This window comes from Eufriesea mexicana, unplaced genomic scaffold (assembly GCF_001483705.2).
Source record: "Eufriesea mexicana isolate 0111107269 unplaced genomic scaffold, ASM148370v2 scaffold3947, whole genome shotgun sequence".
Classification (NCBI taxonomy): Eukaryota; Metazoa; Arthropoda; class Insecta; order Hymenoptera; family Apidae; genus Eufriesea; species Eufriesea mexicana.
In genome coordinates this window covers 97,124-169,212 of record NW_016911941.1, presented here as the reverse complement: position 1 = coordinate 169,212, position 72,089 = coordinate 97,124, and the positions used below count along the sequence as shown (strand labels likewise).

The following is a 72,089-nucleotide window of genomic DNA, read 5'->3' as shown; positions in this document are numbered from 1 at the left end:
ACGCTTTCAGACCACATCATAAATTACTTACGTCTACTCTAACACCAGGTCTATAGGACTTGTTACATTTCTCTGGCAGCCAGGTCCCAAGTGCCGAACAGTTTATTGCTCGGTATTCAGTTGTGTATATTTGTCAAGTTTCTTTATTGCCTCGAGTTACGGGGCACGGGATCTGCAGCATTTAGGATTTGGCTGACATCGGGCCTGCAAGGATTGGGTCCGAACCAAGTGCATTGGCTTCCGATGACTCCGTCTTTTGGAGTCATAAACCAAGGGTGGCAGCCACCCGCATGTGGCTGAACTTCCAAGGCCCTCACCTCCAAGCAGGGATTTTCTCCACATCAGAACTGATGATAGAGAGTCCCTTACCCTTTGAGGTGACCTATTCGCAGACCAAGGGCACACTCTTAACTTTGGAAGACGGAGAAATCTTGCGACTTGATCCATAGTCATAGTCATAGATTCACGCCACTCTTGTGGATAGAGAATTCGTAATGCTTGGTGCTTAGTAATAGAGTCGTCATAATGTAGATATCAGTTAGAGTATGGATTAGTTAGGATCACAGATAGAGTAAATGTACTCATAGAGTGCCCCAATGCGAAGGTTAGGTCGTCGGCAGCAGAGTCCGAGTGAGGGATTTGAGCTGGCTAAGTGCAGTGTGCCGAGAACCAGTCTCAAGGTAACCCGAGAGAACTGTGCCCTGAGTAAGTGTGCTCAGTGTAATGTTACGTTGTAATCTAAAAGAGGCGAAGTGTCGTTCTGTTAGGGTTCCGTGACATGAGTGTGTGTACGTGTCTACTCGTATTATGATTTTATACCTTTTCACAAGGTAATTTCTACAATACATTATTATGTATAATTCCCATTATCTCTTTATCAATATCTTGGAAACTGTTTCATTCTCGGAGCTAAAATTTTATATTTGGTATCTATGCGAATCCCATTTAGAAGGATATCCGTTAAAAATATAAAGAAGTAAGAAAGGAACACATCATGCGCTTCAAATTGATTGCAAGTATTAGCTTCTAACAACAAGCAGTTTATTTAGAATAATGCATTATTATTAGATCCATGATATAATCTAAATATTTGCTATAAAGCTGTCCATATAACCAATTACTAACTCAGTATTCGAAGAGGAAGATGTCGAAACGTGACGCTCGAGTTGTTCGATCAGTTTCAGAAGACAAATTAATTATTATCAGGAATAAAGTTTAATTTGGCATATTTTAACTTCTACTATGTACTTTGCCAGTCTTACAGGACTACATATTTGTTCAGCCTTTTCAACATCACTTCTAGATCGTATGTTGATTTAAATTATTATAAACACTTATTTCAATTTGGCAGTGGTTTTAAAGAAATAAAATTATACCGTTATAATCGAGATGAGTGAAACTAATAATAATGTGGATGTGCAAAATACTGAATCATCTGATGGTTCTTCAATACGATTTATCAACAAAAAGTCTGGTTCAAAGAAACGTTTATGGTTATCTTCGGATTCTTCTGATTGCAATAGTAAAAATATTGCAACAAACACATTGATTGGGAGGAAGAGAAGTTGTAATCCTGATAATTGGGCCCGAAATATACAAAAGCTCGAAAGAAAATAAGATTTGGCATACAGGAATAGAGGAGGAAATTTAATAGCTGCAAAAAAATTTGTCGATATAATATGCAAATTCCGTTAGAAGTGCAATCAAAAAATTCTTCTGGATGAAAGGGAGGCTACCGTGAAGCCATTTTATAGTTTATATAGTCAACTTGACAAAAATATTTTCTTACGAGGTTGTATTAAAGTTAAAGAAATAAAAAGAAGGCGCTCCTTATAATTATAACAGAACCATTAATATTCATTTTACGAAGAATTAGTAATAAAAATATCTTATAATTTTCTTTTTCTGTGTTAAAAAACTTAAAAATTTAAACACTGAATTTAAATTTATTACTTTTTTCACTTGCTAAATCGATTAACTCTTCCAGTAACATAAAAATGGTAACATTACTAACGATTACCTTCTGGCTATTTTTTCTTGTAAATTTTATATACCATTAGATGAAAATTACATTTGTATTTATGAATTCTTCAATATTTATTTCGATTTAAATTATAAAGGGAATTTTAAAAAACAATATACATTATTTCATTGCATTTCTCCACTTTTTGTTTCATGGAGTTAACCAATTTGTGCAGTGAACGGCTCATATGAGGTGTTCGTACCCATAGGTCGTCCCATGGACGCTGCCTATATGCAGCGTTCGAAGGTATCTTCCTACCGAGAAATATGAAACAATAGCTATGTCAACGTATCTCGCTCATATCCCATTTCTTTCTATCTCGATACATCTTCTCGCGTTCTTTGCATCGGATGTGTCTGTCGGTATGATCGACTTGGCCAATAAGGAAAATAGTTGTAAATAGCGGCGGCACTATAAGTCTACAGTCAATCAGACAGACTCGCCAACGTATCAATTTTGCACCAGGATCACCATTCTACACGAATCACCGATTGAAAGAATGTCTCACGTTAGTCACGTGATGTTACGATCCATCTCCTAGATCGCTGTGAACATTTAAACACCCTTTTTGAATTCCATATTGTAACAAATGTATTTCCTGTAATTATAGGAACCCATAAGAAAAATCTCCGAGTTAGTAGATTGCTAGGCTAATTTGATTCAGTAAATTAGTATTCTTAATTTATAGATATGTCTATTTGATATTAAGACTTCTACGTTAAAATTTCAATCTTTGGGATTTTCTGATATCCATCAATTTTTATGGTTAATTATGACATGATGCTTTTTCAGAATTATTAGTTTTATTCCATTTCCGTGTAACATGTAAAACATTTTCCTTTTGGTAGCTTAATTTTTAAATTTAATTTCCTTGGAAATAATATACAATTCGAAATTGTATATACTTCACGCTGAAATTCTATTTAAAATTCACTTAAACTTTCATCCATTTTAGAATTTCCTATGGTACTTCCTACTATAAAGTGAAACTTCAACTCGTTATAAAATAATTTCCTTCATATCAGATTATAAAATACTTTAATATCCATTTTTCCTTTTTAGAGTTTAACGTCGTATTATTTTGTAGGTCATCGGTGATTTTATGCAAATTTTATAATTAAAAGACCTTCTTTCGATTTAATATTCAATTTGTTAAAATTTGTCCATAATTTATAATTAGAGTAAATTAGCTATTTTAAGAAAATTTAAATTTTCATCGACGAAAATGGAACTCGATATACTGTATTAGTTACTCGAAAATGAGCATTTAATATATATTTCAGGAAAGGAAATCATTCATCAAATATAAAGGAATAAATTATTTGTATTAATTATAAATAAACTATTATTTACTTAAATTAACTAAATTATCATCGTCACATTCAATACCATACATATTAAGTACATACATGTAGGTTTGGTTTGGGTGGATTGGTTAAAATTTTAAAGACTGTAGACTGTTCATGACTGACGACTATGTAGACTGGAGCTGCCCGCGCCCTTGCACCCTTATTTAAAACATCCATTCTGTCCTTTTCCATACCCAGGCTTTCCTTTCCAATCATGTCCCTTTCTCACGCAACCTCCGTGGACCAGGTACTTCAATCATTCTGGACGCATCCCTAAACTTTCGCTCGATCCTACCATAAACATTCTTTGCAGTTAATTCGCTTGCACGCGGTCATTTCCATCCTAAGCCCAAACACACTTGGCATTCTTTCAGGGCCGTAATTATTCTAATCCCACATACATTTATTTAGTTTATATTACGCTTAAATTTTAATTTAAATGTGCGTTCAATGCTGAATGTAATGTTGTTTAAAAAATTCATTTCACATATCATTTTATAAATTAGTAAATGAACTTACAATTAATAATAGTTTCAAAGGGAAATAGTAGTACTACCTTCTTCGTTGTTGTCTGTCTGTAAAAAAGCTTAACGCCATTATCAATAATAGACAGGAGCTCGACCCATTTTCTACGGTAACGGTTGCAAGTAGTGGTTGGGCACGAACTCCGGGCGGTAAAACAACGTAGCGAAAAAAATTCTAAGCACTCGGTTGAGGCACGAGCTGTATACATTCCGTGGCAAAAAGTATTCGCTGAAGCACAGCAACATGAAGCCAGCCAAAAACATTTATGCTTTAAAAGCGTAGGATGTAGGATGCTGAAACGGGTTTTATTTTGTTTTCAACATCCAGAAATAATGAGTATGTATTCCTACTTTTTATCAAAAGAATATGGAATCCGCGCGAGCGACTTAAGACACCGAAAAAAACGAATAGAAAACGCAATAAAATGATTAAACGCAAGAATGTGGGGTTGCGAGCAGCGAAGGACTCTAGCAAGGGAATAATAAACAGCGACATGGGTTTCGTCTTAGGCGTTTAGGACGATGCCTGGAGTGCGTGCGGACGGATGAGATATTTCTGACTGGTCGAGTGATCGAGAAAGAAAGCATGTGTATGAAAAGAGAGTCTTGACTTTAACACGTTAAATACCATGGGGGTTATCGATGACCGGCAATCAACTTGGCGGTGGCGCCGCGGGGGCCACCGGTGACCGACGCCCCGGATTGATAGAAATATATGTAATTTAAAGAAATGTCAATATTTAGAAATTTTTATTATTACCATCGTTAATTCAGTGGTGACCCCCCTCGCAATTAACTCGCAATTATATGTATCGCATAATAGAAAATTCATCGTGGCACCATGGGCAATCCCTGTAAAACTGGCGTGGCATTCAACGTGTTAACCCATTCGGGACGGCGATTTTCTTCGAACACGGTCTCCAGGAGCAATATTGTTCATTTTTAATAAAAAAGACTTGTTTACTATGAAAATCACCCAATTCGTAAGTGAATTCGTATAAATAAGATAATTGCACACCGTGTCACAAAATTTTTAAAATTTTTATTGCGAGGAGCGGATTGAACACCATGTGTGCCATGTAACGTAAAATAAAAATACATCATTAAAATTGATAAACATTTATTTCATAAATAGTTAGATAATATAAAATCCTTATTTTGCTCTCAATAATAAAGAACAGAATATAATGCAAAGAAAATTTTTAAGAAATAGTAAAAAGTCAAAAAAATAAATTGAATAATGAAGAAAATAACATAAACGAAAAATAAATTTTTGGAAAAATGTCTAAAGGTAATAAAATAATGTAACTCAGTAATGAAGAAGAAAATATAATTTGTTAAGACATTTTTAGGAAATAGTACACTGATCGAAACTTCAAACAAAATGTTTTGTTTTTTTTGGTACGCAACAAAACTAATGCCAAATTTTGTTTTGCTATAGTTTACAGATACTATTAATTAAAAAAAAAAAGTCTTATCTCGACGACTACTTTACTCAGAATAACTGATAATTGCTCATTATTATTATTGCACACACAGTGTTCAATCGGTCTCGAATGGGTTAAGTAAGGCTGCAAGGACGCGGGTGAGGCAGATTGTGTGTAGTCGATTGTGTGAATAGAGGATCGTGTGTTTGAGAGTTAGAATTGAGAGGAACTTAGTGTAATATTTTAATTAAATAAACCTGTTTCGTTATTAAAAAGGAATCGTTGTTTATTAGACGCGCAGATCTCGGTCTGCATGGGATTAATCTAGCAAGAAATCCTACAAGAATATAAAATTGGGATACCGCAACTTTAATACACGGAAAGCAATCTTTTCTTCGTCTCTCTCCGATATTGAACGATTCGCGTCCGTAGTGGATTCAAACTACATTGGCATGAATTCTACAAGACTCTCCCTGCGTCGCCGAGGACCCCATTTTTATGTCTTTTGCCAAACTTGATAACGTGCTTCTATCAATCGCTAATTGGCTGATGCGATTCAGCAGATTAGCAACTTGCTCTCGTGAAAATTACGTCACCTCACCGATTTACAACTTGCCCCCTGTGAAGAGTACGATTTGTCTGACCTACGTTTCGCCCGTCATTACGAAAAACCGCGCAAGTCAGATAGCTTGTTTATAAAAATAGCCTTCCGTATCAGTATCGTGGTAGTGGTTGTCATAGAATGTTTGGTATAAGTGTGAGGAATATGTTTGTGCGGAAGAATGTATGCGTGTGACGAGTATGACAGAGAGTCGTGAAAAACAATTAGTGGGTCATCAGAAATAGACGTTTTGTGTGAAAGAGTCCTGAATAGATTACATCGCAGTGAGAAGCAAATTTATTTTATGTGATTTAATTATAATTTATGTTGTGCTGTTATACTGTTGAATAAATATTGTTATCAGTTTATACATTTAATCACAGGTATCTGTCTATTTTCGATTTGTTTTTCTATAATAAGATTCTGCAACGGCATTTGCCGATTTACGGTTTGTTTTTCTAAAAACAGCATTCCACAATACAATAAACAGGAAAGTGAAACTGACTTAACATTTTTGTTAATTTGTAAATTAATGTAAATTTTTGCAAATTTGATAAAATATTTAGTTTTTGTTCATTAAAAATAGAAATAAAGGAAAAGAAGGGAAGAGAAAAGAAAGAAAAACTAATATTATACAAGATAAAATTAAATGTTAGTTAGATAAAAGTTTATGGTAAATGTCACGAAAGAAACAATACCGTCCAGCACGTTCTTCCTTTGCGATGTGCATTAAGTAATTTTAGTAGAGACACTTGTTCTCGATACCAATCCGTAAGCAGATTCACCGTATTATCCTAGGTTTTCGAAGAAATCGAATTTTCGTAAAAGTTACTGCTATTTATCAAAACCGAAGATTCACGAGAAGATCATATACAATAAAAAGCTCTAATTGGTTTCAAATGACAGATGAGAGATCCCTCGGTAGACCAGTATCTATGATTACAATATTTCGAAGCTTTAAATGATTATAAATGGCCGTTGAACGTCATAAAAGCACAGCTGTACGTAGTAGCTCCAGCGTACTATATCTTTACATTTTTATTTATTTATTTACCCGGCACACGTTTCGTATACAGTATCGGATTTTATAGTCATTACTATAACGACCAAGTTCTCACCCTCGCCAACAGATAGATTCCTACTTGAAGGAGGTTCGAGGACTTTCTCGCAAGTCCTCTTTGAAGCCTCGATCCTATGCCACCTAAGTATCCCCCGGTCTAAGACAGGGCCTGCTAGAAGGAACACGCATGCTAATATAGGATAGTTCTTAAGTCTATATTATCCTATAGCGATAAGCGCGTTAGATTAAGTTTGATTTTAAATCGCCAGTGTTTCACGCTGGAGCCATCGGTCTTACAGTCTAAGTTTTCATTTGTAACTCTTTTGTACGTTTTGGTTCTTTTATATGTATATTATTGTATTTAGTTTCTGGCACATTAAACGTTTGTTAAATTGGAAAAATTGGAATTGGCCTGCTAGAAGAAAGACTTACTGATGAGTCCACTAGCAGGCCCGCGACGAAACGCATCCCTTCTTTTTCCTGTTGTCCTTCTACCTGCTACTCTATCAATAGCAACGACGTCCACGGGGATGACACCAGGCCCAGTACCATAGGACACCAGACCCAGTACCATAGGACACCAGGCCCAGTACCATAGGACACCAGGCCCAGTACCATAGGACACCAGCCCATCATAGGAACCGCAACAGATTAGACCGAAGCAACGGAGTCCTCAACATAAAAACATCCGATACCCCGTTGGGGGATCCCTCAATTACTAATCGTGGAGCAGATACGTGTGCAATCCATGCTGATTATCTTTGGACACTGATGAGCGATGAAAAGAACGTAATAAGTAAAAGGCATTCGAAACGAAAACACTTTTATATTGACTTGTTGCAGACAATTTCTTACTTCGCTTATACATATGTAATTTCCCCTGCCAAAATTAAAAGAAAGTAATACGGTTCTTGGTAAGTAATACGGTTCTTGGTAAGTAATAATTCCTCGACTACTATACAAGAATATAAATTCATATATTTCGCAATATAAATTAAGCGTGAAGTAAATGAAAATTAAATAAAATAATTATAGAGTTAGTGTATCTTATTAATGCAATTACATGTCCATACAACTATGTGTATATTCATTAAAAGTAAGAATTAATTTGCAAGGAGGTATAAGACTTGTATCAAAATAATAGAAATACTCCAAAAACAACTTAAAATACAGAAATGCATCTAGTGTTAATAATTCAATAACCACATAAAAGAAAATGTAATTTGTCGAGTATTTTTTTACGATAAGTGAAATTTTCACTTTAGTGTCTTTACCCTAATTCAACTTATTTCTTTTCATGCTTTTTCTATTTTTTTCTCGAAAATATTTCGTCATCGATAAGAAATGTATATCGGGATAGCTTGAAATAGTAATGTCTTTTGGCTTTTTTATTTCCACAAAAAATAAAATTTGAAAAAAAGAACCGTGTTGAAGTATGTTATAGAGAACGGAATTTTGCAAATATCTCAAAATCTGAAAGCCAGCGAGAATTATTGTTCAAATAAAAGATGTTCCGTTTTGTTCATTACGACATACTTCGGAATCATTAGAATCGAATCACGAATATTGTTTTTCACAAGTATATTTTTTTATGCATAAATATACATTTCTATTTCAAGCTCCTCTTTCCCATATGTGTCTTATGGATGCTAACAAACTGAACAAAAAAAAATAAATAAAAATAATTTGATTAGGGCAAAGTCACGAAAATAAACTTTTCCGATTGGACATATAAATATAATGTGAAATACATTATACATAATATGGTAAATATCTATTTATATTGATAATAATCTGTAAGTTTGTAATGGTAAAAATAGTGCCTCAAATTAGAAACTAATACTAGACGTATTAACTTTGCTCTGTGAAAATACGTTAACATGGAAAAAGATGGTTATACGTAGTGTCGTGCATCTGAGCAACCGTATATACAATATGTGTAAGAGTATTCGGCAATTCAATATTGTTAGTGTCTGAAATATGTTTCGTTTGATTTCACTTTGATTACGATTCGAAAATATCGAATTGTCCAGTAACGTTGGACAAGTGCTTGAGCACTCTTATGTTGCATAGCTGTATTCGAATTTACCCAACTACGCCCGACAACGTCAGAATCTACTAGGCTTTAGCATAATCTAATCAGAGTACGAAATTTCGAATGGTTGCTTGTTTCCAAGTTATTTGTCTGTTCATGTGCTTTGGCTAATAATATTACGAAATAAACATCGACTAAAAAGCAACTGTACACAAATTTATAATTTTTTACTGTATATTAATGGAATAATACGATTAAATACGAATACTTGTTTAATAGAACTATTTGAGGTACTAAACTAATTGAGAACGAAATATTATATTTCTTATAGTTACAACATGAAACGTAAGCTTAGTAAAATTTATTTAGTTTATTTGAGAAATAAAATATGGAATAAAATATGAAAAAAATTTGTTGACTATTTTATCAGTCATAATAATTGATGGAATAGAAGGATGCATTTAGACTACTCCAACAATATCGAATACTGTCCGTATTTCCTGAAAGAAAGCATTAATATATTAATCATCTAAATAATAAATATGTATTACTTTGTACAAATAAATTAACATTTAAATGGCGGTGGAAAAATAGAGATACAGTTCCAACTAAACAGGTAAGTTTTTCGACAGGACCCATTTTTTACATCTTCTTTGATAGATAAAACGATTGATTTAACACTAGGTTTACGGACGCTGTATACCTATTTCTAAGGACACCTGTCAAATTGACAGGTTAAGGAATCCACGTGCCTCTTTTTTAACGATTAGTTTAATTTAAAAACAATTATATATTATATTAACAGTCTTAATATAAGTTAACTAAATCCTCATTTAGTTCTCTACGATTCCTGGTCAAGAGACAAGGATTATGGACAGCAATACTTAGGACTAGACTCACGTGCGACTGACCCGTCAGAAAGCTAACCCGACATTCACATAAAGATTTTAGATAAGTAATATTTGAGTACATTAACGATACCAATCCTGAAATTGCTTAAAATTTATCAAAACGATATAATTTTTTAGTTATATCGCATTGTATACTGCTAGTCACCGATGATACGCGGTCTGAACGGAAAGTTCAGTGTTAGTCACCGGTGAGTGACGTGGTAGCTAACGTGTTAAATAACTGTAGATAACAATAATAAAGGACAAGATTTTGAATAACGTTTATCTGAGTAATAATTGCCAATCTACATTACTTCTTGTGGCCACTAAGAGAGGTCCGGAACGTTGGATGGCCAGTCACAAATCGTGCAGGGATACGTGTCGCGGATCACGGTTCTAGAAAAATCAGAAGCATGGAGAACACGGATAGACAAAAGACGATCGGTCTTAACCGCGCGAGCTTCCGATCGCCAGGGCTATCATTCTTCCGAAACTTCTCGAAATATTTGTAACAATTTTTAGTACTACCACATTCACACTCTGCCCATACAAGTACTGTACTCGCGTTATACTCGGCATATCAACCGTTCAACGAGCAAACGCAAAATGTTCAAGAACGAATTTTCAGAGTTCAAACTTCTCCTTTCGTAATGTGTAGAGGTTAGAACATTGTGCTTCACACGATCTGTCCACGTGTCGTTCACGTGCACTTGTTTCTATTTTCTACCCGTCCTCGCTGAACGTTAGATAGCATTTCTAAACATAAACACGCGGAAACGAGCAGATATAACGCGTGTTAACCCTTTCACTACGGCAGATGTCGCCGCGAAATCTCTCCCGTAGAACGAAGCGTCGTGCCAATGATGGAAATATCACGACTGTGCACAGTCCTTAGCATTCGGGGTCCAGTCTTCTGAAGGAAAAAAAAGAAAAGGAAGAACCGACTATCTCGATAGAGTTTGCAATTCTTTGTGAAATGGTTAGAAGAAACTATTACGAGTCGAGAGTCAATTATTCCTGTTCATTCGTCACAAACACTAGATGAGCGACGAACCCAGGGCCCATAAAGACACAACGCGTTCACGATGCATTTACAAGGGAAGCTCATTATAATAGTTACAACATTATTACAAACATCTCGAATCCTATGATCGAGTGGCAATTATTCTTCGAATAAATGTTGAATTTCGTAACTTTTTCTTTTCAAGTTGCTCCGATCTACATCTCTTATTCATGCCAAAAATGCGTGAGTTATCAAGAATTTTAGTAACACTAAATTCTATTATTTGTTTAAGTCGTAAAATTAGCATCGATAATTGTTAGCATAGTATTAAAACAAATATATATAATATGTAATAGTAATTAAATTCTTCTGCACTTTCTCTCACAAATCTGTCTTCCATGAAAACGACATTGAGAATATATTCTTATCGGAAGGAGTTAAGAAACAAAGAAACCATTTCTAAGGTATGTTAGAAATAAACGTATAAACAAATCGAGAAATAATCAAACATATTAAAAATAGAAATAGAAATGAAGAGACACTACCTACAATGTTTTTAATAAAACTTGCTTCATATAGCTTGAAAGTTAGAAAATATACAGACATTCGCAAATCATTTTCATCAACTATTGCCGATAAGTATGTTTTGTCAATATATGTATCGAATGAATATAAAATAAGAAAATTTCACGCAAGAAGATTGAGGATACTTACAGGCTCCTCTATTCCCCGATACGCATCAGATATGGCATATTTAATCACCTCTGCTTCTATACACGGCTCGCTTATGTGATTATTAATTATTTTCAATAATTCCCACAAGTACTCAACATTAGTTGGATTTTCTTGCAGATGTTTTCTTACTTCCTCAGGTATATCTAGTTTCTTCTTAATCTTGGAATCAAAATCATATTTCAAACAGCAAACCTCGCATTCGCAAGCCCTACCTGTACGTTGTTTCCATAGCACATCTCGTTCCAAAAATCCTTTGTAACAAGATCTTGTAGTTAAGAAATTGAAGGTTATCTAGAAAACAACTCGTTAAGATGACACTGAATTTTAAGGGTTTATTAGCAATAAAATTAAAATTAAAAGGGTTTATTACGTTTTCATCTTGTTTTATATCTTTAGCTGCACGCAGAACAATCACGTTATCTTTTTCTATCGTATGTACAGTGTTCGCACAACAAGAATGAGTGGTGAAACTAAGCAGCCTGAATATATTTTCTGCCATAATATGTTCACGCTTGATACATGATATATCATCCTATAGAAAGTATTGGAATAACTTGTAGCTTACAATATAAATACTTATCGATTATATCTTCATTTGCAGGTTGATCTAGTTAACTCGATTTACTAATATCGAATATTTTCGAAATTGTTGCTGGTTTAACACCTTGACATATAATGACGTCTGGGAGACGTCATTCATTTCAGGTGCCATTGTAGACTTTAACGTCTCCGAGACATCAAGAAATATCTTCGGCGAACACCGCGCAGTATATTATTAGATTCTTTAACTGTTTCAGTCGTGCGTCCATGCTATTTTGTTTAAAATGCTTTTCCCCTATCCACAGCACCGATAAACAAAATCGCATCGACAAACCAGTAAACAAAGCACAATGTAAACGGTAGTCAGTATAGCACATAACTATGTTATGTGGGGATGTTTAGCTTTTAAGTTGGTATGAATGAGAGGTGATGCGTGGTGACGCGTGAATGTGGATGGATGGTAAAACTGGAAAACAAAAGATGCGCGAAGAACAAGTGAGTGTGTGTCCGACCGTGTGGTGCGTGAATGTCCCTTTGCCGCGTGAGAATGTGCGATGAATAATAATCTAGAAATGTAGAGAGAATCCTTGTAATAATTAATATTATTAATAAATAGTTTGATAAGTGACACCGTCAAGTTTTCATTATCCACCACATGTTATTTTATAGTATTATAATAAATCACATTATAGTCACATTATAATAAATACATGTTAAATATTCGCGAGGTGTGCGTTCTCTTGTAAGATATAATCGAGTACGGAATGAGACTCTCATTACAATGAGAATAGAATTTAGATGAAGACAAGGAACAAATTTTATCAAGAAATTACTATTATTATCGACTTTTATTATTTATGAGTGATTAATATAAGAAACTGGAATAATAATTCAAATAGCACAGCGATATCCTTTAGACGTGAAGAAAGTAAGGATCACAAACAAGTGCATGCTTAGTTTACGAATCCCTAACATTAAACTATTAGAAAACTAGCTTGATCTGAAAAAAATTGTTTACCACCTTACCCATGTACAGTCAACTTGTATCGTCATTTCTTGTGTATCTATCTACTTCGTCATACCCATTCAATTACTATTATTCGTGTATAATATATTTCTACTAGTATATTGCAAATCGATAATTTTAACGAAATTTACTTACATCGGACTATGTGAAATACCTTTTAGTATTAACAAAAATCGTCTCGAAGATATTCGAGCAAATCGAGTTAGATGGATCCATTGAATAGTTACATAGTCACAAAAATCACGGAATCACAAAGTTGCGGAGATTCAAAAAAGAAAAATAGTATTTTAAAAGATGTACTTGAAAATGATATGTATCTGCGATATAGGATGCCCTGCAGATCAGATTCACAAGACCCAAAACGTCCACCAAATTGTCTTGTATATAATTGGGAATTTGTTTTCGCAATAACATAGCTAATGCCACCGAAATACGATGTTTCCGCATAGGGTATGCCATGACATTTTCCATTGAAGTACTCAAATCAAGAATTGACATGAAATTGTCCACTATCAATTTTTCCATATTCCAAAGTTCCCTTGTTGACGCTGTAAAAAACGGTATTAATATTTAAAATATATGTGCATATGTTACATACATTCACACGATACTCACAATCTTTCATCTCATTCTTGCATTCGATATTTTATACATCTATGTTATAGATATATTATGCGTTAGGAATATAGGAATAAATATTCGGCAAAACTATGAAGTAAATCAATTGAATTTTACACAAGGTAGTAATAATCACAGGGTGCTATTAATCTTCTACGTATAGGAGGTTGCAAATGTGAAGGTTACGGTATATCAAATATATAGTAATAAACAAAATTCTTATATCACATTATTCGCAGTATTTCTCCGCGGAAAGTTAAACGGTATTTAATAAAAAGAAGCAAAAAGAGGAGACCATAGTTACTCATCGAGAATAAACGTGCGTCTAATCAATGTAATTTGTACAAAACGATCAATCCTTTTTACGTAAAATCGACTTCTATTATTTAGCAATGGTCGATATTCCGATAAATATTCCTTCTGCATTTCGTTTTCCATGACATGCATTTCCTATTTATTGTCATAATTCAACAATATCGAATGTTCGTAAATAATAAAAGTAGGTAAATATGCAATTTAGTGGCTTTGCCCTAAAAGAATCTATTTTCCCGGTTTTTTCACAAAAGGCTTTATTTGTGCCTCACTAAAAAATATAGATCGGGGGAGCTTGAAAAAGTAATGTGCTTTTACTAGTTTTTTCACAAAAAACAAAATTGTTAATAACCTATAGAATGCGTGGATAGATCCCTATGATTTTTGAACACGTTATAGAGGACGAGATTCTGAACTTTTATCTGAACAATAATTGCCACTTGACCTTAATTTCCGCGATAATTGCAAAAATTGTTCACACTACCCCATTGACACCGCCTATAATACCTGTGTCGTGGACCTGTCGGATCGGTTTCAAAAGATCGCTTATTGTTTCCTTCTATAAACAAACCCTGACGAGCGTATATAACGTATGATCAGTATGCTGCTTGACGCCTAGGAAGCTATGTTCATTTCCTACACTCATTCTCAAACTCGCGGACCCTTACACCATACCATCCCAACCATCACCCGATCTAATACTTAATAAAGACTTAATGAAGTTTCGATTTTTGGATTTCCGTTTATATGGCCGGCCACCTGACGGCAGCCGTGGTATAAGTCTAACCTAAACCTACCCCAATTACTTCAGTAAGCCAACCCTACCTTACTATTAATCAGTAAATTAAGTAATATATTAGAGTTAGGTTAGACTGTGTTGTCATCGAAGAGCGGAAGGCCGCTTGCGGCTCGAAGCGAATGCGACACGACACCACACCAACATGGTTGACATGTGAAAAAAATCTAAATTGACATATTATTGAAATTAATTAAATTTAATCTTTTTGTCCACACGTTATATACGCTAGCCTGCCAGTTCTGTTTCGGTTGCTTGCCGGGGTTTGTTTAAAGAAAGAGACGATAAGCGATCCTTTGAAACCGATTCACGACACAGGCACAGGCGGAGTCAATGCGGTAGTGCGAACAATTTTTGATAATATCTTGGAAATTAAGGCATGGTGGCAATTATTGTTCAGATAAAAGTTGTTCAGAATCTCGTCCTCTATAACATGTTCAAAAATCATAGAGATCAACTCACGCATTCTGTAGTTTTTAACAATTTTATGTTTTTTGTCAAAAAATTAATGAAAGCACATTACTTTTTCAAGCTCCCCCGATCTATATTTCTTATTGAGGCACAAATAAAACCTTTTTTGAAGAAACCGAAAAAAAGACGCTTTTAAGGCAAAGCCGCTTAACTGCATATTTGGCTAAAAGTGGATCTTATATACAAAGAATTGATCGAAGACTTTATGTTGATTACATATTTTCCGTTTCTCTCTATGACTATTGTATGTTCTTCGAATCTTGGACTTTACTTTTTCAACATCTTGTCCACTGCGCGGAAAACTATACGTCGTTTTGTATGAATTCTCAACTCTGTATTGTACTTTGAATTTCATAAAATTAACTAAATAATGTCAGGTAATAAAATGTTAATAAATATTAATATCGCTATTACTTTCACTGATATTTTTCAATTCCTCGCAATATTTGACTGCATTTTTTACGTAACAGGCATTCTTCGTCAGCTTTACAAGCAGTTTAATTGCACATTGGTCGATGACAGAAAGATCATGAAGTCCACATTCGAATTGATGATACTCGTTAAAAGCTTCCTTGCGACACTCTTCGGAGCAATATGTAAGGAGGGGACAGTATTCGCATGGAATCAATGCTTCACAGTATTTGGTACAATGGTGACAGGCGTTGCGAGATTTATGTGTCACGAGTTGCGACACTAGTGCCTTCTCGATTAAAATAACATCCCCAGTCAAAATACTTGTCACTGCTTTGAAGAAATGTCGCCCAGTGTTTGGATCATAATCTAGTCGAATCTCCTTGTGCAATTTAGGAGAACGTTCGTGTAAGGCTTGTGAGACTTTTTCGCCCGCTGTACAAGCGTTTCCGAAAAGAGTCATTAACTCCGTTTTCATCGTCTTCAAGTCCATTGAATGGAACGAAGAAGTATCTATTTTCATAGCTCTCTCAATATCCATTATACCGTGCTCGTACGATTCCAAGTTTTTCAAGGCTGTAGCTCGCGTTACGTATAATTTTTTGCATACTGAGCTGAATGGAAAGGCGTATTGTAAACCTTTTGTACACGCCAGAATAGTTCTCTGGCAATAATGTCTCGATAAGCTAAATTCTGCTATAGCGTGCAAAATGGAACAAAATAATTATTAGTGAAAATAACGATTGTGATAACAACGACATTAAAGTATTTCTCGTCGTCTAATTTAAATGCGTATAGAATTTCTGTAAATAGACACTGGTAAGAGAGTGAGAATTCCTTAACTACAAATTAAAATATCTAAAAAATCGATAATTTTAAGATATAAATGGATTAATCTTTTCGTGCGAAATATCGGTTGCATCGATTAGCGCGTTGAATAATATATGGTTAAGGGGCATCGATTACATGTATATTAAACGATCTGTTTGCATGTACATGGAGTATATTTACCCTGAAAAAGCTAATTGTAACCGATTAAAAAAATAGCTTACGTCTCTTAAAGTCATCGATAATTCGATAATGTTGAATAAAGATCAGAATTTTCGATTTCTCTAATCTCCTTTGTCTGTTATAGAACTACGAAAACAAATATGGGTGATTCAATGGAAAGTGTGATTTAAAGTATCTCCTATTGATTTTATCAAAATACCCCCGATATATACAAAAACACTAATATTATTGGGTAAATTAGACTTAATCCTTTCTACTCTTCGAGTTGCATCTTTTCTGAGACAGTAAAATCTTCGAATCTCAAGGGTTAATCCTTCCTGAAAATTGTAGCATTGGCTGCGGCACTTATGCCTATTGATGGCATGACGATCGATCGAATAAAACTTATTTATTTCTTTAATAAAATTTATTGAATTTTAACCCTTTGCACTCGACGATTTTTTGGTTAGAGAAGAGTAAAAATTCAAAGATTCTGTACTAAAAAACTGACGATACTTTTTTGAGCAGCAAATAAAGAATTGTAGAATTATTTGACTTCGATACTTTACACACTGTTACATTACATTATATTTGATATATTAATTAATATCGATCTTCCAAATTTTATAAAATGGTGACTGAAGGTCACCTGTCGAGTGCAAAGGGTTAATAAAATGTCACAGAAATATTTAGTTACTTAACCCTTTAACAAATATAACAAACTTTAAGCGCTCAATAATAATGCAAAATCCTTATCTCAAAGTTACTAATTTATGAAATGGCACGTGTAATAAAGAAATGACGTAACACAGATATCTTTATATGTTAAGGAATTATAAAGAAAAATTTGTGATACGATTAATGATATCCTCTATTTAACTACTAATCTCTTTGATTATCTGTACGTCGTTAAAAACTAAAGTACCTAAATATTGAATGTGCAAAAAAGATTGAGACGTTCATGATGCCTTTTTTTTTTTATCTTGGGCACACGTAATATCTATTTTAATTTTATAATAAACGTTGATTCTTATTTCACTTCACTTTTAGGAAAAGACGTGCCTTTTTTGTATTCACGGACATCTCTAAAGGTTATAAAGTTATACATGAATGAATTCGCGTTATTGCCAGCCACTATATTACATTAACAAAAATATGCAATTCCGTTTAACAAATCATTAACGATTCTTATTCTTACATTCATCCCATGGAACTATGCAACTTTTTCACGATACGTCCTTCTTTGTATCGTCAGAAACAACAAAGATATATTACACTCTGTATAGTTATGTAAAATAAACCTTCATATTGCATGTAACATTAACTTCCTCATATTTTCTTCGTTTTGTGCCAATATACGATAAAATCATATTGCGATGCATTTGTACTACGGTACTTTTAAACACATCTTTCATTTATTTTCTTTTTTTGTCGATGTATAAAAATAAAAAAAGAAACAAAACAAAAACAAAGGAAAGTCATACATGAGAGTATAAAAAAATAACGTATAAATATTTTAAAATACTGACCGTCTTCGAGGCACTTCTTTGCAACTTTATTACTTTTTTCTCGATCTTCTGTGGCCATCTTAAAAACCACCGATTTTCATTCAACGAAGATCAATCTATAAGACGCTTCTGATAACTGTAAGATTCTTCGTGGCACTGTTTCAAACTATTCAAAATGACGAACCAAAAGACTACAATTACACACTTCCGCACTCACTGTTCTCTTACATTGACCAAGTTCCACCGAAGACTAATCCTCTTTTCGGTCTCGCGGCGACACTTTATTAGCTACCCCCTCTTCTGCATGGCATTGTCGCTACAGAGATACGAATGGGATCGGCAAAGCTGGCAACAAGACGATCGTCTTTTGTTTTGGCGTCCTGTTTGCCAGCGGTGTCGTGTTCTTAGTCAGTTGCCGCCAGGAAGTCAAGCAGCTAATTTTGCGATATAATTAAAGTTATACTTATCTGGATTCGTTTTCACTGCAGAAACCCTTTTTTACTACCAGTTCAACAAATGAATAATAATATCTTTGTGATGATATGGTAAAATGTATAAAAATTTAATGTAACGTAACTGACAGATTTGTGTCCAATGGTATTTTTCCTTGTCTTCTTATAATGTAGTCTATTTCACTCCTTATCTTCTTTCAGCAAAAATTGGATTATGTAAACGATAATGCGTATTTGCTTTTCGAACAATAATTCCGCCTCTTTTGTTACTACATTTAAAATTGTTTTGCCATCAAGAAATGTTCATATTAATGCAAGACGTATTTTTATCATTATTGAATATGCGTTTAACGAGTGTTATATGTATACGTATTATACATGAGACACGTAAAGCAGATCACCTGTATTTCATGCCTAGGTCCGAATGTCCCGAATGAAATGGAGGATTGGTTTACATATTTCGTTATTCTTCTGGGTCTCTCAGCCATCTCTTTCAAGTGGACCTTATGGTTGTCACGGGACAGTTACCGCGGTGACTCTAAGAAACGGTGTTTGGATAACTCTCGTGTAAAAATGTGGCGATTGGTACTATCTCGGATATCCACGTATAATTACGGCTAATACAATGACGAAGGAGTTTCACAGCAGTACAACACTAGAGAGTAAAACTGTTCAAAATGCGCTTTATTCAAGTTTTGGTTCGGATAGATGATGTTTAGGTTATAAGATCACCGCTTGGGACTGTACCGTTTGTGTGGGTACGACTGTAGAGTGCATGGGAACGTTGGGCTGTTCCTCGAAAATAGAGGATAATGAACAGTGATCTCAGGTTTGGTTCGAGCGTATAGCGTGTTATCTGGAGTGCGTGCGGGAAGACGAGTGACTAATTCCAAGGATCGCACGAACGGGATCTTTATGGCAGTATCGAATGCAAGTGAAAAGTGAAATGCCTCTGAATGTTTAGGGTATGTGACCTATCGAGTGCATACCTATTCTCTCTTTCCCAATCACACTTTCCCACGCACTCCTTGCAATTTTACCCTCAGCGGGTCACGTAGCCCAAACACTCAAACGCATTCCTAAAGACACTCTTCATTTTCATCCGATACATTCATAAACATCCCGTCCACACGATCCTAGCGCACGATCATTCGTCCTTTCGCACGCACTCTAGATAACATGCTCGACCCACTCATTCTGCGATACCACACTATATTTTATAAAACTGGGCGTTCATAGCGCGCAATGGTTAAGGGTGTAGGGACGCCGAAGGAAACAGTTTTTTAGTGATAGCGAGTCAGAGTCAGTGTGAGAGTTATTAGCGCTTAGAATAAGTTTAGAATTAGTTCAAAATAAATTATTTTTATATATTATTTACCACCGTTATTTTGTTGCCTACCCAACATTCCTACATACAGTGCCGGACAAATGTATTGTCACAGAATGATTGTTGTGGTACAAGTACTTATAACTACTAAACAAATTGATTTGAAGAAAAAGCTTTTTGACATATTCATTTATTATCTATTCTAGTTTTATTACATAGTAGAAGCAATAATATAAATACATTGATTCACCGAGTTTTATCTTTATTTATCGTAATTCAAGTTTACTACAATTTTGTATGGTATTGTGATAGTGTTTTGTATTTCTATACTACCCGCAGTAGCGAAAAGGTCGAGTAAGCAATGCGCGGGACCAAGAGTCGCCTGTTATCTATGCTTTGTTTCTTTCCTACATATGATTAATAGTTTAGTTTGGTATGCTGTTTCTCAAGAGAAGAAGCAATGATCGAAGAATAATGTAAATCAATATGCAATACTGAAGTAAAAAGTGCAGAATCTGTTGATTATGGATTAATAGATACGTCGTGTTTTTTCATACGTTTTTAACTTACACGAAACTTGATTTCAAAATCGTTTTCACGTTAAGGTATAAACGATATTTCGCATTGCATTAATTTTAACATCACCGTTGCAACAGAAACTTGGATGATGGATCTATATTCGATATTTCGATGAATGTTTGCTTCATTTTCAACTTTCTATAAAATCTTGATTGTATATTTATTGTAGAATACATTTATGTCACCTCTCTTCATAATAAATTTTTTATATCTTAAAAAGATAGAGTTTCCAGATATCTGGAATTTGTGCTAGTGTACGTGAGAAAATCAATTTAAAATAGATTTATTGACATCTATGGTTATAAGGAAAAATTTAAACTCTTAGAAAAATCTAGTTTATTCGTTAATTAGGTTGAAAAATGTACACGATTTATGTGTATATAAGAGAACAAGAGAAACGAAGAACCAGCTAAAGAAAAGTTATACAGTTTATGTGAATACGAATTAAACGAATCGATGATCAAAATTTAAAATGGCAATTCACGAAAATGAAAATTTGTGATGTTGAAAAGGAAAATATCTTTTCTTATAACTATCGATATATCTATTTTGATTCATAAAATGGTTTATTATCGTTTTACGTAATAACTATAATTTCGTATTATCAGTGCGATAGTATCATGAACATTTTTAACGATTTAAATAACAATCATCGATGTCGCGTCGCGATCGAAATTCTCGTATTTCCGACGGGTTGTAAGGCCGTCTCGCGACTACGACACGTGTTGCCCGCCAAATTAATATTGGTCAACTGTTTAAGTTGCACGAGCGGAAAAGAGTCGTGTCTACGACGGTCGACGTTTCGAAAAGAACGTGGCGTGTTGTCGATCGGCTGGATGGAGTGTTTTATAGAGACCCGACGTCTCTCAAATTTCGTACCGAAGTGAGCTAGGAGAGAACCCGTGACTCTCAGAGCTCGTGCGGAAGTGAGCTCCTCGATCTTCCTAAGATCGGCCTTAGGAAAAATCGGGAGCTCGCCAAATATGATTAGCAGTTTTTGACCAAGGGCGTTCCATTGGTTCGCGAATCCGTGACCATGGAGAAAGGGAAGGTTCCCCCAAAAAACAACGATAGCGGAGGAAACCCTCTCCTCCAAGGTGGGGTACCTGGGGTCCACCCGCGCGCCGGTGACCCCATCGGTCGTTTATTACCCTTAGCGAGGGCCTGAGGCTTCCAACGTGTGCGGACCACGTGGAGCCCTCAGGCCTATTGTCAGCCAAGTCTTAAGAGCCGTCGCCTAATTTCGTTAAATTAGGGATTTCCAGGATTCTCGTGTTCCGCGACACGAGAAGTCAAAGAAAAAAGGTAAAGCATTCAAACATGCTGAAAGCATGGAGCGGAAAATTCCGATGCCGAATTGTTCGACCCTAAGACCTGGCTGTTGGAAGACCGTAATGGGTCTTCCACGACGGAACAACCGATGCAAGAAGAATAAGTATATCAATAAGATTAGACTAATAATTATAGAATCACAGGATCATGGAATCATTGAATCATGGAGTCGTATAATCGTAAAATTATATAAATACGGAACCTTAGAAACATATGTGCGATGGCGAGCGGTGAAAGACGCTACCAAAGAAAATAGCATTAAGAGTGGTAGCGCAGCGAATGGGTGTGCGGCTTTACTTCTAAGGGAATGCATGGAAACGCTTGGGCCGCTTCTCAAAAAGCGAGGGGCAGCGAACGGCGACATCGGGTCCGACTCTGGCGTTCTGGGCAAAAGAACAAACGATAGCGCGAAAGAATCCTTTTGTTGGGATGCCTGTGACTATGTCGAATGATTGAGAGTGAAAGTGTGAGTGTGCACGGAAAGAAAGAGTTTTGGTTTTAAGTAAGGCTGTGAAGGCGCGAGGAAGTCAAAAGGCAGAAAGCTGGATGTGTATGGAGACGTAGTGAATAGAGGATCGTGTGAGAAACTTAGTGTAATATTTTAGTTAACATTTTACTGACCGCTAGTGATTCAACAGCATAAACACATCCGATTGGTCGCTCAGCCGCAGATTCTCCCTGGCGTCTCCTATATAAAAATTGGGAGCTTACAAAGCAACGCAACTGATACAACTGAGCAACGTATCTCAATACTAAACAACAAATTATTGTTCATATAATGATAATGACTGTTCATCGCCATGGCAACCGATTAATACCTACATATGTAGGTCGGTAAGCGTCGGTGACAAAAAGCCAATGAATAGGCTATCGGTCGGTAAAGTGTTAAATAAAACCTGTTTTGTTATAAAAAGGGAGTTGTTGCTTATTAGGCACGCAGATTTCTGACTGCATAGGATTAATTTAGCACAAAATCCTACACATAGAATCATAGAATCGTCTGCAGAATATAAACCTCTTTCTCATATTATACCCGAGCTAGGAACATCATCTACAGTCTTCCTTTTTCTCATCTTATTAACATTAGAACTATCAAAATGGTTGATATGACTCGTTTCGGACATTTTATTTTCACAATTCCTGAAATCGTACATCAGCTGCTTTTGACAATATTAATGCTGACTTTTATTTGAATAGTAATGTGCTAGTAATGTGGTATTAGCGTTGGTCGTATCGAGTGGCAGGTAAATATCGGAACAACATAATAGCGAATCGCAGGTCTGTCGCTGCGAAGGGTGCGAGCGTGATAATGTTTATACTAGATTGTTTGTGACGCGTGAACAACAAATGATTCCCTAAAACCTAGAATCTCTGAATGTTTGGCAATGCGTAGTATGAGTGGGAATAAAAGGAGATGTCAAAGATACGAGGGTCACTGTGTGAAGAACTGTGTGTCGAGTTGCGAGTTGCGAGTACGAGTATATGTATACTGCTAGTCACTTCTGCGTAAGAGTTATATTAGCGTATTCCTTTAATAAATAACGTCGTTAGAGAGAGGGAGAGGGAGAGAGAGAGAGAGAGAAGCTTTATCTCCGTCGTACAGATTCTTACAGTAACATAATTATATATTCTAATGTGGGGGTGTGTCTGGAGTGTTGGGGTGTTGTTGGCACTCAGGTATCCCTCTCCGTTGCGGTGGTGCTAGAAGGGACGAAAGAACAAGGAAGGGATGCGTTTGCTCTCGGGCTTGCTACTAGACTTATCAGTAAGGCTACCTAGCAGGTCCTACCATAGACGAGGGATACGTAGGTAGCATAGAAACTTCTATTTATGGCTTGTTGAGGATTCACCGAGAATTCTTGCGAGAAAGTCCTCGAACCAGCTTCAAGTAGGAATCCATCTATTGGCGAGGGTGAGAATGATGGTCGTTACAGTAATTATCATTTATTTATAACCGATTTAGCTAATCGTCATAGATCGATAGTTCTAGTGTTAACACACAATCATCCTGAGTTGTTTATACCTAAATATGAATTTTTATAATTATAATTATAAGAATACGATCTTTAACTATATAATTCCACTATAATCTCCAGTTAATCCTTCGCATGTATTTTCCAGTGCACTTGTACGTTCCCTTCTTATGCATTTTACGGCTTATCTGACTTAACCCTGTGCACTCGAGGCGCCTCTCAGTCACCATTTAATCAGATTCTAAAACTGGATGTTTATTAATATATTAAATTTACAATTATACTACGATGCGTGGAATGTCGAAGTAAAATAATTCTACGTCTTAATTTTCATACGATTTCTTATTTACCGTTTTAGAAATTTCGTCGACTTTATGGCAGAAAGTCTTCGAATTACTATTTTCCCGTAACGAAAAAATCGCCGAGTGCAAAGGGTTAACTCGGGCAAACTATGCATACCTAACTCAAAGTACATTCAGTTACGATCTACCTAAAATCTTGCATAGTCAATCTCTTCTTTTGTTTCTTCCAATTTGAGTATCAACTATTCAGGCTTTCCTCGCATCTCTAATATTGGAAACTCGGTTATTCTATCGTTTATGTTAAATTCCCATTTTAACACATTTACGATATAATTTTCGGTGGAGATGAGGTTATAAATTTTCACGATAAATACAGGTAAGTTACACACACACGGCGAACGAGAAGTTCTCGTTGTATAGCCAAGACAACGGCAGTTTCAAATTAATGTATGGGTTGGCATTATTGGTAATCTTATAAGCCACGCATACATTAGGGTACATGTTGAGCGGCATTTATTCCGACACAAAGTCGCTATATCTTGCGCAGAGAGTCGCGATATTGCGTGCCCCCACTTGGAAATGGGAAACGTTGCGTGACGAAACAAAGGATAATGCAAATTTTTCGTCAGTCTCGAAATTGCTATCGATTAGCATCGTTTAGCAGATGTAATTAAATAATAAAACGTGACGACAATTCGTTTAACCGTCGATTATATTTCGGAATTAATAAAGTAGTATAAATTCGCTCGAATACAAATCTGAAAAATGGTACCAGAGTACTTCAATAGAGTTTCCCATATTTAAATTTAATGAATAAATAAAAAGATGAAATTTTCAAATATTGTTCAAATAATGGAATTTTAAGTTATATTTATTTAAATAAAAATAAAAAATTGTTTCGAGCAACCAGTTTGCCAGTTTGTAAATTTAAATTTTCCTTCAATCTTTTATTCATTTCGTTAAGGATTCGTTAAAAATTCATTAATTTTTAATTACTAGTAAATACTATCACTTGAAGAATTTTCATTTTTAATATCTGTATTTATAGACTTGATGTATTCTTACAAACTTTCTTGCATTTTGGCATACTTTCTAGCTTTTTAGTTATTTCGTTTTTGCTCATAAATATTCTCACAAATTGTTTCATTTTCATTTTAACATACTATGTCCAAGGATGGTACAATGCCATTGACAATCTTGTCGTGCGTCATTTTTGAATTAATTTTGTACACTGTGTATAGCGTATGTACTATAGATCGGTCTTGGCGATGATTAGTATTTGACAGCTGCCAGAGGAAATGATGCGTTTCCTCGAATGTTTAGTGAACTGTATTTTTTGTGTTGTGTATGATAGACAACGCCTCGGAAAAAGTCGTGCCAAACCCGTGTGCTTGAATGGTTGAGGAAGGAGCCGAACAGCGGAGCCCGAGTGTTGAAATTTGAAACACGATATCCTACGTCTTGAGTGCGAAATAGCCGGGAGTCCATTCGAGATATTCATACTCGGCCCGAGATTAAGACCACGAGTCGGACTCGATATATTCATGTTTGGTCTGAAGTGTTGATAACGAGTCAGATTCGTGATATTCATGTTTGGCCCGAAATGACGATCACGAGGCAGCTTCGTAATATCCACGTTTGGCATGAAATTAAACAACGAGCCTAACTCATGATATCCAAGTTTGGCCTAAAATTTTCATCACGAGTTAGACTAGTGAAAATAGTGTAAGGGGTGTGGTAAACAGGATCGGGTTTATAATGACTTGACTTTATACTTTGATTTATATTTTATTCCCTGGCGATACACGTATGCGGAGGCTTGAGTCTTGCGAGATGCGTGATGGTGAATTATCGATAGAGTGTGTTGTCAAACCCTTGAGCCAGGGTTTTATAGACCCTGTGAGGACCCATTGCGTCACTTAGTCCTGCTTGGAAACTGAGGCTGACAGTTTCCTTGAAGCAGTGTAGATCTCTATGCATGGTGGCGCTGTCCAAATAAAGACTCCTCTCACAGGGGTTAACTTTATCTTGAAATCTTCTATATCGTTCCACATAAAAAAAATTATGCTCCCTTCGTACCAAACAATTCTTGTAAGAATATTTTTTTAATATCATCATTCCTTTTATGATATTTGAGAGTCCAGTTAAAACACTATAAAAAATATTCATTTCTTTTCATAACAATACTTTGTAGGAATTTAATATATAAAATGGATAAATACGTAGAAAAGTAGATATAATCTGCTAATCGATTCGATGTTGACGCTTCACTCTTCTTAGGTCCACGGGGAACAAGAACAGATTAAACGCGCTGGTAAACGAGCCGATCGAGTGGATGTTGAGGTAGACTAGACGTGAAATCAGGTGTGCGTAGTGCGCGTGTGCAAGAATGAAAGGTGACTGAACGATGAGGAAGAGGCAGATAGTATCAAGTGTCGTAAGGAAGAGCAATCGTAGTGCCAGTCCGTTGAAGAATGACTGTCAAACGACTCTCAAGTTTATTCAGTTCTGAGAGCTCTACTCTCGGCGAGTTTTCTATCGTTTACCTGAGAGTAAAACCTCGCGTAGTTGCTCTCAAATGAACACACAACTTGAGAGTACTCTCAAGAGAAATTCTGAAATGGGCTCGTAGCATAAGAAAACTATTATTACATAATCATTAACGAGTGAAAGACTTACGATTTTGGGAAACGCTTCGAAAACCTTCGAGCGTTTAGCAATACACAATATGAATGGGTATAAATGAGATGTCGAATGATGCGAGAGTCAGAGTTAGAATCAGAGTTGCAGAGAGTGATAATAAGTGTTCGAGTACGAGTGTGTCAAGACGATTCTGCGTAAGCGCTGGTCGAGTAGAAATCTGTATTTTCATAACAAATATCGTTATGTTGAGAGTTGTCACTCCTTTGTGTATGTCAATCCTACAATATTTATAAATGTGCTGTAATTTCATTGATAAACGACATATGAAAGTTTCATTTTGTAGGTACCTATTTACGCAACAATTTCAACTCACTGTTTGGCTGGCAAAACTCCTAAAAGTACATATTTAATATCAGGTCCTTCGCGAAACAAGTTTCCTAACTTTCGGTATAAAACAAATTACGTGTACAGATAATTACTGTATAACGATATTGCAAGAAGAGTTTCATTATTTTTAGCGCAACTTTTACTCGTTAAGTCGTTAGAGGAATAAAACGTTATACTCGTTTTGATTAGATTTTATTATAAATGTGTATTAGAGAGGAAAAGGAAGTTGGCAGGAGTTCTCGGGGGCCTTATTTTCGTCCTTCTCTCTACTCTCCTATATAGCGAAATTAGTCTGCATCAATAATTGTCTTCTCTCGTTCCGGATTTCGATTAGGAACGCTCTGCCGGCTCTTCCCTTCGAAATCTTCCGTCCGCGTGTTCCGATGTTCCGGAAATTATTTTATCTTTCCTACAACCCTTGTTTTACCAATGTCCGCCCTCCTTTTTGCTCCTTAATCGTTCGAGTACCCTGAGACGTTGGAAAAGTCGTATCGAGAAGTGGCGAATATCGTTGTTGCGTTTGCTTCGGTTTGTATTATATTAATAGATGTCTAGCGACGCGATTTTTTAAAATTTTATTCTTGTTTACGTCTTAAACTTGAAACACGGACGTTAGTCAATATTGTAGGATGGCGAAACTGGTCTTGAGACACCGAAAATTCACGAAAGAACAAGAACACGATAACACAAATTCAAAACTCGTAAACTGATTTAATGGGAAAGAACACTGAGGTAACGAAAACACACAAATACGCACTCTTTTAAAACTCTCTTTTCAGCGCCAAGCGACTCACGCTTGTGCTGGTCACAACCGATTTCCAAGGATTCTGTTTTGGTTGTCAAGGACCACGCTTTTATGCTTTCCTTAACTCACGCTTCACCTCCCCGTAGGGGAGTCGCGCAACTTAATTTTGTTATATAGAATAACTTTTCCATTTGCTTCTAGAAGATATGGATCGGTTTACAATTTGTTTTTGTTGGCAATAGCCGATTTGCGATTTCTTTTGGTATTCTACAATATATTTATTTTCTATAAAACAGTGAAGAATTGAATCGTTAGATTGCGTTCGTAGCTTTATCGCAATTAATTTTATAATTTATGACGTATTTAAAGGCCGAAGCTTTTAATATTTCAGAAGCAAATATAAGTGACTTAGACCACTTTCATAATCATAAGCACATGTATACTCGAACCAAACACGAATAAAGCGTATTCGACGCAGTTCAAATCTACAGTGTTATACTTTTGTGAAACTTTTCGTCATTGTACTATCCGTAACTACACGTAGTTATCTGCGTTAGTATATACCAATCACCACACTTGTACTCGAGAGTTGGCCGAACGCCATTTTCTTAGAGCCACCGCGGTAATTGTCCCGTGACGAAAGAGTGGATACAGAATAGCGTTGTTGTCTTTAAAAGGAAAAGATTTTAATCTGTTATACGAGATATCATTATCTTGTAACCGTTTGAGCCCCAGGGTCATTGGAAAAACACGGTCGAAAAATATCGACCAGCGCAATAGCGTTAATCTTACAATTAATCGATTGCGATGTCTTATTTTGTATGCATATATTATTATGTATGCGTAATATTAGTTTATAAATATTTCAAATTTTGTTTAATAAAAATTATCGAGAAGATAAAAATGAAATAGAAAATGTGTTAGTTGTATTATTTAAATTAAAAGAAGCAACTATGTATTGAGCGCGCTATTTTGACGGTATCTGAGTGAACTGTCAGTAGTCCATAGCGTTCAAATGTACTATGCGTGGCTGAAAAGAAGTCATCTCGTTCGGTTGCGGGGCAAGGGGAGTATTCCACTAGTAATACCCACTCTTCTATGACAATCCCAAAACTATTACCTTCAAGTTTGTTAACGTGATACATTAACATAGGCGTAAGATATCCGTAAAATTCTTACACTCGAATAATAGAAGACTCAATTAAAGACCTAGGATTGGAAATACAAAGCAGTGAGTCGGATAAGGAATCAGATGACAATAGCTCAGAAGATTTATAAGGTAGAGTACAAAAGTAATAATAATTAACATCATTTATGAAAATTGATTTAAAATTTAAGATGTATTTTTTATGATAAATTAATTATATAATTGCATCTAGATAACCGTTTAAAAACATCATACGATACAACATAAATATAACAAATATGTGTATAGTACAGCACGTTTGTTGCATAATGCAATGAAAAATTAATCAAGATGCTAATTAGTAATTAGTAATTGCAAATAATCATGTGTTTATCAGAGGAATCTGAAGTTAATATGCTTTTGGGATGAGTCTACGCTCTTGCATCTATTTATTGCGTCCGTCTCACTTTGTCTCGTTGCTTCGTTCGCTTTCTTCGTCACATGGTGTTCTATGACCGGACTAATAGGAAGGGATTAGTTCTGCCAATAAGGGAAGCGTTTTACTGTACTTCTGTCATGACGTTAGAATGATTGGGTTAATGGGGATTCGGTCCTACAAGTTTCTTAGATGACTTCTTTTCAGCCACGCATAGTACTGGGAATTTTCGACACAAAATCGAAACAGCTGTTGGTATTCAAGCAGTTAATAATGAATCTACGAATATAATGTGAAGCAGTTGCTATGTTCACTGCTGGGTTGACCAATAAATAGTGTCGAATTTCTTTTTTTTTTTTAGTACAAAGATTGTACAAAGTAATACTTCCAATTTATTAACACTTCCTACTTGGAGAAGTTTGTCATTCAATCGAATCCAACATACCTTCTCGATGAGAAATTTTTTTAAAGTGGATAAATACAAGTTTTGTTTCGGAAAAGTAAAAGTTTAAAAATCACAGTTAATTTATTTAATATCAGTCTTACTCGCATTTTTATCTATATCAATAAAAACAAAACGAAATGAAACATTGCAGGTTCAACAATGTCTCCGCAGTGGCGCCTGTGTAGTGCTAATGGTTAAATATAATCACGAGCTATTTGAAATTATTTATTGTTGGAAATTTCGTGAAGGAAATCCAAATGATTAACATGCAGGGAAGTAACCGTATTCAATTATACAGCAATTGTATTTATAAAGGTTTAAGGTTTAATAACGTGAAATTTATACATTTTATGCAATATACAAATAAAACACGAGAGTCTTTTTTAATGCTACTATGGGTCATAATATATAAGGTACCTGTACTGTTCCTGATCTGAGAGTGAAGAGCTGCGAGGGACAGCAGGCCCTTTTAAACCCCCAAAACCGACCCCTTGATGTTCGAAGGTTGGTATTGGCCTGCAACCTCTAACAGGCTTATCCTCATTGTTGCATGGGCGTAGTTACCTTCCAACATTTATTATATATCAAAATGATTAGTGTATTATTTAATACAATTTTTCTTTATTTTAAACGAAATGATTACCATTTTATATTAAAAATACCAACGTTATTTGTTGGCCAACGCAATACATTGTTTATTAGACCTAGAACTATTAATCTAGTCAAAATGACTGATTCCAAATTTTTTGTTTTTGGAGTCATTAAAATACCCGTTTGTCATTATTATTTTTCTTTAACTAATATTATCTACTTTATCTATGTACATGTCGAAACTTGATCATTGTGAATTTAATTGATCTGTAAATCAACGCGATAAATGATTAATTATCATACAAATCGATATAAGATGCATCTTCACAGTCGCGTTGATATTTAAATCATCTTTCGTCATTTTAACAAAACAACCAGAAAATATCTTGGAAAGAACAAATTAAGAAATCGAATAGCGATTAAAATATATTTCAGTATTAAAAATGACATCGAGGTAAATAAGCCTATCGGATTTACTTTTAGCTGTTTGTTCGTATCGGAAATTAAGTCGACGTCGAGTAAAACGGAAATTGTAGTATTGTAACTCGTAATAACGTGACAATTAATAAACCTTAGCTTTTATGGCCTCTAATTGTCAACATGCTACGTATTAATTATTTCAATATGTCCGATGCTATTTGCTATTTTCTTTTCTGCCTTTTTTGTAAAGCTACCTTGAATTGTAGTTACTCTACATTTTAATTGTACTATCGGATTACTTTTTGCTATTGGACAATTGTGTTATTTAATTAAACTCCAAAATTTTATAATAGTCGGGAGAACAATGATATGTCTTGTATACAAGGAGATCATTTAAATCGAAGCAATCGAATATTTTCGAAATTATTGGCGATAATAAAGCACGTTTCAAACAAAAGTTCTACTGTTTTACTAAATTTATAATTTGATTAGTAGCAATAATTGCTATTCTCATACACTATAATTGCATTTTAACAAAGGAAAGATTACATATATTATATTTAAATATTGTTACGAAATACTAAAAAATGCCTGGAAATCGATGGTCACCATATTAATCATTCATTTTTAAACAAATAAATTGACTACTTACGAAGCACAAAAATGTTGAGTTCTTCAATGATCTTTAAATAAGCGTGATTTTTCATCCAAAGATTATAGTATTATCTGTAGGTCGTTGAGTTTGTCTCGATTCGTACGTTATGATACTGCGTCATAAAAATACAAATCTTGCATCTAGCAGCGTCCTGAGGGAAACATGTGATTTCGGCGTGGAAGTCAAAGGGTTAAAGAGATTAATCGGTCTACAACTTTCTTCATTCGGGTTTCAGCAACATCATGTACGGAACTGTTCTAAAAATTAATAATCTAGGAAAATAAAATAGTCACGGTATCTCTCGTGAATAAGTAGTATATTTGGCTCTAGGCTAATAAACGAATTAAATCTTCGTAGCTTCGTTTTCAAGTACGAGTAGCCTCCTCTGTCTAACTTTAACCTCGACACTCGAACTTGACCTCGGCATCGATAGAACTAACCCACAATAACAATAACAAAATAATATCGCTACAATAATAAAAGAATACAGAGCAGTTGCGAGTTTATGTACCAACAAGTTTCAATAAATCGAAACTGCTTTGTTTCATCGCAAGCACGAAAATTCTAAAGTAACTTTAAAGGAAAATCGACTTTGTTCGAAACTATAGTTGTTCCAACGAGACGAGGCAGAGGATAAGGCAACTGTACGTGATCGACGCGTGAGCAGAACAGAACCGATACTGTATTTTAGGTACTTCTAAGGATTCGGAAATAGAGAGCTACTTGGGAGAACTCTCGGTGAAGGACAGCTTTAAACTCGTTCCTGAGCGGCGGTTGTTAAACTGCAGCCTCAACACCGATCACGTACATTCTTCGTTTGTTTCCACTGTCGCGACCCATCGAACGGACTTTAAACGAGCAAAGAGGTTCTGTGCTAATTCGAAGGATTAGGCAGATGCCAGGATTCGATTACGGATCGCAACGGTGTATTTTCATCGTCGCGATCTCGGCGACGAAAGTGACGTGCTGTTAACGGAATCCTTGAACGAAGGCAGTGCCAATTAAACGTCAGTCTCTTTTCGCCCTTCAACAAGGCAACAGCATACGTTCGACCGGTTTTGGCAGTCAAGTAGTTTCTTTTTTCATAAACTGATGTGCTTTCAAAGTGTGAAATGTGATATCTCGACGTACTACCTACACAGATCTCTCAGATATATATATGTATATATGGATTCTATGGAAGCATCTGGGGTTGACGAATTAATTTTTATAGATGAAATTATGGACAAATATACATATTTAAATATATTAAAACAATTAGAACCCCTCACCATAACTCCACCACCTCCATGTTTTACACTCGATTGTAAATTTCGTAGATCCAATTCCGTATTTGGCTTTCTCCAAACTGATATTCTGCCATCAGATTTAAATATGTTAAATTTGCTTCCATCTGAAAGCAGTATGTTGCTCAAAAATGTTGAATCCTTCGTTATAAATTCTTTGGTAAATTCAACCCTCGACTTTCGATTTTTTCCCAATATGTATGGTTTTCTTCGCGCAATACACGCAGAATATCCAAGAGTTTTTAATACCCTTCGCACAGTTTTCGAACTTACTTCTTTTTGACGCTCTTTATTTAATATCATTCTGAGTTCTGAAGAGTTTAATTTAGGATTTTTCTTCACTTCGTTTACAATTTTACGTTTTTCTCTAATAGATAACTTGGAAGGACGACCACTTCGATTCGCACTATAAAAATTTGATTGATTTATAAACCGTTTTACAATGCTTTTAATAGTAAAACGACTTTTGTTAACAATTTGTGATATTTCGCTATAAGATTTTCGCATTTTATACAAATTTAGTATTATTTCTCTTTCTTCACTTGTCGTTTCTTTTGCTTTTCTTGACATTATTACTTTTTCTTACTTTCTCTGTTGCTAGAAGACTGAAGTTTAGGATAATTGCTGTTAGAAATGACAATCGGGGTGTCACCTAACTAGATTTTAAAATGACGATCGGAAATTTTTCAAACAAATGCGGATATACTACATTTAGTATTGTGTGCCAATACTTTTGTCCACCTATAAAATGTTCAATAAATACATTTTTCTTATTGTTTCGTGAATCAATGAATTTATATTATTACTTCTACTATGTAATAAAACTAAAATAAATAATAAATGAATATGTCAAAAAGTTTTTCCTTCAAATCAATTTGTTTAGTAGTTATAAGTACTTGTACCGCAACAACCATGCTGCACCAATACTTTTGTCCGGCATTGTATATATTTAGGATGCCAAAAACAGGTTTTATTTTGTCTTCGGCTTACAGAAGTAATGTGTATATATCCTTTTTTTATCGAAGGAATATCGGGTCTGGGTGAATGGTTTGAGACACTGGAAACGGACAGAACAAAATGAACAGAATAGAACGAACACCAAACTCGGAAACTGATTAATCGCAAGAAGATAATATTGAAATAACGAAACTTTAACATGCAGAAAACACGCTTCCATTTGTTAGGGATGGATGAAATTTAATAACAATAAGATCAATTATTTATTTAATTACAAAGATTATTAAACACAAATATTGCGTTGAAATATAATTATTTTATCACTATCACATGCTCATACATCTTCTCTCTATTAATACTCAATTGCAACTGACATATATCAAATCACTCTCTTTTTCCTTTCTTCTTTCATACATTACATTAATATACACAATTCACACAACACCTCAATCATTACGCATACTTATTTATCATAATAACCTGAATTCATTAGATATTTCCATCCCATGCATACTTGTTCCACTCATTCCAACACATATATATTTAAAACTCTATGTAACCATTACCACACTATTCATCTTTGTTCTGGTCAAAAACTATATTCACGAAGATTCTTCAATGTTTTTCCACTGAGGACGCTTCCTGTGTCGTCGAGGGTTCTGTTTTTATGCCCTTTGCAATGCTTGATGACGTGCTTTTATCAATTATTGATTGGCTGACATGATTCGCCGATTAGTAATTTGATCTGGTAAAAATCAACCAAACCATTGGTCGGCTTTCGATTCGTTTTTCTAAAATAAGATCTCAGATCCGCATTCACCGATTCACGAAATAAACTCTATATATATATATCCCCCTCTCTCTTTCTTTCTCGATTCCCCCTTTTTTCAACAGACTTACAAAAATCAACTCGCTGAATTCTTTGAAGGTCACCTCGATACTTGGGTGAATCAAAGTATACACTGTAACTGCTCTTGTGTGTTGTATGCCGCCGTTTGTAGATTCAAATCACGCGAGGTTATAAATTTGTGCTTGTTCCGCTTTTACGCTGCGGGAAATCTCGAAACGCGGTAGCCCTGGCTGTATAACAAAACGTAATCACGTGCAAGCGGGTTAAGAGGTTCGAGTAAGATAACTCGTGTACTTAGCGATTCTTTTCTCACAGATGTGTCAAAAACTTGATTACAGTCTCTGTCAGCTCCTCGATCTTCCTAAGATCGGTCTTAGGAAAAATCAGGAGCTCGGCAAATATAATTGGCTGATTAGACCAAGGGCGTCCCCTTAATCGATCATCTTGGAGGAAGGGAAGATTCCCCCAAAAGGTGGACGGTAGTGGAGGAAACCCTCTCCTTCAAGGTGAGGTACGTGGGGTTCACCCGCACGCTGGTGACTCCATCGGTCTTTACCCCTAGCGAGGGCCTGAGGCTTCCAACGTGTGCGGACCACGTGGAGCCCTCAGGCCTATTGTCAGCCAAGTCTTAAGAGCCGTCGCCTAATTTCGTTAAATTAGGGATTTCCAGGATTCTCGTGTTCCGCGACACGAGAAGTCAAAGAAAAAAGGTAAAGCAGTCAAACATGCTGAAGGCATGGAGAGGAAAATTCTGATGCCGAATTGTTTGACCCTAAGACCTGGCTGTTGGATGACCGTAACGGGTCTTCCTTGTTCCACGACGGAACAGTCTCTTATTGCGTATCTTAACAATCTTCATGCTTTATACTTCGTGTTATCCTCTAGTCGAGAATTGAAATTCTGTGATATTGGAAGCTTCGAGGGTTGGTTTCCATGATGAATATACGATGTAGTATGAGTATGGTGAAAATGGGAAGTGGTTGGTAATAGGTGCGTGAATGTAAGGTTGACAGTGGGGAAGAGTAAGAGAGTATGAGAGAGGTGAGTGGGAGAGAGAAAGAGCGCGTGTATACATGCTGAAAGTAGGACGAAGGGAGTTAAAAATTATATTTATACTATTATAATAAGATTTTGTAACTGAATATGTATCTAGTCAAGTATACTATCTGTGTATTATTTAATATTTACCACAGAAGTACGAGTTGTACATACATTTTAGCTTAGTATTGCTGTATTTTGGTTCTTCATATTTCCGAGATTAATTTTTGTCGCTTATGTGATACAAATATAATGGTGTAATAGGCAAACTGTTCTTTTTCCATTTTCTCGCAGTTTGAAGTGTGTACAATATTGTGGTTGGTGTTTAGAAATAAAATTAAAAAATATTTTACCAGCAAAAAACAGAAATTAATCCTCTTTTGCATTTTTCTTGAAATTATTTTTCCAAAGATTTATATTCTTCTTGAAACAATTTTGAAAATATGTCACTTTGGACTATCAAGTTTTTACACATTGCAGGAGATTAAATTAAATCGCACGGTGATCAAGTATTTCATTTTGCTTTGGGTTAGCAAGCGAATGCCTCCAAAAATGTATCCCCCGCAGTCTTATTGGGGCGTGTCCCCTCTTCGTGGCCTCGTCTTCAAGTGCAGGTAGACTGTTCGATCCAACTCCGATCCTGACGCCCGAGTGTGGCGTCTAAACATCTGCACCTATCCACTGTCCTTAAATCTCGGCGATGTCTTCCTAGAAATCCAATCTTGCCCACAAAATTATAATAATAGTCTATTTATCATTGCTACTGTCGTATTCCAAGAAAGTCTTTATTTTTGTTGCAAATTTACATGTAAACTTTGGGAGGAACGACGAGGCCGAGTACGTACCAGATGTTTTAACAATGACACTCTAAACCGACTACTAGCACAAGAATGCCTCATTTTGGAATGATTGGCAATATTTATATGCGAATTAGGAAGTAAATGGGGTTTGTCTACAGATCGAAGATTAACGCGTTAAGTGCTCAGCTCGTTTTGTTTGCCGTTCCGTCCAGACTCAGACTCGGCAGTCAAATGAGCCACCGGCGGTGGACAAAGTGTTCATAAAACTCGGAGATACTGTACCAATCGTTATAATAGGAATTCCCAAACGTTAGGTTCAAAGATGGCGAAGAATTTAACACCAAAAGTTAGCACCTTTTGGTTCTAATCTGGTCCGATCCCTGAGGACCGACTGGACCCGAACAGAAAGTCTAGCGCCGATCCTTGGGGACTGGCGTGGCATTTAACGTGTTAAGAGAGGATGATTCAGAAAAGGTCGGAGTTGGAGTGAGTAACAGGACGATAAAGATGAATAAGCCTATTAATAGGCTTTTGGTCACCGATGCTTATCGACCGATAGCCTATTTTTAGGTTTTTTGGTACGTTGCTCAGTTGCGTTTGTTACGTTGCTTTGTAAGTTCCCATATTGTTGCAGCCCTAGGACCGCAATGTCCCAGGTCAAGTGGAGGACAGTTTTATGTCCTTAGTGTCTGTTTTTTTTTTTACAAATTTATCTGAGCATACGAAACGCACAGATACTCACGTGCGACAGTCTAAACCGAAACAGAGCCGGCGCCAGGAAGAATTTGCGACTGAGAATCTGCGGTCTTAACAGGCTTGGAGTTTATCTAATGTACATAGATAAACATCTATTGATGACTAAACAATCATTTAACACTACTGTTGCGTCCCAAACACTGCAACTCGCACGGTGGGAGTTTCGCAGAGTTGTAAGTCCCGTTTACGCAGATGTGGCAATGTTGCTAGGATGCGGCCTACTCTAAATTAATAAAGCTAGGCCTCGTTATGGTTGAACTACAGAGAGTTCTAATGTGTGACTGTCTCCTGCGCTGAGTTGATAGTGGGTCCTGGATGATTAGTCGTGATGCTTGTCCTACTTTCGTGAGATTTTTAGGAGAACTCTCTCGTAACTGCTGTCTCGATGGTTTTATAAGTTTTGTCTATCTACTGATTGGTCGGTGTAAGATGTAAGAGCTGTGTGTGCGTGTGTCATTTTATTGATTGTGAATAATATTGGGGGTGAGTGATATCTTCGACGTCTTTCTGTGGTGGTGAAAGTTCAAATAATTTGGGTCCTTATGCCTATCGTTTTAAGGGTGATATAGTGGTCTTTGCTAAGGTTTACCCAAGTGGCAACTAGATAATGAAGAGTGTATACAATTTAAGGGACGCTGACAATAGGGATATAAACAGTCCTCCACTTGACCCGTGACATTGCGGTCCTAGGGCCGCAACAACTACATTGCCTTATTAATGAGAAGCTCGAAATCGTTATTTTTATATCGACTTTTTGTTTGCAGACTATTTGATTAATTAGCGAAGAAGGAGACTGTGACTCGAATAGAACGAAGGAACTCTGATTTAACTGAATTGGAGTTGAAGTACGAATATGTGACTAATAAATTCAGGCCTATTGTTCTCATTTGAGGACAAAATGTCCTCTCGAGCGTAATGTTTACTCGTGCTCTTGACACTGTATTCAGCCTTGGACCCCAATGTTTTCGAATAAGGATCATACATTTCCTAGTCCACCGCTGTGATTCAGATGTGTTTGACTGTTATGAATTTATTACGTTCGGTCCTTGTTTGAAAATGAGTTTAAAGCAGGGGTCGAAATGGTTCCAGAAATAACTGTTATATAAGAGTTCTTCATAGAACGGTTATGGGGCATAGAAACGATGTTATAACCGTTATACCGAAAGAGGTTCTTAACCATATCGGTTATAGTTCCTGCAGCTTTTGAAATATCGGTCCTATACCGATTTTTATTTGAAATTGCAATCTGCTGTAAAAGCTCCCGAACCATAATTCTCCTTCCAATTCTTTATAATTATTATAGGAAATAACATTTCTTAGAATTATTTTTAGGTTTGCAATCGAGATGGAATGATTCTCAACTCGTGATTGTTGTATTCTATCGATGCTGGAATTGGTCTTTATCAGTAATCTGGAAACTGTAGTCACGAAAATAATTAAATTCTCTTTTACTAGTGAGAAGAATAAAGGACTTGTGTTTTTATTATACATTGGGTTGCTGGGTATGTTACAATTAGTTCGAGAAGCGTTTATAATGAAATTTGTCTTAATAGCTATTATTTTAAACTAACGATTAGTCCAACGATGCCCGGTAAAATATTTAGACAAGAAAAAAATTAATTTAATAAGCAGAATGCGAAATGAATACGATTAGAATGAGAAATGTATTCGACAAAGTATCGTAGAAGTTCACGAGAGAAGTTTATGAGAATGAAGAATAGAAATCTAAGAAATCGAAGGATCAACGAATGAAATGAATCGAAATCAAGATTAAAATTGACGAGGTAATAATAACAACACGAATACTGAATCAAATCGTTGGAAAATATATCATCTTTAATTCAATGTATTAACTAGATAATTCTTTCTTTCTTTACTCTTTTACTTTCTAATTTCTTTTTAAATATTTTTAAAGAATACCAAATTTCAACGTAAGATTTAAATTTCTTTAAATTTAAAAATATATTTGAATCATATTAGTAATTCAAAGATAAAGAAAATGTTAATAATTTATAAGTGAAAAATAGATTTCTTTTCAGTATTTGATTTCAGTTTCAAATTTGTAATACATCCTGAAACCTATTAAAATAGTTCGGGATACTTTTCTTTTGTCAATTATATTATTAATAAATCGATAACAATTGCAAAATTTCAAAATTATTAAATAATTTCAAATTATATTTCGACAAAATTTTACTTTAATTAGTGTTACTCCTACCAACTTATATCATTTCTGTATACGTAACCTATGTCTATTGTTTCATCCCTAGTCTCTGCCTTCAGTTTTGCAGGGTTGTAAATCTGGGGTTGCAAACGTCCTTCTGTTGGTTCGTCTTGTGCTGTAGGAGGATAAATTTTGGAACTCGGGGAGGAAATTTTGTCTTAATAGGTAGGCAATAGGGTTATGGCAAGCATTGATGGTGGTCTATCCGTCGAGTGTGTGTTAGGTCAGGTTCAGTGAAACGGATCAGAACCCTTTACTTCAGGGTATCCAACCTTTCAGCTTCTCTGGGTCGCAATGAAAGAAGACAAGTTGTTTTGGGACACACAAATTACATTTAATGGAAATTGATGAGCAAAAAGGAATGTAAAATGAATACAGTAAAATGAATCGTTGGGGTGGGCTGTTGATATTTCTCTCGTTTCGTGCTCGCTTTTCTTCTTGTTCAAGTTAAATAGGATTTTTAACTGGATTTTTAAAAGGAATTTAATGGAATAAACACTGAATTATAAATATACGATATACAACATAAAAATATTAAGAATATACACATTATACTATACTTTTTATTAATTTATATTTAGCATGAAATATTACATCACACTATGTCGCGTGGTATTCGTTAAAACAGTCTAAGCACATTTGTCGTGATTTTGGACAATTGGAACAATAGGTCGTAGTGTTTTTACATTTTTCATAACTGTCTGTCAATATGTTTGTGAGTGGTAAAACTTTACCAAGTCTGCTACTCTGTTCTATCGTTTCGTTATTTGCAAAATGCAAGTTTGCTGATAGTAATTCAAAACTATTACAGGAAATGGAAAATTGTAAATAGGGTCCGTTGACCAACATCTAACGAGCGGTGTCTGTACTAGACCCATCCAAATCATCAGTCTGATAACGTTCAAGCGCTCCGACAGTAGGATTTGGGCCCTGCGAGAAACTCAACCGAATCGCGTTGGGCGACGAACGTGTTAAGCGTTGTCGTCAGTGAATATATTTATTGGGGGGGGGGGGGGGGGGGGGTGTAGCACCCCGATTTTTTAGCCTTCTTTACTGTAACACGTTGCAGGTTATGTGCCTCAACACCTATTACACCAGTCATCATGCACACATTCTTACGTCATGAAAACAACGTCATAGAAATGAATAAAAAGAAGGCATAATATTTTTTAGTTCAAGTTTCATTTTCGAAGAAATGAATTTTAAAATCTACCAGATATTAATTGGATGTTTCGAGGTATGAAGCTTTTTGTCGCAATGTCATGATTTGCTTCCTATTGTTGCTGTTGTGTTATTTCTGCGATATCGGTATATAGTATTATTTTCCTTCATTCTATATTTAGTTATAAGTTAAATGGTTTGGTAAATAAGAGTAAGATTAGTATATTTTAAGAATCATTTTAGTTGTGTGATAAGTGCTGTTAACTATGGTTTGGTAAATAAGAGTAAGATTAGTATATTTTAAGAATCATTTTAGTTGTGTGATAAGTGTTGTTAACTATGTTGCTACATATATGTTGCTACATATATGTTGCTACATATGCTTCTCTTTGATCTTCGCTGTTATGCAGTTGTGGTAAATTGTGCATTTCTTTGATTTTCAAGCGCTAAAATTTAAGTTTCGTATCACAAAATTTCAGATGGATTTTCATTTCGAACGAAGAAAATTATATTTTGTTTCTCGATTTATCTGTACATTGAATCACTATTCGGTTGACAAATGTAAGAGAATTTTTAGGACACCCTATATAGCTAATGGCTGATTTCCGAAGATCGAGTGGAAAATTTTAATCATTTTTGATAGTACTATAATTGCTTTCCTGCTGCGATAACGAAGGTCTTGTTATTTTTTTCATTATTCTTTCCGTAAATTTTAATTATTTCTATTCTAAATTCGTGATCTGGTTAATTTGTTGTAACAATATATCTGACAAGTTAGAAATTACGAATTATTAATTACATTTATGCTTCCATAGAGTTTTCGTAAGTTTCACAACTTTATAAAGCTTCATTCAAGTTAGATCTTCCCTTTAGTACCTAAGTGCTTTTTGTCCTTCGTAATATTCAACTCATTCTCTCATTTACTCATTTACGCAATAATTAATCCATTTTCTTACGTGTGTTTTTCATTTATCCAATCTCGCACTTCTCTTCTATACCTTGTTCTGTACATTTCTTCAGCCCAAGTTTCACCGAGTATTCGCTTAAACTTAAACTTTTCGTTACAATAACGTTTCCTTTCCTTTTCTTTCTTTCTTTCCTATTTAACGTGTGTCACGAGAAAGTGGTCTGCTATATATTTGCGTTACTTAATCGTATAATAAAAATTCCCAAAACAAAGTTTCACTTCAAAAGAAAAAAGGAAAAGAAAACATATATATATATATAAATAAGCTTGTTTCTTCTTACATATATACAATTTTAAGATCATCAATGGTTTCTAAAGTATTATTATGTATTTTTTACTAAAGTATGTCTTTTTGTATTAGAAAATACAATCGATGACTTTGAAATTGAAAAGAAATGACTTTAATAATTCTGTGTTTACTGTCACTGTATACTTTAACTCTTTAAACAGTGAAACTTTGTTTTAAGAACTTTTCTGATACGACGATAAATGGCGGAAATATTTAAAGTACTATTTCTCTCGACTCACCCGGTATACGTCTTTAGACATTAAATCTCTTTACTTACTTCATTACTATCTATCTTCCCTTTCACACCTTTCGTTTCCTTTATCCATTCGTCTCTCCCTTTCTTAAATTCAATTTCCTCTCGTTCCATCTCATTTCTCGGGTCTCGTATGTCACCTTGCACTTTTGGAGTAGCTCATGTTTCAATTCGTGTATTTCTTCTTTCATCTTCCCCATTTGTATCCGCTCGTTCTTTAACTGATCTCTTAAGCTCTCTAATCAGTCGATCTCTTAATTTTCCTTGTATTTACCTTTTTACCCTTGTCCTGGATGTTTGGAATTCTTTTCATTTCACTGCATACCAGGATTCCTCGATTCTGTCCTTTCCTTTTCTCCTTTTCACTCTTTAAGAATGCCTCTTTTCTCGTTGCTTTCTTTGAGAATATTCACTATGCTATTATCTCCTTTCTTTTGTTTCCTAACAAACGATTTTATTTCCGTCGCTCTGCCTTTATCTTATACTTGCTTCTGTCATTGAATAGTAATGTATCCTAATCTCAAAGGCACAGTTGCATCTGCTTTTGAATTATCGGCCTTAATTCTTCCTTTAGTCTTTTTCTCATATTTCTTATTGATACGCTGCAGGGTTCTTATTTTAACTGACAATTTTATTTTGCCTATTATATCGATACGTAAAATTATCTTTTTCCTATTTTTACGAATTTGTACAGCGAGCACGTTCGTTTAATTCACATGAATTCACGATTAATCGACTCTGTTGCACCGCGTGGATATAGATGAGCTCCACGCGGAGGGGGCAGCGATGGTATACTTGTGTTGCCCCTTTTCTCAGTGCGCCGAAACTTTACGAGACACTGAGCACAGGTGTTGTAATAAAGCGCACTTTGTCTTGGTTGTATTTACACTTTATTACACGATTATGATTCGTTTATGCGTGATTGGTGCGTGTGCTGTATCGTCTCCTTCTCTGCCGTTTTTCGTCTTGTCTTCCGTCTTCCGTTTTCTGTCTTCTCGCTTTCTTCCAACTACTGCCTTACGTCTTCGACTCCTCAATACCATCGTACGTCTTCGAGTTCTAGTTCACGTCTGATGTGTCTTGTCTGAACTCCAAAACCGTCTGATGTTTTCTGTGTGAATTCTCGCTAAGGTCATCTGATGTGTTCTATTTGATTTCTCCAAACCGTCTTATGTTTTCGACTTCTCACGATCGTCTGAGGTCTTGTTTTATAATTTGTTGATCCTCAAGAAGAACGGGGAGGCGCGTCTTCCAAGTATTATTGCCATCGCAACAGACTCAAACGAAGCTTTGTATCTTCTTTCTGAGAGTATGTCATTATTGTCCACTAATTTTTGTTGTAGTTGAAGGAGAATTATGGTGAGTTTGAAAATTGTTTAATTAAGTTTAAGGAAATTGTTACATTTAGTTTGAAATTTTGATGTAAATCGTTTTAGCTTTAGTAAATGTTTTCTTTTTGAAAGAAAATAATGATTAGTGAAGTCTTGTAGATTCTGTATCTTTTAAGATTTATAGATCAAAATAAAAGAAATATAGATGTGGGAATGAAAGATGAATATAGCCCTGAAAGAATGTTAAGTGTGTTTGGACTTAGAATGAAAACAGCCGCGTGCAAGAGTATCGAATGTAAAGGATGTTTATATGCAATAAGAGAGTGAATGTTTATATCGGAGCCTGAGTGTTTGAGATACGTGACCGTCCGAATGAGAAAGACAACGTGGGTATGGATGAGGACAGAATGAATGGTTCAAAATAAGGGTACAAGGGGGCGGGCGGGTCAGTCTGAAGTCTGAAGTCTGAAGTCTGAAGTCGCTAGTCGCTAGTCGCTAGTCGCCAGTCCTTCACAGTCTCCAAAAGTCGAAGAGTTTCTAATAGTGTGTCAGTATGTCTATAAGTATAAGCTTATTGTATTAAGAAATAACGCAACGTTACTTTAGCCTATCCTACATAGATATATAAAATGTTTTTCTTAATCTCATTTTCAGTTTTAGTATGTATATGTATCCCAGGAAATAAAGAATATATACAAATTTTCAAACGATTATTTCGTTTTTTAACTTCGAAAAAGTGCATTTGATTAAGGTAATTTTATAACTAGATAATAAACTTGAAATTGTTTTTTTATTATCCAACATTACTTCCATATTATAGCTTATGAATTAAGATATAATGTTAAAGATGAAATGTTATAAAGCAACGGAACAAGTAAAATGTGAAATGTACAAATGGCATTATAAATTCCTTATCGGATGTGTAAGAATATATGAGCACATTCAACATAGAAAATGCATGAAAGAGCGAATAATGGGAAACAAGTGAAAATTTCTCGTTAGAGAAAAATTTTCCCGATATTTTAAACAAAGCTGTTTGAAACAAAGAATGAAATGATAAATAGTAAATTCTTCGTTTGTTTACGAGGAATTCAAAATCATCGAGTTGATTTCATTCGATTATATGGTTAACTGGTTCCGAAGAAAACTTTATTAAATAAGGATACAACTGTCATCTGTAGAGTAGTCACGTGATTGACAAGTATAAAGCAGTTTAATATATCGAGACAGCAATTTCATTCATAATGCAAACAGTATCAAAATGTTCAAAATACCTAATCTGTTATAAATATTCTCCTATCACCGGAAGGAAATAATATTGCAATTAATTCGTTTTACAGTAAATACGCCGAGGTAGGAAAAATTTCAACGATTAGGCCACAACGCCACTTGAAGATCAGTGGAAATAAATCTATCGTTATAGAAGTAAGAAAAGTTTAATCGTAAATATCTCAAAAACTATTGAGTAGTGGCAGCTATAATGGTATATATTCTTGAACTGCATGACGAAATCTACAAATCTACAAAGTTTCATTTAAATCGTAACCCGAAGGACTTGCACTCTTCTTGTCAGACGACACTATCCTCTGAGTCCCTGTGGTACCGCGGGGAGGTGAAGTAAGTGGATTTGACCGGAGTGGGCCCGCTAACTTCACCAAATTTTCCCCATCCCAGTAACTAGACTATAGGCAAACATCAGTTTCATTGAAATTTCCAACTACTGACGCGGTACCCAAGCCAGCCTTTGCCCCCAGTCAATATTGACAAGGAAATAGTACGCAAGCATCTTTTCTCTCTTACATTACAAATGTTTCTGTACCTTGTAATATAGTACTCGGGAACTAATAGGCCGCAGGCTTCACTCGTCTAATCCTCACGTACCTTCCATCATACCCACTCGATTCTACCTCTGCATCTTTGCAATGATGTGTTGCTTATCTATATACACCGAGGTCCAGTGTACAGATACCTACGTATTCGTGCCTCGCACGCAGACCAATAGTAAGAGAAACAGTAGTCCAACGGTGAGAATAATGCAGCGAAGGCCTATTAGTGTCTATCTCTCGTACTAGTGAAGATTCTAATAACATGCCTACTACACTCAAACGTCGATTATTCGGATTTTTATTATACGAATGGTACATTATCATTATGGTTGTTGAAAATAAGATACGTCTTAACGTATCGAATATATAAAAATTAATCTGTCAAGAGAAATAGATATATCTTTAAACTATGCACCGAAGAGGTTCCGGGAATGCGTGAAGTGTTTATTTCACACGTTAGATAAAAATTAGGGGACCAGGATGAGCTGCAATCGCATACCCTTTTTCTTCACTCTAGTTTTGACTCTCTACGCAAAGTCAGAATACTTGAGATATACCTTCCTTAAGAGAGAATAAAGATAATTATAATATAACGATAGTTATTTCTTTTTACCCATAATCCCAATAATGGTAATATATAGAGTAAGTTACAGCATGAGTGTACTTAAATTGAAAAAAAAGATTTAGTTATATAATTAATCATGAATTTGGAAATTTTGCACGTAATATATTCGGATTTAGAGACTATTCTAATAAACATGAATAAACATAGATGAAAATAATTCGGAATATAAAATTATGAATGATACTAATATTATTTCGTTACTGCAGATATAAATGGTGATACAAATGAAGTTGTAATCAAATATAGTACTAACCCATGTATTATTTCTATATATCAATATATTATATATTACCTCGTTATATAACGAAATTGAACATGCATCGGATGTATTGCAATGAGTTGAATATCAAAAATATTGAAAAACGTATCGTTTTATTTTTTATTCTCTTACTAGAAATTTGTATTTCTATATAGAATTTTGTGTTTGAAACTTGCTTAATTTCTACTTGATTTATGACATAATTCAAAATTTGTTTCTTTCAGACTGATTCTTCGAAAAATGTATTATCTGAACGGATTTAGTATCCAGTCGATCTTGATAATAGACGTTTTGCTCTATAGACATCTATACAGATGTAAAATTCGGCCCAAACTATAAATTTAACCTGTGTACGGTATACACCGTAACTATGATTTATATCATTATTTATAATTATGTACACGTGGTATAAATGTGTATCATCCACGCGAGGCGCTGAGGAAATATCGTTATTTGATCAGACTGTGCAAAATAGATGAAAACTGAATAGATTAAGGTGCTCACTCAAAAATTTTCCAGTATGCTTTGTTACAGACATGAGTTAATGTTATCGTACAAAAGAGATATACTTTAATAAGAATAGAGATCTCGACTAACACCGATGAAGCAAATATTCTTTCGAGATTTTCAATTCTTTTTCTTAAGATTGTTCACGTGACAAAGAAGTTCCGCGTCACTGTGAAAAAGGCGATTATATGATACGTGTGATATGTAGTATCTGTGATGGGTTTAGACAATTTGTTACAAACATCGAATATTTTAGCGTCACTGATTTCTTAATCTTGGAAATATTTTTGTGGTTAGGAGTGTGGACCATAGGAATTTAAAATCCCTGGCTATAACGCGCGAGCAACCAATAACAAAGATCGTTAGGAGTATCGTTAGGCTAAAGGCGCTACGTGTTTCGTGTGGCAGTCGCGAATTAACCGTGTTACTGAATAGTGCGTAGAGAGAGAGAAAGAGAGAGAGAGAGAGAAATACTTATATTTTGTACTGTCTCATATCATTAAATATATCTGTACGTTTATTACTGTATTTATAAAAACACGTGTCTGTCAGTTCAATCCAACAAGGAGCAATGCCGTAAATCACATATTTTCCACTCCCTAAATATTGCCATTTCAAGATCTGAACATCGATTCATTTTATTAATATTCAGTTAAACTGCATAATTTTTTCCGGGACATAAGATTTATTTTTCCTCATTTTCCCTGATAAATATATAAACCAAATATTTCACAACTCAATTAATGAAAAAAATAATTTATCCGTTTATATTTATCTCCACTTTATATTTCACAAAATTAGTATTTGTACGTGTTCACTCTACAACGGTTGTAACAAGAAGGAAAGCTGCAGGATAAACACGGTCTCGCCGCGGACGTGCACATATCAAACGACAGAACTGTAATATTCTGAACACAAAGATGTTACGATTAGTAACGTGTTGGACCCCGGATTTCAATATACAACACGAGTTCTAGCAACAAGGCTACGTTGGAAAAATACAAGTTGGCGGAGAGGAAAAAACTAAGACTGAAACTGTACTGGAACTGATTGAACTGTAACTGACTTTTCGCAAATTTTCTGGGTGCTTATATAATGTTAGTTTTTGGTGGGGTGAAGATGACCATTGGCTCTTAGTGAAAGTAGGAATGAGTCAATTGCTTTTAGACTCTGAAATTGGTCTGCGTTTATCAGCCAGGCTCTTCTAGTGACTAAGGGCCAACGAATTGTTAGTCATCCAACAAACGTACTAAGTAAGCAAATGTTCTAACACTTCTAAATCGCTGCATCACTGATCTTAACATGTTGACTGCCATGGGGGTCACCGGTGACCGGCACTCAACTTGGCAGTGGCGCCACGGGGGCCACCGGTGACCGGCGACCGGCGACATGACCATTAGTAAAAATACGTAATTAAAGTAAATATCGATACTGATAATTTTTTAAATATTGACATTATTACTATAATGGTTCGAAGAAATTAATGCCATACAGAACATGCAAAAATAATTTTATTTATACAAAGGAAAGGTGAACCAAAACAGTCGGCACAATATGTCGCCACTTTTTTAGTGCAATTCTTTGCTCTCATTCTTCCTAGCTGATTTGAATTATTTTCATAGCACACTTTGCAAATTCGCCTCACATTTCGCACACTTCCAGGTTTCTTTTTAAATTCGTGACGACGTTCTTTCTGTACGTAATTGCTCTTTGAAATGCAATCTTCGTCATCGGAACATTTCACTAAATACATCGCTAACTTCATCCTAAAATCGGGAATTGAAATATTTTTTCGAGTTGCTTTTTAAGCAATTGATAATGGCAAAAATGGTCTAAGCTCCTCGGGGGTCACCGGTGACCCCCACCACGAAAAATACATTAAACGCGATTATACGACTCACCTTATCTGCTGCAAATAATATTTCAACATAATATGCATCGCATAATAAAATATTCATGTTGGCGCCATGGGTAAACCACGTAAAATGCCCTTGACAATCAACGTTAAACCCAATACCTTCGCAAACTTTAAATGTTTCTCTGAAGTTAAGGGTTTTGTCAAAATATCGGCAATCATATCATGTGTTCTAACATAATGCAGATTTATAATATTTGAATCGATTGCCTCTCACGAAAAATAATTCCTTACGTCAATTTGTGAAGTACGTTACGATTGTGAAGTAATTTTTCTGTTGCTTAAAATTGTGTCGATTGATTGTCGTGATATGCTTTAATAGGATCTCCTTTATTTGTTATTTAATGTAATAAACAGCTTAGAAATTCTGTTTCTTTACAACTTTCTGGAAGGACAACATAGTTAGCCTCACAGATCGAAGCTGATGTAATGAGTAGATAAGGATTGCCCCACCTTAACATCAGGTGATGACAAGGGGGTATATAAGATCGAGTTCGACTCGGGTGTTTGGCGCGGGAAAAACAAATGATAACGGCAAATCCTCTTGTCGGAATGTCTGTAGAATGATTGAGAGAAAGCGTGTGTATAAAATGAGATAGATCTGGTTTTAAATAGAGATGCAAAGGCGCGAGGCATATAGATGGCGTGTAGTCGAGAATAGAGGATTGCGTGTTAAAGTTGAGAAGAATCTAGTGTGATATGTTAATTAAATAAACCTGTTTTATTATTAAAAAAAGAATTTCTTTTATCAATTTTTCTCGTAACAGCTGATACTGTTGCTTATTTCTTCCTATCTCGCGACGCTGATCCGTTTCCTAACAGAAAAGTATCGTGTTCCGTCGCGGAACAAAGACCGGCTCGGAAGACTCCGTTACGGTCCTCCAACGGTTAAATCCTAAGTGCCCGAATAACAAGAACATCGGAATTTTCTAACGTTATTGTATGTTTTACGACTTGCGATCTGAGATGTCGTTTTTAGTAGCTTTTCCTTCCAAGAAGTTATTTATATTTTATTTTGTATTCGCCAGATGGCTGCAAAGGATTCCGAGAGAATAGGAACTTCGCTAGAAGGTTGTCGTGAGCGGCTACCGGATGTATCGTTTCCCGGACCCTCTCACGGTGAGGATATAAATGCTAGTGCCTATCATGACCCGGGTGTGAATGTTTCCGACAGCACTGAAAGCATATACGAGAAGTACCGTGCTACAGTCCTAGACGATAATGATATTACCACAAATTTTTAACGGTATATCGCGTATGGTTTTCAAATATGATCTAGACATCAGCCCTAAGTATTTGTTTGCGATGGAAATTCCGAGTAACAATAACTTCTCATTATTTATCCCATCCAAGAGAGTCCTGGAACCAACAGATTGATACGAGTTGAATGAGACTAGACAAAATAGGTTATCATTTTATCTCACCACGTTTGCCCTCAAATTTTTTTCATCATGAAAGATTCGATGCTCGTGCAGCATTTCAGCTCTGTTAGGAGCAAGCCTGATTAGTGGCGAATATGATAAAATTGAGTGAGATTAGGAGGCTCCAATCTGTAGAAATTGGGTACGTAAAAGGGTTCTTTATAATCATCGTTGCACCGCGTGGATGAAGATGAGCTCCACGCGGAGGGGGCAGCGTATGGTATACTTGTGTTGCCCCTTTTTCTCAGTGTACCGAATCCCTTACGAGACACTGAGCACTTAGGTGGTAATAAAGCGCAGATTGTGGTTGTAATTACGCTTTATTCTACGATTACGATGTGTGTGTGATTGGTGTGTGTGTGATTGGTGTGTGTGTGGTGTATCGTTTTCTCCCTTGCCGTTTTTCGTTTCGTTTTCCGTCTTCCGTTTACCGTCTTGCGTCTTCCAGTTCTAGTTCACGTCTGTCGTGTCTTGTCTGAGCTCCAAAACCGTCTTACGTCATCTGATGTGTTTTGTTTGATTTCTCACGATCGTCTATTATCTCGTTTTATAATTTCTTGATCGTCAAGAAGGACGGCGAGGCGCGTCTTCCACGTATTATTGCCGTCGCAACAATCATTATGACCGAAAGTGGCATGAGTTCAGTAAGCAGATGGTTTAGTAGTTAGACGTATCAGTAATAGAACCTTCTCTGATTGACTCTGACCTACAGACACCTGAGACATATACCACGCTAATTAATCTTGGGTTGATTATAATGACAAATAGTCCCCGCAATTCTGTTGAACGGACAGTGCGATTAATAGTAAAAAGGGTGTATGCGAACTTATACCATGGAAAAACTGATTTCAAAAACCTTGATATTGCGACTCGATGAATAGTGCTGCTGGACATTTAGTATCGATTGAAATTCAAAGGATGGATGTATTTACTCGACGGATGCTATGCATCAGATTTCATATGGAGCTCAATATATGCCACGGGTGTATATTTCATGGATGGGAACTGTCAGAACAGTCAACATTAGTAAATAGTCTTATAGTAAAGTTATATGAATAAAATATGTACACTAATATGTTATTATTCTGGTAAATATTAAGTTCGCGTAAAAATATATTTGGTTTACAAGAATATTTGATCATTGTTTAATACCTGTGCAATTTAGTTGATATATTGTATTTTATAAGTTATGAAGCATAATATTATTAAACGCTGCCTTATGGTTCTTCTACTTGAATAATACTACAATACTTGTATAATACTAGAAGTATTAAACACTGTCCTATAATTCTCCTATTTGCAATCCAATAGTTCTGCTGATTTAGGAGAAGCTGGGTAAAAATTAAAGCGTAGGCAAAATAAAATTCGCGGTATCGCAACAAAGGTTAACGACTTGCGCTATAAAGACGTGCCACGCACGTCGAGATGCTTTTGTTTCAAAGCCGCCAGCGACGTGTATACCACGTCAATGTAACGCCTTACCGCATGTTATATTGTAGAGCGTGGCACGGCAACCGAAAGTTAAATCGTAGCGCAAGTAGTTAAAGGCTTTATTTTAGAAATACTTGAGGGAGCACGTCCAACAATGTACGTCTCTTCTCGACAACTCAACTCGAATTTTTGGGTTTTCTTCCGCAGGTAGAAAAATTCTTCCGCAACATTTAAACTCTCAGGCCACGCCATAAATTTCCTAGATCCATTTCAACAAATTCTGTAATTCTAAAAAATGTATAATATTAGAAGCATCAAACGAGTCACAATGATTAATTTCGGAAGCTTTTATTTTTACCTTTGCTGAAAATATGTAATTACTTTTGATAGAGATATTACAAATTATACATACTGCAACCCGGTAGTTCTAGTATTAATACATAATTTGAACGATTTTAAAGGAGGAACACAATGTATAAATATCAAGGTTATCGGTATTCCTTTATACATACATTTTCTGTCATTACTACTGTAAGATACCATTTCCAAAGAAATCGCGAATCGGCCATTGTCAACAAAAACAAATTATAAACCGATCATTATTTTCTAGAAGCAATTGAAAAAGTTATTTTGGGTAATAAAATTAAGTTGCGTGGTCCCTACAGGGAGGTGAAACGTAGGTTAAGAAAAGCATAAAAGCATGGTCCTTGACGACCAAAACGGAATCCTTAGAAATCAATTGTGACCGACGCGAGCGTAAGTTGCTTGGTGTTGGAAAAAGAGCTAAATTAGAGTGCGCCTTTGTATGTTTTCATTTCGTTACCTTGGTGTTCTTTTCCTAAGTTAAATTAGTTTTATGAGTTTTGAGTTTGCGTTATTCTGTTCTTGTTTTTTCGTCAATTTTTGGTGTCTCAAAACCAGTTTTCGCCATCCTACATTACTAATATTGCCACCAACAACGCTACAAACGGAAACTAAAGTCAAATTTTCTAAAGATCCCAATCTTTACCGAATCTACCTGCTGATCCAAGTTGGGATTCTTAGATACGAGGTCTTTAGATATTCTCCAAAATCGAAATTCGTAATGCTGTTAAGCAGATATTCGATGAGGGAAGAGTGCTGTATTTGGTAAGATTATATTTTGCATAAGATTCACTAATCTAAACACCACGTGTTTTACTTCTATGGTTGGTTTGCTAAGGCGCAACGTGCGTTGTACGCTGCCTTGATGCTTAGAACATAGTACTTCTATTTGTCAATGGTAGATCGGAAATATTTGCACAGTCTCGCAAACTGTGTTCTTACCGTACACATTGAAGACTCAATGCTTATCTTAGGCGACTTGCTCGTTTACAGTTAAAGCACTTGCCATGGCTGATCTTTCTCGATGTTGCTTGATCGTGCTTGTCACGTTTTGCCATCTGACAATTATATTAATCGTCACCACATATTGTATTATTATTTTATTACTAATAAATAGCTAGTATTATTTAACCACCACCCATGTCTCTACATATATATTTTATATTTTATTTTTTATTTAATTCTTTGACGACCATATCATGGTTTAACCCAGTTTCGATTGTATATAAATGTTCTTCATCCGGTGTTAATATGTCTACTTTATCTGCTAAGTTTATGTAAAGTCATGGGTATTCATATTTTCTAAAATATCAACTGTCTGTAATCTTGATGACGATACATAAATCGGTAATAAAGAAATTCAGGAATTTTTCCGATTTTTATAAAATAATTTGGTTCCTGAACGGGTACAGTATTTTGTATTTATTTCTAATTTTAATTTTTATTTTTCGTATTCACTTATTATTAAATATTATACGATATTATAAAATAGACATTGAAATTATGACTTATTATAATTACGACATTGTATTTGTCTTGCAACTTGTTATCACACTATCAACAGGAAATAGAGAGTCCATAACCGTACTTAGCAACTTTCAATGGCTTAGACAATTAGTATCATAAATTTATGACCACTCGTGTGATGTACATATCTTTGACTTGCTAATGATCCTATTGTATTACAAGTGTTTATTTTTCATACTAATCGATCGCGTTATAGCATTGCTTTCTCTTTCGTTCACGATAATTTCTCGCTATGGCATTTCAACGTGGATATTTCTTTTATTAACAGTAGCTCTTGACCTGAGATCTAAGGGTCATTGGGCTTACTCCGCACGAGTATTCACGTAACAGATTGGCTCATTTCCTATGCGTCCGTTCCCATTGCAGATGTCTTTTCTGTCGCAAAGGTAAACTGCAGTACTCAATTTCGTAGATCTAAAATATTATATCCGAATTCTTTCTAACAGACAAATTTTATATTCGTTTAAAAAGTGACACAACTCAAGATAGTATACTTTCAGAGGAAGCCTCAATTTTTAGCACACTTCGTGATTCGCTTCTTTCGTTACAATCAACGAACATTCCAATTACACGCATTCTCACTTATACCTTACCATATATTTATCATAAAGCCAATTCCACGATATTTGGATTATTATATTCCCTTTAAACTTACATTCGTAGAACGATGGTTTTCTTTCGCCTCCTAAAGGCAAAGGATTTGTAATGTAAATTATTATATATTTTCATTCGATATAGTAAATAAAAATCGACCGTCTCAAATATTAAACGCTATCTATAAAATGAGAATTCCGCGTGAAAAGAATTTATTCCACGAACAAAACTGTGGAGAAAAAGCTTTAAACTTTTGCAATTTAATATTATTTAATATTATATTATTATTACATAATAATTATTAATATTTATATATATCCACCAAGAAGTACAAGAAAAGTTTGATTATAATGGATTCTATAATCAATACCTTCAGTGTAAAATGTTATTTTGCACTTTTGTGTTGGAATATTCAGTAATCTTAATTTACTCATCCACGAGAAACAATATAGCTGAAACATTATAACTGAAACAATAAGTGGAAAATGTATGTATCTCGATATAATTATCAGAAAATAAGGCAACGTAATAATATACCTATCTCGATACATAATTAATATCCGGGACTGTTATATGCAAACGAAAGATACCATAAATTCCTTCGAATGAGTCAACGAAGTGTCATATTTTAATATGTTCGTTTATTCGTATAAATGGTAATCTTCAATTATGATACTATATTTTTTCACGCGTTATTTAATTACTATATTTTCCATCGTTTAGTGTTTTATGTAAGTTATGCTAACAGTCTTTATCCTAAGCTGTCAAATATTTTCAAACGCAAAACTATACTTTATTTGCAAAAAATTTATTTCGCGTTGAACGTTGATTGGCCATTTTTTATTTGTCACAGTGAGAACTGTAAGTTCTGAAAAAATTTCAATCTCTTATTTTTTAACACCCTGTATATTCATTTTACCTTCACTCTTGGAACTTCCTCTTGTTAGATTGTATCACGTGTCCCATAGCATCCTGTGCAGACACTAGACAGTAAGTCCGTTGCTTGCATTCAACTGACTGAGTTAAATATAAGACACAAATACGACGTACTGTCTATGTGCAGTTGTATATTTTTTCGTATGTAGTTTTACATGTTGTCTTTACATTGTATGTGTTTGTAGGATGGTTTGCAAGTGCCAAGCAACGTCGATATATTCCATGCAACTGCTCTTGAATCAGTGCGAATCAAGCAACGATTGGATTAGATTGTTTACTGACAAATATTTCTTCTTTTCTTCGAGAATTGCTGCACGTTTCTCTTTCAGTCCTTAATTTACTTCCAATTTCGATTTTCTCTCTATCAATATTTAATCGAGTGACAATTGCCCAACGCTGTAGCGTTTAAACTCGAGTTATTCTTATCTGTTCCGTCGTGGAACAAAGAAGACCCGTTACGGTCTTCCAACAGCCAGGTCTTAGGGTCAAACAATTCGGCATCGGAATTTCCCGCTCCATGCCTTCAGCATGTTTGACTGCTTTACTAAAGTTTCTACTAATTTTATTAAATAATTATTAATTACTAATTAGTTTCTGAATTTCTTTATTTTAATCGGTTTTCAGTACCGGAAAAATGAAAAATGTACCGGCTGCAAATATGTTGAAACACGAAATGAAGTTTCATCGGTGTGTCACTCACCCAAGTAACTGTCAATCCTTTCGCTTGGAGTGCCGTATATAGGCGGCGTCCACGCGATGACTCCTGGGTACGGGCACCCCATACATATCCGGTATCCAAATGATGCGTATACAAGTGCAATTTGTATACGATTGTTTTATTTAGCACAGTTGTTATTTAAGACTTAGGTAAACGTTCAGAAATACACAGAAATCACACGCACTGTGCATATTTCTGGCGCGCGTTTTCGTTCAGTGGTACTTTCACGGACTGAACTGCCGAAGCGAAAGGGTGTAGGACGAGATTATCATCGACCTAGGCTCTAGTAATGTCAGCGGAATGTTAGCCTCATAACGCATGAGTAGATCATCAGAAAAGGACTAATATTATTGTTGGATTTTTGTCTAAATTAATCCTATGCAGACAGAGATCTGCGTGTCTAACAAACTATAACTCTCTTTTTGTAACAAAACAGGTTTTATTTAACTAAAATATTACACTAAGTTTCTCACACAATCCTCTATTCACTACGTCTCTATACACGTTCAGCATTCTGACTCAATTCAAATCTGCCTACTTCTGACTTCTCAATTCTTCTCAATTCTACTTTCTTCCCAACTCTGACTGCCTCGCGCCCTTGCATCCTTACTTAAAGCTAAAACTATCTCTTTTCATACATAGGCTTTCCTTCTCAATTATTCGACATAGTCACAGACATTCCGACAAAAGGATTTGGCGTTATCGTTTGTTCTTTCGCGTCGGGCCCGATGCTGCTGTTCGCTATCCCTTGCTTTTCAAGAGGCCGCCCAAACGTTTCCATGCACTCCCTTAGATGTAAGACAGCACACTCATTCGCCTCGCTACTACTCTTAACCCTTAGAGCGCTATAGACGCATATATGCGTCCGGCGAAAGTCACCAGCAGGGACGGTGGACGCATATATGTGTTGTTCAATTTTTTCGGTCTTCCATGTATTAGTATTACATGTAACTTTATGCGAGACAAATATATGTGCGTTTCTTAGCAACGGCAGTAAAAAAGACAAATGATGGAACAAATAATAGACGCGAGGACGGGTTTATTCTTTTGTATATCTGTTCCGAGTATCATTAGTAATGTAATAACAATATAATATACGTACAACAATATTAACAATATAAAAAAATTTATCATACACAAATAAACTATTAATTCTTGTTTCGTTTTTGTTCCTTATTTTTATATTAAGTTATATTGTAAATTTTATTGATTCTAATAGATAATTGATGCTTGAAGATAACGTTTCTTTATTATTTAACCTGCTGCAAAAGAATTACAATAATAACTTGTTAGTTGCGCCTTGAACAGTTAATCAACAGGGCTAGCACTAGCGAAAAGTATTCCGTCCACAGCGATCGTCAGTGTTAAGCACGCACAGTCCCCCTGAAGCGTTTCGGCAGAAAGTCGTCCGCACTCTAAGGGTTAATACATTGTTAGTGTCTGTTATGGTAAAATTCAATAGTGAAGCAAACTCTACATTCCAGCGGTGTGGGGGCGATCCCTTCCCACAATGTTCTGTCTTTTGTCACCAGTCTTTTCTATACAATACTTTGTATACACTTTGAACATGTGTAGGAAAGGAATAAGTATGGCCCTGAAAGAATGTCAAGAGTGTTTGGGCTTAGAACGAAACTGACCGCGTGCAAGAGGATCGAATGTAAGGGATGTTTATGACGGAGCCGAATGCGACAAACGAGTGGAAGTTTATGAATGCGTCTGAGTGTTTAGAATTCGTGATCCACTGATTGAGAAAGAGAACATGAGTATAAAAGAAGACAGAGTGCAAGATCTAAATAAAAGTGTGACACCGATCAAATTTCCGATAACACTCAGAATCAACAGTAACCAAAAACAGCCGCATGGGAACATCGGAAAGACAAACGTACAGAAGCTGAATCATGGGTCACGCGTCTAGTGGTGACAACCTAGAACTAGTCAAATAACAAACAGTCCCGAAGATAAGGACTTTGCCCTAAGTCAAAGGTCCTACTAGAGTGGGGGCACTAGCCCAATATAAAGATACCGTCTTCGGCAGGACAAGGGTGTCTGGAAATCATCATCACCTCGTTCTGCCCGTCTATTCTGCGCGTAATCTAATTATAACTTTGTAATTTGTTAACCGGAAATAAAGAGAGGTACTCTGGTACAGTCCAAAAGTTGTTGATGTTGTGGAATCGTTGCAAAGAAGAGGGTACCGGAACATACCGATTATCATGTCTGGCGATTTAAATCTCGATCTACAAACGCCTAAAGGAAAAGCTTTCGTTAATTTCATGAACGAAAGCTTCAATTTGAAATTGAAAAGTGATCCCTCGATTCCTACTACACGAGAAGGTACAACTCTGGATGCTGTATTTACTCGCAACATAGAAAATTTACCCTGCGTTAATTTCGTATCGTATTTCAGCTATCACCAGCCGATATTAGCAGCAGTTGATGATATTTGATCATTTTGTCAGAATTAAATTTAGCTGACTTTTATGTTTGTAAATTTATGTACCTGAATAGCATTAAGATTTGTGGTTAACTGTGCAATGAAAATAAAAAATTTTAATTAGACATTCCTTTATTCTGTTCAATTCCGCAGCGGCAGTCCTCATTCCTTAATTTTTAACAGTGAACAGCGAAAGGTGCAAATTTGGCATATTCTATGCGGGACTTTAAATTCGTTAAAGCCGGCCACTTTTTTCTTTTCGTTTCAAATCACTTTCCGTGACACGTACGACAAAGGCGGGCAGGCGCGTTCGTTTCCCTGACCGCTATGTCGCGGGCAGATAGCGTGAGCTCGGGTGTTCGGGACGATCCTTGGTATTTAGCCGCCAATAGATTGTAAGCTAATTATAAGTCGTAGTCACGTAAATTACCATAGTTTTTGTCAGAGATTTAGCGATAATTAGAATTAAGAAGATAGACTATGTACGAGCGTACCCTTATCTTCACCAAGGGGGCTGATGTGGCGGCCCGCGCACAAGCGCGCCAATATACAATGTTGCGCGAAGACACCCTTTGGCGGTCCGACGGCACGCGGTGCCCTGGCTGTCAAACATACATTGTATCGACGGAGACATTGTCTCCAGCCAAAATCGTCGCTGACGACACGCCGCGTTTTCGGCATGGGTTTTGAAGCGCCAGTCGAACACGAGCTCTCGCCAGCGACGCAGCCAATATAGACTTCATTCCGCACCCACGTGTCTTTAATTATTTTCATATCATTTGAAATTTCGAATACTTAAAGTCAAAAATATAAATATTTTACTGACAAGAATAAATTAATTGATAAAATTGTGAAAACGCTAAATTACCTATAGTGTTATATAACCATAAAATTATAAAAGTACTAGGCATACTATAAATAAAACTATTATTTATATTTAAAATTACCATAAGGATACTATAAATAGAATTATAAAAATCACTGTTTATACAGCGATACGTATAAATATATTTAATTAAAGAAGAAGAAAGAAACATAAAGATTACTAAAAATAGTGTAAACGGATAATGTTGGAGGTATCAAGGGGGTATCGCGTCGTTCCCTTGATCTTCCTGGTCGCGTGGGTTCCGCCCGAAATAATTCGTCTTCGCGGTTGTAAGGCGCGAAGATACCCCGATGTGGATGAACGTTTCGACGCGACACGGTACTTCATCGACTTAACGAGGAGATACGAAAATCGTCTCGTGTTAGAAGAGAACCGTCGTCTCTGGCGTGTCGAAAGGAAGAAGTTTAGAAGGAACCGGTGTGTTCGATGTTTCGAGAGGAAGTGTCTTTGAGAGAACCCGTGTCTCTCGGATCTCGTACGGAACTGAGCTCCTCGTTCTTCCTAAGATCGGCCTTAGGAAAAATCGGAAGCTCGCCAAATATAATTGGCTGTTTTTGACCAAGGGCATTCCCTTGGTTCGCAAATCGGTGACCTTGGAGAAAGGGAAGGTTCCCCAAAAAGCAACGATAGTGGAGAAAACCCTCTGCTCCAAGGTGGGGTACCTGGGGTCCACCCGCGCGCTGGTGACGCCATCGGTCGTTTATTACCCCTAGCGAGGGCCTGAGGCTTCCAACGTGTGCGGACACGTGGAGCCCTCAGGCCTATTGTCAGCCAAGTCTTAAGAGCCGTCTTTTAGTAAAACTAAGCTCTTTGCTTCTGGGTAACTTCTTTTATTCTCTTCGTACTCTGGTCGGATAATGCCCCAAAAACGCATCCCTCGCTGTTTTATAGGGCGTATCCCCCCCTCCGTCGCCCTGTCTTCGCGTGACCGTAGCCTCTTTCGCTGACAAGGAGAGTGCAAGTCCTTCGATTTAGTTGAAACTTTGCAGGTTTGTAGATATGGTCATGCAGTTTAAGAAAATATATCATTATAGCCGCAACTACTCAATAATTTTTGAGATATTTACGATTAAAGTTTTATTACCACCTTAATTAGAGATTTCTTTCCAATATTAACCAAGTGAAATTGTGGCCTAACGGCGATAGTCGAGAATTCCTATGGTGGATGATCAGGGTTCGATTCCTGTTCCATTGCTCATAGTTTTTTTCAATCTATTTCTTATGTTGTATTAATTTTTCGTGTATAAAAACATTGTGAATAAACAATAGTAAATAAAATTTCTTAATCAAAAAATTTATTTTTTACCCTTTCTTAGGCCAGTATATATTTATTACTTAATAAGAATATTATGCAAGAGAACCACTTTTTTATAGCAATCCTATCTACCCGTAACTAATTATTAAATTTAAACATTGTATAAGAATGTTGCCTATAATTCCAACTTTGCTGTGTAGCTATAAATATTCATGAATTAATTACAGAAACTTGGAAATTCATTAATTTTCTACTTCCGAATAAATAAAAATTTTACCGCCTGCGATCAGCGCCATCTATGATTTGGGCTCAAAAATCAAGAAAGTAATAGGAATAAAGAATAGGCAAGGAGGTCGTCGAAGTGCTGGTCACGTGGTAGACAAGGACAGAGAGGGGATAGAAAAGGATAGAATGGCTCCGGCAGTAAAAAATTAATAATTATTCAATTTCCGTAAGCAATTTGTGAACTTCTATAATTTCATTACAAAGCTGGAACTTCAAGCAACATTCTTATATAATATTCGTAAAGAATTGAACTCTAAATTGTTAGTTATTAATTTTTGTTTTATGGCGTCTATGATTTCGTAACGACGACCATCACGATCTTCCGTGAAAATATTTAATACTCCCCGAAACTAGAATCAAAATGTGAACAAAAGTGATATGAGAAGATTCGCAAGAACATTGTCTTTATAATGAGTGCATAAAGTTTCATAAATTGATCGCGTAAAGGATAGTAATTAATGAAAAACCAATGGCGTCTTCGACAATCTTCGACAACAATTCAAACACTCCGCAGAACAATTATTAATAATTAATTAATTAGGGACAAATTTATATCGAAAAATATAAAAGTGGTCTTGTAGGCGCGTGAATTTGAATCGATTATTACGCCAATAAATTAATTCGACAGTGGAAAATTAACAAATCCTGAGTTTCAGTAATTAATTCATGAATTTTTATAGTTGCATCACATCCTCTGTGCAATAATTATTACAAATTAATTAATTAAAAAGGAATTAATTTATCCAGAATTACCAAAGGCATCAAATACACAAAGGAAATATGTATAATTTTCTTCCTATCTCAATAAAATCAATAGTAAATTTTTTTACTTTTATACTTTTTATAGAACTGTAAATTTGCAGTATTTTATGCATGAGACCACTTTGGTAATTCCCATATTAAAATGAATTAAACTCTTGGTACAAAGATTATGCTGTATCATTTATTTAACTATACTGTACAAAACAAAACTTAATCTGTAATATTCATTGTGTAATTCTTGCAGAGATTTCTTTCCTTGAAACGAATCTGCAAACAAAATTGCTTTATTACTCTCAGATGTCAAAGAATATTAGTTTCTCATATGTCATGTGTAATTCATATGTCAGATCTTTCTCCTACTCACTTTCTATATGCAGTTGCATTCATTGCTGTTGCAGAACTTTTATTTTGTAGATAAGTTGCAAAATACACAGCTTCCATCCACAATTTCCTTTCTATTTCAGTCGTACAGGAGTGCTCGTGTTTTATTCAGTAATATTCGATTAAGCCTTTCCATTCAGTTGAGGTGTATACAGTATCGTATAATCCAGTATAATTACTTTCTGTCTACACCAATTCTTGAATTCTCGGCTGGTAAACTTTTTTTCCGTTATTGCATTTAAATCTGTATGCTATTCCACTTTGCTTCTGCTGCTGCAACATAATTGAACAATCTCTGTAATGCTTTAGTATTTAATTCAATAAGGTAAATCCTCACAAAATTAGTAAAATCTATGACTTTCTTCACATATCCATTTCTGTTCCATGTCTCTGACTATATAAGCTCACATAAATCAGAATGTTTTGTCTCTAACTGGCTTTTCAACCTCGTTCTTGTCCCCTCAAATGGAATCTTCGATACCTTTGTTTCACAAAAATATCCTACATTCTCTAATTCCTGTCTTCAGTACTCTTTTGATTAATTTTATTTCTAATACTTCCATGGACAACTCCTTCATGTTCTCTATACATAGATCCCTCAATTTTTTGTGCCACTCTATCAGCTTCTTGTTCCTCTCTACTAGTATAAAGTCCATTATAATACATCTTCCCTACGAATATTTCTTCTTTGTTCTTATGAACTATTACTTCATTTTCCTTGAACATTATTTCACCACCATCTCCAGTTATCAGATTTATTGACAATAAATTCTGTCTCAAGTGTAGAACATAAACAATATTCAAGTATCTGGCACTATTCTAACTTTCGCTTTAGCTTCTGTGGAAATATTTCTTTACACTATTCCAATTTCCATCCTTATTTCTTCCTATTTTTTAAATATTCCCGTTTATTAACCATATGGATTATTGTTCTCGATTCCAAAACCCATTATTCTGTTTCATCGTTCTTTATCAAGAAGCACACTTTCCTTTTTTTATCTCGATCTTCCTTTCTTTCCTTCCTGCTTTTACAATAACAATTTAAATGATTTTTCCAAATAATTAGACTTCTGACATGTAACACACAGAGTGTAACACACTTCTTAAGTTCCGTCTTTTCTCCCTAATCCTAGAAATTTATCTGATTTTTATCCTAATCTTTCAAAACTGAAATATTTAATTTCTTTGTTACCTTATTTGTTTGTCCAATATGTACTTGTAAAATGTCTAGTGGAATTGCACTTGAAACACCACTTCTCTTGAGGTTTGAAGACTAGAGATCTGCTTTTCCCCTTGCTTCCTTGGCAATCAGTTCAGTTTTGAGATTATCTATTTCCTTTTCTTCTTTCTGTGTTAACACCCAGGCATTTGCAAATAGACAATCTAGAAACATACATAAGATTTTAGTTATAATCATCGTTTTTTCTATCTTAATTCCTAATGTATGTAATTTGAAAATTTACCTGTCTGATACGTAATGTGGGTTACAATATCACGTTTAAATTTATATTTATACATGAAAAATTTCTCTACAACAGAATATCCTTGCTGTTTTTATGCTTCTCATAGACATTGCTGAATGTTACCCATACTTCATGACTTCACATAAGGTTAATAAAGGAATTCGTCCCCTCTGCTTGAAACTCTCAGATTTTCTACTTACACATTGTTTGTTAACCAATCCTGTTTGTACTTTTCTATATTTCTTGGTTCCTTCATCATACTTTCATACAAACATTGAGAATATGGCATGAAGGTCACTTTAATGAATTTTGTTTACCGCACTCAAACATGTGGCTTACATTCTGTTGACGGACCATAACCCATTGATTTATTTTTTTGCTCAGAACATGCTAAACCCAGACACCTTCCACCTTACATTACTCACCTGAAGTCTGAAGTCTGAATCCATCATAAGTGCCGTTGTCATCTCTATGGTGGATTTGTTCTTCCTCTCCACAAGTCCGTTGCACTGCTATATCTTGGCTGAAATCAAATCATAGTAGGTTATGTTAAAACAGAGACTTACATTCTTTAACATGATGCAGACACACCTCCATGGACATAACGACGTTTCCCACGTTTTTCTGTAACCTTTTTCTAATTTCCGGGTAAAAATAGGCCAACTAATTAGGGAACGATCTGTTCTATTGAGTGATAGTAAAAAAAGCCTAATCAAAAGACGAAGTTTAGGACTCTAAGACACGAAAAATAACGACGCAGCACGAACCGTCACAAACTTCCACTTTCGGCACTGTATTTGGAGAAAAAAAACGACGAAAATCAAATGAAAACCACCGATTCTATCCGAGAAAAGCCCGTTCTGTCCAGTGATAATGAAAAATTAAAATCAAAATTCGAAATTTCAAAGAGCTCAGCCACGAGAGATAAGGTCGCACTACGACCTGTTACACGCGTCCGCTTTCGGCACTGTATTTAGAAAAAAAACGGCGAAAATCAAAGAAAAACCAGTGATTCTATTAGAGAAGAGACTGATCTATCGAGTGATGTAGAAAAAGCCAAATCAAAAATCGGATTTTGAGTAATCTAAGCCACGAAAGACAACGACGCAGTACGACTTGCCACACTCTTCCACTTTCGGCCCTGTATTTAGAAAGAAAACTGCGAAGATCGAACAAAGGTAGGTCTGTTGATTAAAGAAGAGTCTACTGTGATAGGTTATAACAAAATATTCTAATGCCGAGCAGGAGTTTCATATATCTAAGCTAGGAAAGGTAACGCGGTAATTCGATTTTACACACACTCATACTTCTGTCACTCTACGTCGCAAATGAACGGTCCAAATCGGAAAGAAATTGGCCTACTGATCAAGAAACATTCTATTCTAACGAGTGATATTGAAATATGGCAATGCAAGATCGAAATTTCCAATATCTATACGATAACGGTAACACGTAAGAACACAGCACAATGTGATACACACTTGCCCTTGTATCACTTTATTTCACGTATGTACCGTCGAAATCGAAGAAAGAATAGGAAAGCTATTAAGAAACTGCCTGTGACGAGCAATGCTAACCAATATCATAGTGAACGATCGAGTTCTAGAATCTACAATCGATGACACGTGACTATTCTTTTCGCTTATATGATTCGCACTTACACCAATTTATGTCGCACATGAATCGGTAGACGATTTGCACTATGTAACTTCACTTTTCTCCACATGTGTTATATTACTACCGATCAAATGTTCATAGTTAGTTATCCTGCTCTTGGTAAAATTCTCTCGATTTGATAAACTTCTGTTGTGGTCCTTTCGTAAACATCACGAAGATATTACAAAAGTTCTTCAATGTTCCGAGATAATAACTGATACTGCGCATTATCGTTGTTGAATATTTATTTCGTCAGTTGCAGTAATTAAAACACTAATCAATGATGGCACTACTTTACGAAACGTATTGTTCCGACACTGAAAATTTTACTTCAACATGCGTGAATATTTGTCCACGTGTTACCGGCATGTTGGATTCGCGTGTACTAGAATTGGACTGCGATTGGACAAGCTATGCTGGTTTTCGCGGGAAGATGCTTTGTGTTTGAGATAGCCATTTGCCAAAGTATCGATGTAGAATATCAAACGTTGTCTTATTCTTATTAATAACAATAATGCAAATAGTCTGTTATTAAAACAACAAATTAAAAGGTATTAAATTAATTATAAAAATATATTTTATACTCATATATATATACATACATATGAATTTGTTACAAAATTTGATACATAAGCAATATGACCATTTTCATTGAACGTATTTTTAAAAAATTCTATGAATGCACGATTAATAACTTGTGATAGCATTCCGAAATACATAATTTGTATATATATGTTATGTTAATTCACAAAATTTGTTAAAAATTTGCTTTTTGTAATTTTAAAACGTTGTTTCAAACACATATATGTTAAAAACTTTTGTTACGAAGAAGTAAATAGCACTTTTATATTGTTTCTATAATGTGTGTATGTAATTTGTAAATTAATTGCATAGAAGTTAGTAATTAATGAAAAACCAATAGCATTTTTGGTATGAATTCATGTCCCCTGTACAATAATTATTAATAATTAATTAACAAAGGAAAAATTTATAAATGCATAAATTATTGTAAATATATCTCTGCTTCTGATAATAGTTAGTTTACATTTCATTCAGATAGGAAGTTAATTATACATACTTATTTTTTTTATTACTGTAAATGTATATTTGCTTCTGACAATAGTTAGTTTACATTTCATTCAGATAGGAAAGTAACTATATATACTTCTATATTTTATGCCTCTGACCCTTTTAGTAATTCTAGTGTCAAACTGAACTATATTCTTCAGTAGTACAAAGATTATGCTGTATCATTTATTTAATTACATTGTCAATACAAGTCCTAATCTGTAATATTCCTTAGGTAATTCTTGCAGAATTTACTTTCCTTGAAATGAATCTGCAAACAAAAAATATCGGTTTCCCCAAAAATGCATAATTTATGTGAGGTCTTTCTCCTACTTACTTTCCATATGGAGTTGTATTTAAGCTGCAAAATACACAGCTTCTACCCACAATTTCTTTTCCATTCCAGATGTACAGGAGTGCTCGTATCTTATTCAATAATCTTCGATTGAGTCTTTCCTTTCAGTTGAGATGTATACAGTGTCGTATAATGTAGTATAATTACTTTTTGTCTGTACTAATTCTTGAGTTCACAACTGGTAAACCCTCCTGTTTTCATTATCGCATCTAAACCTGTATTTTATTCCACTTTGCTTCTGCTGCTGCAACATACTTAAACAACATCTGTAATGCTTCAATGTATAATTCCATAAAATATATCAACCCCAAATTAGTAAAATCTAAGACTGTCGTTGCATACCTATTTCTGTTCCATGTCTCTGGTTCTATATGCCCACACATATATCATAATGTATAATTTCTAGTTGTCTTTTTACCCTTGTTCTTGGCTCTGCTAATGGTGTCTTCAATTGCTATGTATAAAAAAAATATCGTACATTCTTCTCTGTATCACTACCAGCTTCTTATTCCTCTCTACTAGTAATGTTCTAGTCTGTATTTTTCCTTATGATTCATCCATGCCATAAAGTCCATTAATACACATCTTGCCTACTAATATTTTTTTTCCTTCTTATAAACTACTAAATTATGTGTTTAGAACATTATTTTACCACCTTTAGAATTATCTTACCACATTTTGAGTTATCAGATGTATTGATATTAAATTCTGTCTCAAATTTGAAACGTACAAAACATTTTGAAATATACAACTGTCTAACTCAATTCTACCTTTTAACTACAGTTTCCATGAAAATGTTTCTCTTTGCTAATCCAATTTCTGTTCCTATTGCTTCTTATTCCTTAAAATATTCTAACTTGTTCACCATACAGCTGATTGTCCTTTAGTCCAAAATCTATTGTTTTGTTCCATTCCTCTTTGTCAAAAAGCACACTTTCTTCTTGATCTCCTTTGCTTTCCTTCATGTTTTTAAAATAATAGTCTTTTTCCAAATGATTAGACTTTTTACATGTGTCACACGGAGAGCACATGTCTTGAGTCTCGTCTTTTCTTTCTAATTCTAGAAATTTTTCAGATTTTTATCCTAATCTTCCACAACTAAAATATTTAATTTCTTTGTTACCTTTTTTGTTTTTCCAACATGCACTTGCAATATGTATGCTGAAGTTACATTTGAAACACCTCTTTTCTTGAGCTTCGCAGGCTACAGATTATTTTGATGATCTTGCTTTCCTGACAATCACCTGAGTTGTGAGATTATCTATTCCCTCTCTTCTTTTTGCATTATTCCCAAACAGTTGAAAATACACAATCTGGCAATGTACATAAGATCTTAATTATGAACATTGTTTATTCTATTTTACGCCGTAATGCATGTAATTTGAAAATTTACCTGTCAGCCACACAGTATGGCTTACTATATCATGTTTTGCTGTTTTGTATCCTTCTCATAGATATTGCTTAATTTTACCCATATCTCATAACTTGACATACAGGTTGGTACATCAAGTAATGGTACCTTGCCTGTGATTGAAACTATCAAATTTTGTAATTACACATTGTTAACCAATCTCGTTTGCAGTTTCCTACATTTCTTAGTTCTTTCATTACATGTCACTACACACCTTAAGACCATAGCGTGAAGGCCACTCTAAGTTTTCAAATATGATATCTATCTTGATCCTTTCATCTACTGATACTTCCAATTTTCTTCTCGAATTTTGTTTCCCGCGCTCAAACACGTGGCGTACATTCTGTTGGCAATCCATAACCTGTTGATTCATTTTTTTACTTAAAACATGCACAACCCACTCACATTCCACCTTACATTACTCACCCGAGGTCTCCTTTTGTTTTTATCGTTGCCACATGTCATTTTCGTCAGTTATAGATTAATTCGCCGTTTACACTCGAAAATATCCATCACTCAATTACCCTCCACTAATAACATGTATCAGAAGCGCATAATCAAAGTTAGTAACCGATTCAAATTCAAGCGCCTTCGTTCAGCGCCATCTGTGATATTGAACTGGAACTTTGAGCCATTATTGTCGTTTGAATTTTCATTCAGTACTAGAAAATTAATAAATTACTTAGTTCCTGGGATTAATTTATGAACTTTTATAATTGCAGCGTAAAGCCAGATCCTTCAAGAATTTTCCAATATATTTTTCCATATAAATTTGTCCCTAATTAATTAATTATTAATAATTGTTCTGCGCAGTGTTTGAATTTTTGTCGAAGATTGTCAAAGACGCCATTGGTTTTTCATTAATTACTATGTTCTACGCAATTAATTTATGAAACTTCATACACTCATTATAAAGGCAATGTTCTTGCGAATCTTCTCATATAACTTTTGATCACATTTTGCTTCTAGTTTCGTTGAGTATTAAATATTTTCACGGAAGATCGTGATAGTCGCCGCTCGAAATCATAGAAGTCATAAAACAGAAATTTATAACTAACAATGTAGAGTTCAATTCTTTACGAATATTATATAGGAATGTTGCTTGAAGTTACAGCTTGGCTATAAAATTATAAAAGTTCATAAATTAATCTCAGAAATTGAGTAATTAATAATTTTTCACTGTCGGAACCCTCCTATCCTTTTCTATCCCCTCTCTGACCTTGTCTGTCACTTGACAAGCTCTTCGACGACCTCCTTGCCTATTCTATATTCCTATTACTTTTCGAGCTTCGGGTCCAAAATCATAGATGGCGCAGGCAGGGCAATTTTTCATTTTAATAGGGCATAAAATTTTAACATCTTAATAAATCAATTTGGCAGTAGAAAATTAATGAATTCCCAAGTTTTTGTAATTAATTCATGAACATTTATAGCTGCATAGCAAAGTTGGAATTATAGGTAACATTCTTATATAATGTTTTATTTAATAATAATACTTACATGAGCGATTGGTTTTGTATTTCCTGTAGTAAATAAGATTGCTATAGAGAAGTATTTCTTTTGCATAATATTCTTATTATTTTGTAATAAATATTTACTTTCATAAGAAAGCGTAAAAAATAAATTTTTTATTAAAAAATTTTATTTACAATGTTTTCATTGGCGAAAAATGAATACAAAATTAAAAATAGCCCGAAAGAATTTCCAACTATGGACGGGAATCGAACCCCAGTCCTTCAACGTAGAAAAAATTTCCATTATCGCCGTTACGCCACGACTCCACTTGTAAAGTAATAGAAATAAATGTGTAATTGGTGTAATAAAACTTTAATCGTAAATATCTCAAAAACTACTAAATAGTTGCTCCTATAATGGTATATTTTCTTGAACTGCATAACAAGATCTATAAATCTGTAAAGTTTGTATCAAATCGGTGACCCGATGGACTTGCACTTTCTTTGTCAGCTCTAGATGCCCCAGCTTGGTGTCCAGCATCCCCATCTGTGGTTGTTGTCCTTGGGCCTCGGCGAGGCCTTCCTAGAACTCCAACGAAGAGCTGTCTCCCGCCGGAAGACAATGAGCTTAGTTTTACTAAAATCCTTCCTGCACTAAAAATAATAGAATTCTTTTAAAATATCAAATGTGTGAAAAATTGTCGATGTTCCTTGAAGTCGTGTCAATAGTGACCAGAAATAAAATTTAAACATATGTATGTACGTAAATTTACATTAATGGTGATCAGAATGTGGATTGCAAACTATGTGAACGCATGTCAGTCTTGATCAAGAAAAGGTTTATAAGTGACGCAAATTCCTGTCAGTGATTGCTAATGTGTTAAATGAACAAAATAAATCTAGAACATTTCAAACCCTCTTTAATTTTTAATTAGACAAAAAAGATCATCATGCGTGCATACATATTCTCATAACTTGTCATGATAATACTCTGTATGTCTATAGCGTTGTCAACGCTATTGTCAATGTATATAACTCTTGTCACTGTAAACCATCGTTATTATTAACACTAAGTTTATGGATATTTTCTGTATACCTCTCTGAACACGAACGAAATTAGACATTTTCTTTAGAAAACGATTTAAAACACATAATTATGCACTATTAACTTATAAATGAAACTATAAGATATATAGTTATAAAAAAATTTCTAATATTCGTAGGGATTATTTTTATTCAAATGTAGACGGTTTCTGTAATTTTCTTCGTGAAGTTCGGAATACGTCAAAATAGTGCGTCCCTGTAAATCTAGTGTTAAATTGATGTGACGGTGCAGCCAAATGGAGGAAGCCTGACCTTCATCGATTAGCTGACAAGAAATTTTATTTACGATTTATTTAAAATTATATGTTTCCATGGGCGAAAAATTAATACAAAATAAAAAATAAGTTGAAAAAAGCTATTAATTTTACAAATGGGACTCGAATCCTGAAACGTTCAACGTAAAGTAATAAATTTTAAATAAAATAATAAATTTTCGGATGTCGCTGTGGGGGTCCCCTCCCAGAGGTATCAGGTATTTTTATGTTGAGGGCTGCGTTTGTCTTCGGTCTAGTCTGTTGCGGTTCCTATGATGGGCTGGTGTTCTATGGTGCTGGCCTGGTGGTATCTCCGTAGTCGTCGTTGCTATTGATAGAGTAGCAGATAGAAGGACGACGGGGAAAGGAAGGGATGCGTTTCGTCCCGGGCCTGCTAGTGGACTTATTAGTAAGGCTTTCTTCTAGCAGACCCTGCCTTAGACCGAGGTGGCATAGGAACTTCTCTGAGGTTGAAGTAGGAATCCATCTATTGGCAAGGACTTGGTCACTACGATCGCCGTTAACCACGTGCGCTACCAATAAATTCACGGTTGTGGTGCCGTGCGCTACAGTATAACACGCGTAAGGTGTCACATTGGCGCCGCGAGATACTGTATCGATTCTGAAATATTTCCAAGATATCGGTGACACTATGCGACGCCGTGCACTCTGCAACTGTAGTTCGAGAAATGAACGATCTGGTTGTTAGCCGACGTGCAGCCCACGTCATTTCTATTTCTGCGATAAATGCCTATCGACGTGGTGTACACGTCGCTGGCGATTTTGGAACAAAAGCATCTCGACGTGTCACGCACGTCTTTCTAGCGCAAGTGGTTAAGCCATAACGGCACTTGATAACTGTTTGAAATAAATCTGTAGTTAAGGCAATAATAGAGCTCTAATCATAAATATCTCAAAAACTATCGAGTAGTTGCCCTTATAATGATACATTTTTTTGAACTAAATAACTAAATCTACAAACCTGCAAAGTTTCAACTAAATCGATGACCCCTAAGACTTGCACTCCCCTTGTGACTGCCAAAACGATTTTGGGCCTTTTCGGCGGTTCGTGAACATTGTCACGGGTCAACTGGTTTTCTTCTGCGGTACGTCGCAGATCCATCCCATGGGAGTTTTCCAAGTAGGTTAGAACAAAAGGAACGACTGTACCAGCCAGTCCGTCTCGAGTCGCCTTGCGGAAAGGCCATGTTATATTTCGTCGTGTCGGTTGGCCGCATTGGTCGACGAAATGAAAGCTTTGTTGCCGACGAACAAAAGGGAGTTCAATATCTCACCAGATCCCGTCACTAACACAAAATTATGTTTGTTTTCTAATGTGTAGGCGATTTTATCATCGATTTTTAGAGGTTGACCTGATTTATTATAGGTCAAAGGTAATAGTGAAAGAAAATGAAAAGTGTGAATGTTGATGAATATCGAACGAGATAGTCTTTTAAAATCTAAGAATAGACTTCTTGATTTAAGAAAGTATACTGGAGACAGCGAGAGATAGAGAAGAATTTTCTAGATAGTGTGAATCTTCTTGTTTAAAAT

At 35.4% G+C, this 72,089-nt stretch overlaps 1 protein-coding gene across 1 annotated transcript; it reads right to left on the bottom strand.

Annotated features, from left to right (window-relative positions):
• Positions 1 to 11,626: 11,626 nt before the first annotated feature.
• LOC108551367 (SET and MYND domain-containing protein 4) lies at positions 11,627 to 62,496 on the bottom strand (the record flags this gene model as incomplete). The annotated part of the gene is made up of 5 exons (XM_017905505.1): positions 62,301 to 62,496; positions 15,826 to 16,518; positions 13,515 to 13,762; positions 12,018 to 12,179; positions 11,627 to 11,938 (listed from the first exon to the last, which is right to left on the bottom strand). Coding segments are annotated over exons 1-5 (1,611 nt in total), but the record flags the coding sequence as incomplete, so codon positions are not given.
• Between the last annotated feature and the right edge of the window lie 9,593 nt (positions 62,497 to 72,089).